At 39.5% G+C, this 72,089-nt stretch overlaps 2 protein-coding genes and 1 long non-coding RNA gene across 17 annotated transcripts in view; 2 read left to right on the forward strand and 1 right to left on the reverse strand.

Moving 5' to 3' along the window:
• The window catches only part of TCF12 (transcription factor 12), a 162,768-nt gene extending 159,137 nt beyond the window's left edge, over nt 1–3,631 (forward strand). For all 15 annotated transcript variants that reach the window (XM_027881505.1, XM_027881508.1, XM_027881504.1 and 12 more), the window contains one exon: nt 1,342–3,631. The gene's annotated coding sequence lies outside the window, so the exon portion shown is untranslated. The remainder of the gene's footprint in view (nt 1–1,341) is intronic.
• An 11,466-nt stretch (nt 3,632–15,097) lies between these two features.
• On the reverse strand, nt 15,098–39,556 carry LOC114056358. Its single transcript, XR_003570986.1, has 3 exons — nt 39,481–39,556; nt 36,608–36,734; nt 15,098–15,212 (listed from the first exon to the last, which is right to left on the reverse strand). It is a non-coding gene; the product is annotated as an uncharacterized LOC114056358 (long non-coding RNA).
• A 15,043-nt stretch (nt 39,557–54,599) lies between these two features.
• CGNL1 (cingulin like 1) overlaps nt 54,600–72,089 on the forward strand; it is a 45,644-nt gene continuing 28,154 nt past the window's right edge. Inside the window, exons 1-8 of the mRNA XM_027881515.1 lie at nt 54,600–54,723; nt 55,555–57,154; nt 57,669–57,763; nt 58,664–58,757; nt 60,213–60,314; nt 60,693–60,841; nt 61,333–61,468; nt 63,285–63,497. Of these exons, the coding sequence (XP_027737316.1) occupies nt 55,568–57,154; nt 57,669–57,763; nt 58,664–58,757; nt 60,213–60,314; nt 60,693–60,841; nt 61,333–61,468; nt 63,285–63,497 (2,376 nt within the window). The 5' untranslated portion in view covers nt 54,600–54,723; nt 55,555–55,567. The remainder of the gene's footprint in view (nt 54,724–55,554; nt 57,155–57,668; nt 57,764–58,663; nt 58,758–60,212; nt 60,315–60,692; nt 60,842–61,332; nt 61,469–63,284; nt 63,498–72,089) is intronic.

A 72,089-nucleotide genomic window follows, 5' to 3' on the forward strand; every position in this document is an offset into this window, starting at 1 on the left:
CTGTGAACAGCTTGCTAGATAAGCCAAGCATAATAGAGATGAATTATACATCTTTAAATGGTCTAAATATCACATTAGTTCATTTAAAAATCCACCTATTGTTTCCCAGGGCTGATGCAGACAGTTTGAGAGACTCCTCATCCCAGAGAGATTTGCTGTCTGGCTCAAGGCCAGTCGTTGTAACTCCTCTCATTTGCCCAGCAGAGCTTGTGAACTGTCTTAAGTCACAATCTGTGTTAGTAAAGATAGTGAAGATTTAAAGTGATGTTTTCAGCTTTGCAAGGTAGATCGGTGTCCAAGAGTCCCGTGTGGCCCAGAACATACCAGCTCAGTTAAACCCGCCGATGGGAGGCCCTACAGGAATATTTGTCTTGTTAGGCTTTATTATGGCTTGTTGGTTGGGTTTCTAAATAGTTGGGAAAAACTTGATTTTAAAAAGAAAAAATTCTGAGTATTTCAGTAGAGCTATTGCCACTTTGAAAAAGAAGATTGGGTTCAGTGCCCTTATTTTAATCTGTAATTTAACTAAATGTTGTATTTCAAGAGGGTTTTTGTTGTCATGTCTATAGACTGGGTTATTTCTATTTTACCTTCAGGTAAAGGTATCTTGCCAGGATATATCTCATGGAAGTTTAGTGTTATCTGATGTTGGTAGAAAGCAGCAAAATGGCTTTGAAATCAGGCCTTATTCAAAGCCTTCTTCCTCATCCCTTATGGCAGCTTTTTTCTTCATAAACAAAGTGGGGTTTCTTTTTAGGAAAGTAAATTTGAATTTCTTTGAATTTCTTTAAGCTTTAATGATTTGAATTTCTTTAATTTGTTTCATTTGATGCCAGAGCAATAGACACCTTCTGAATTGTCAGATAACTCTTGGTTTACAGCAACTGACATGCTGTTCTTGCCATACAAAGAACCACTCTCAGAAGTTTGCTATCTTCGCTTGTTGTGGTAGCAGTAACGTTGTTAGAAGACTGAAGGGTGACACTGAGAGGAAAAGCCTGCTCATGGCAATGCACCTTCAGCAGGAGGGAGGGAAGGAGCTGCCTGGCTTAGAGAACAAAGTCAAACACAGATTGAAGGTCTGAGATGTGCAGATTGTTCTTTCTCCCACATCCAGAGAGGCCAAACAGAAGGTTCTTGAGAGTAATTGTTCAATATATGATATTCAGTATGGATGTCTCTGGAAGAAGGATTTCAAGGCCTCTCAGTGTGATTTTCTTTTGCACTTAACTGACTGAAAATTACACCAGATCCAGTTTAAATTAGTTCTCTAATGTCAATATGAAGCTTTTTAGTGGTTCTTTTCCTAATACCCCTTTCTTCTCCCAAATTTCCTTCTAGAATTCCAGAATTATTGGTAGGATACACAGAAGGTGACCTTTCTTCACAAGGACACAGACAACTAACATTATATGAAGACACAAACCTGACAGGAGAAAACACTTGAAGCACGAAACCCAAATGCAATCTTATGATCAAAGCTACTGGTCAACACCTGCATCAGGATTGAAGATACAAGATCTTCAGACAGAATTTCAGCCCATGAGATACTCTGAACATATCATTCTGTTGCAAGCAGTGTGTCGCTTCTGCACAATCAGAGACTGTTGTGATCTCTCCACTCATTGTGGAAGTTGCCTTGTGCCTAAACTGAATTGACAAATGCATTGTAACTACAAATTTTATTTATTGTTATGGAACTGTAAAGGTCTACATATAAAGGGAAAAGTTAACATGTTAAAGGCTGATAAAATTTCAGCTGAATGCCAGCATTTACTAAAGCTGTTCACATTCAGAGAACAAAGCAGTGACAACCGTCGACCCGTAGCATTCCCAGCATACCTATTAGTGTCTTAAAAAAGGAAGGGAAAAGTCTTTTGTTGTCCTTTCCTCTCCTTTTGCCATATGACTAGTGTTTTCCATGCAATAGGAAACTATTCCTTGGTATAGCTTTTTTTTATGTTATTTTTGATCTCTGGTAATCTGAACAGTTATGGTCATAGTTCCCCTTCCATACTGAGCTCTGTGCCTCAAGCCCCTCAGAGGCTTCGTGAAGGCTGCAGGCAGGAGCAATACTGTGACCATAACGCTTCTTGGATTTAAAAAGTGATTTTTATTTTCCCTCAGACTTTCCTCAAACATTTTTTTTTTCTAATTATAAACAAAACCTTTTTAGGCTTCTAGGCTTCATAGTAAAGCTTGTAACGTGAAGTGTAAATTGGGTGGGGAGAATCTACTTTGTTAGAGTTGCTTTGTTTTCCGAGCAGTAAGTACTACATATAGTACATGTAAAGTGTTAGCTGTATGTAAGCACAAAATGCATTAAAATACAAAGGAGATTTTTTTCAGGCTGTAACTTTGGTGAATATAAAATCCTGAGTTCACCATGGCAGGTAGTGTGATGATATAACCACCAGCAGGGTGGGCTAATTATGTAATGGAATCTGAGAGCAATGGTCACCAGTTTTTCCTTCCTGTGCACATTAACGATCATGTCACCTTGTATGGCTTGTCAGTGGAGAAAAACCAGTGTGAATCAAATGCAAACAAATGCCCCTAAATGTCCCAAGCCATATTAGCATTAAACCTTTCAATGTTTCTCCACCAGAACAGTGTCCGTAAGTATTCCTTTGTCACAGATGTGCTGAAATGGTTAAAATCCCTTTGAACTTCCATGGAAACTGTCTTCCACTGCAATGACCATGGGAGGAAATTTCCTAAGCCAAGGTTGTCTGAGCTATTGTTTATATAGTGCATCTTTCATCACTGGCAATTGGTTCACACACAAAACAGGAACAAAACTATGATTTTTATGAAGTCATTTAATTTGAAAGAACAAAGGATGGATTGATAAAATAAACTAATGAATTTAAGCTCATGTTTTGGATGGTTCCTAACAAAACAGTTTGTGGAATTAGTGGACTCATTTCTATTACTTTAATTTGCATATATCATCCAATAACACCTGATTATATCTGTGGCCTTGTTCTTCATTTCAGTGTTTATCAGCTAAACGGAATTTGTTGCTTATGACGTGTGAAAGTGATCACGTGCCACTGCCTGGCCTTTTTCCTTCTAAGCTTGTTGTCTTTTTGGCTATATTAGACTTTGCAGTATGCCCAGAAGCTTTCCTTCATAAAATAGAAAGAAAAAAACATTTGGCTTATTTTTCACTGTAGCTAGTCTTTTATACAATAATCTTGTAAGAAAATTTCTTGAATTCTAAATATTACTCTTTCTAGATTTTTGAAATCAAAAAAGTTTTCAGTAAAAAGTTTCTTACTTTATTTTACTATATTAGGTAGTAAAAATGTAGGGTTATTTACCATAACCTGTTCATTAATATCAGAAATTTACAATAGCATTGTAAGACCATAGTAGGGTTCTAGCATACCGTGTAGTACCTATGGAGTATTGTAAGAGCTAATTGTCCGAGATGAATTGCTTCTCATCTTGTTCTCCAGTTTCCATTGTTGGTTTATTGCAGATTTGTACCCTGTGTCAAATTTCAAGGTATTGCTGATAAACCTTTCCAACCAGCAGCAAGAAGTTCAAAAAATTTCTGTCAATGTAACAGAAAACACTATGTATATAACATTTATGTAGCAATAAATGTGCCATCTTTTTTTAACATGGTAAATCAGTGAGTTTTTTAAATTTCTCTCCTTATGGGCAATGTGTTGCTTGAAAAACACTAGAAAACTATCTTCTGCCTGGATCTGAACACAGCCTGAACACATTCCCAAGGAACTGAGCGTCTTGCAGGCACAAGAAGGTTGTTGCTCCTCCCTGGAAGGCAGTACAGGAATTCCCAGGTTGCTGAGGAGCAGCAGTGCCTGAGCTGTGTTTGCTGCTGTGCAGGGCAGGAAGGGCATTGCAGAGGCAGACTCAGACTGGGAGCAGAAGCTGATTCCGTAAGGCTCGTTCTCTTCATTTTGTTCCTTCACTTGGCCTGTCCTGAAGAAAGGGTCTCATATTTGAGCCCCTCTGTGCAGTGAAGGTCAGTGCCAAGTTACCTCTATGGAAGTGTTATGGAGAAAAGGGGGAAAGTCTGTAGTTCAAGCTTGAAATGACAGTATTTCTTTCTGAGTGCAAACAAAAGGAAATGCAAGTGCACGATGTCCAAGGCACACACAGACAGTGGGAACACCTTCATGCAGTTCCTGCTCCTCAGCTGTTTGAGCCCAAACCTCGGGTAACAAGCAGGCTGGGGAAGTTTGAGATTCTTCAACTCTTCTCTAAATGAATATCCAGGGAAAAGAGCACATCAAAGACAAAAGCAGATACAGACACTACATATATATATATGTGTATTTGTAAGGTGCTGATGTTTGACTGGACGTGGTGTCAGTACAGCTGCTGTGCACAGCAGCGCTTCCAGCTCCTAATCCTGTCCTTTGTGACCTCAGAAAGTCCCTGGATTACGCTGAGATCCAGTGGGCATTGTACAAGATTTGCCAGCCTGCAGGTCAGACTCGGCCATGTCAATCTGTCTTTCAGATGCCTTTGGCAGCTGCTGTGGGAGGGGTGCCCAGTGCCTTCCCCAGCACACATTCCCAGTTTGAACTTATTCCTGTAACAATTCTAAATCCAGCCTTTGAGCACCCATCAATACTCCCTTTTTCTGAATAAGACCTACTAGTCTGTCAATCTTTTTCAGAGAGAGTAAAAGTGGCCATTTCCCCTTCTTCATCTTTCTTTTACCACATTCTGCTGTCCTGTTATCATTTACTTTCTCATCACGATTCTTTCACCTTTTTTTTTTTAATATTTCCTTCTTTTTTCTCCATTTGCTCTTTTTGTGTGTGTGTGGAAGAGATGCATGCTGGGATACCTTTGTTAAGTGCAGTTCTTCTAGAATTAGCGTTTGGAATATGGTAGGAAAGCTCTCCTGTAAATCTAAAGCATTGGGAAAGTCTTAAAATGGACTTTATCTTTTTTCCTCCAGCTACTGAGTAGTTGATGTTAAAAAGAAGATTTTGGATTCTTTATTAGTTAATGTTTCCCCAAGAATTAATTAACATTTTCCCCACAGCATTTGGAAGTCAGGGGAGACCAGAGATAAAATTGGATCTGTCTGCAAAAGATAACTGAGATAGTGGGTGGAACTTTGCTGGGAGTTGGTAACACCAATGCCTAATGCTTGCTAAGACACCTCACCTGTGCACAAGGACACGTCCTGTAAAAGGAAGAAATAATTTGTCCCGACTTTCAAGCCTGGCAGCGTGTCCAGAGTGGGCTTGGGAAGGGCCACCGGGAGTGAATGAGCAAACTGGCCCTTTCCTGCCTGTGCAGGCAGAGGGCTGAGAGCCACACTGTGCCCCCAGGCCCAGCACAGCACAGCTGGAATGCAGGGCTGCATCCCTGGGGAAAGGCCCCAGCTCCTGCCTTCCTGCTGCTCCCCTGCCCACTGCAAGCAGGGAAAGGCTCCCCGGGCTGTGGTGCCAACAGGAGCCTCCAGTCCCTTCCCTCTTCCCTTCAGGTCTCTGCTGCCAAAGAGCAGATAAGTCAGGGGCCATTTGGGGGTTGTTCTGTGCTATTAAACCTTCATTTGTTTCACTGAAGTCAATCCCTGTATCCACCTGGATGCCTTGGCAAAACAGGGAGAGTTTATTTCCTGGGGAAGATACAAATCCAGTGTTCCACTGATACCTCGAGCACTGCAGGTACATGGTCAGAGGGACTTCAGCTGCTGACTGGAGTCACCTCGGATTGTTTGTGTGAGTCATAAACTGCCCTCACCAGGCTCTGGAACTGCAAGTCTGGGCTGTAAACAGAGTCCCTTTTAATTCTCTCCTAATCCTGACTTTTCAAATGTTTTGCTGCAATTAAAAACATCTGTTAAATAGAACCTGATTTAAAAAAAAAAGTCTTATAAAAATTATACCGAGATAAAAATCTTCCTGAAAATGTTGATCATAACTGGTCCTGGAGGGCAGACCTGTTAGAAAGGCTGGGCTAAATACTTGGAATTCTGATTATTTCTGGTAAACTAGAAACAGAGGATTGCCAAGGCTGTTTCATTTTCAAGAAAGGTGTGCTGTATTTGTGGGCTTAATAATTCCTGTATCGACCTCATTTGCTCAGACCAGAACTGAATCTCAGTAAAGAATCTGCATCACAAATACTGAACAGCCACTCCATGGAGGAGAACTCTCCTGTGTGTAAACATAAATGATAAGGTAGGGGAAGCTTTTGGATCATGTTTTGAATGTTCAGTTCACACCTGCAAAAGCCAAAGAGAGTATCACAACGTTTCTTTTAAAGGTGACAGAGACAGTCTTGCAGATACTCTTCATGTTGTGTTGGTGCAGCACAGAGCAGCAGAGCTCACATCTGAACTCATTTTCTGTGCGCTGCAGACACAAATGCTAATGCGTCTGATTATAAATATAACAGCTAAAGTTCATTAATCCCTAACACTACCTGACTAATTAAGATAAATGCATGCAATATTGGTTTTAAGCCGATGGACTCTGCTTCCAGTTTACCCTTTTAAATGGGTAACATTTAATTAAATGTACATTTAATTTGTTTGTGTGTCTAATTAATAGCTGAAAGTGTAATTAAACATAAAGCTTTTTAAATGCTTCTTCCTTCCCTAGCACACAAGAACAGTAAATGTGAACATCATAAAATGCAAGTACAACAAGAGGGCAAGAATACTAAAAATGAAATGAAAAAGAGAAAAGGTACCAGCCTCCAGAATATGAAGGTAGTAACCCACCATAAATTAGTGCCTGTCATTATCTGCAGCCAGCTGTTCGTCATTATCCTGTTACACAGAAGTAGAACAAATGTGTCAATAAAGCTCTCATTATAAAGTGTTTGGGATATAAATGCAAATTCTGCATTTACAGGAGCATCAGGGAAAAGAGTGTGAGTGAAACCACAAGTGACACGTGTCAGGCTTTGCTGTTTTCCTGGCGTGGCTGTTTTTGCCTGTCCGGGGTAACCGATGAAAATAAGCACAGCCACACACTGGTTAATTCCCAGGTTTCCCTGCTGACTTTTCAGCTGGAAGGCCATGTAAACCGAGCTGTCTGTGCTTGCTTCCACAGGTTTTCCTGGACTTCCTTCCTCCCTTGGCCCTTCCCTGCCCCACCCCACCCCTAGTTTCTGTTGGACAAGATACAGTCTCCAAACTGCATCAGTTGTAAGCAAGCTTCAAACTTTTAATTCCCAGGTGCCTGCCTCTGCTAATTAACTGCTGGGATCATTAGCATGGTGCAGGTTTGCTGCTCCAGCATGGAGAGCAGTGGGGAGATTCAACCGTGCCAGGTCCCTTCCAGCATCCACAGGTGAGTCAGAGACACCTCTGCCTCTCTTACAGATGAGACAGACAGGGGTGTCCAGCCTGGACATGAGAGGGCTCCAGGGAGACCTTCCAGAACCTTCCAGTACCCAAAGGGGCTCCAGGAGAGCTGGAGAGGGACTTTTTCAAGGTCATGTGGTGGCAAGACAGAGGGTAATGGGTTTAAACCGACAGAGGGAAGGTTTAGATATCAGGAAAAGATTCTTTATTGGGAGGGTGGGGAGGCCCTGGCACAGGTTGCCCAGAGAAGCTGAGGTTGCCCCATCCCTGGAAGTGTTCAAGGACAAGCTGGATGGGGCTTGGAGCAATCTGGTCTAATAGGAGGTATCCCTGCCCATGGCAGGGGCTTGGAAGGAGATGATCTTTAAGGCCCCTCCAACCCAAACCATTCCATGATTCTCTGATTAACAATAATCTGTTCATTGAAAAAAAACCCCACATAATTTGTCCCACATTTGCTTTTAATTTATTTCATATTATTTAGTAATATTTTAAGCTCCATATGGAATGAGAAGGACATCTGCAGGAATTTTCATCTTAGATCTGAACTGCTCCATTATAACCATATAACTCTCTTCTGCACATTGCTGGAGTAATTTTCCCCCCCAGCCTATTAAAATTCCCTCTGCCCAAGGGCCCTTGATCCCACAAAGCCACATGCAGAGTTTATGCACAGGACAGTCCATCCATTTCTGTGGGCACTCCATACTGAGTTTGTATTATTTCTTCACAGGTCAGGAGTGTGATGTTTGCAGATCTGAGTTTTCTACCGTAGCCAAGGTAGGGATGTGTGCAAGAGAAGATTCACTGCTTCTTTTCCATTAAAGAACTGAAGACAAACCCACCAGTAGAGTCTTTCTCTACTTGTCTGTAAGTGAAGCAAAGCCAGTGTTTCAGAGCAGGGGCTGGGTGTGGGAATGTGAGTCTGCTGCATTTGTGACTTTATACAGTTATTTAGAGACATCTATTTTGCAACAATTGGGAAGAAACCGGGTGGGTGGCGTAGAAGAGGGGAACTGTGAAGACCAAATGTTTAGCTGTATTCAACTGTAAACAGAGTGATAGTCAGTAAACAGTCTCTCTGAAGAGAGTAATTAATAGGCACATGTGAAGAGATGGAAAAGAAGATGTATCCTTCTTCAGCAGACATCAAAGGGCAGCCTGGACAGTGAGAAATTAAGCATTCCCTAAGGAGGCCACACAGCTGTATGTACATTCAGCTAGGAAATGTAATGCAGTGTCATGAGCTGGGAAAAGGAGGAGTGAGGGGGTGAAACAGGCACTGGAAGAGGAGTCCTGAAGTAACAAAGGAAGGAGCAAGATGCTCTGTGAGGTTGGGAGCAGGACTAGAGAAGCAGGGGGGTCTGAGCAGGTCAGCTCTTTCTGCAGAGGGGTCAGGTTGCAGAGAAGTTTTGCAGGATTAGAAAGAGTGATAAGACAGCACAGTAGGTAGCCTCAAAATAAGATAAGGAAACAGAGGAGGAGCCACTGAAATGACTGGTTCTGCATTGTGATTCTCCTGCCTCTTGCTCCATCTGAAAGCAGAGCCCTGTGGCAGTTGGCCAGTTTGACAGGGAGGGCGATAAAAATAAATTACATCCTCTGTTTCCAATACAGACTGAGATGGTTCCAAAAGAATGGGGGAAGGGAACTTCTTGCAGAGAGAAAAGGTACAAGATCCGAAGCTCATTGTCTGTTCTCTATAAAGTGGTGTCACCACTGACTCCGTAACGTACGTACTTGGCTCCATGGGGGGGTTGGGAACATTCCATCTCTGGGACCAGCTGCTTTCACAAGTGTTTAACTGGAAGAGAAAGACAGGTTCAAAATGAAGGAAATGCTCCCTTCTGTCTCAAAGAGCACACGTGAAGCTGAGAACAAACCAGAGAAACGGAGGCCAAGCAGTTTGAGATTCCCAGTGTCCTGGGTGGTCTTTGCTGTTACATGCTATTTGTGTCATCTGTGCAGAATGTTCTCCTTCAAACCCTGGCTAAAACTTGGACAAGATGGGTTTTCCCAATGAATTTGAGCAGAATACATCTACGTTGTCAGTGTGGGTTTTGTGCCCCCAATTTAAATAGTCTAAGGAAACAGGTGTTCTTCAGGTTTCTTGGCCCAAGTGGACATGCATTTGTGCTGTAGGAGCAGCTTTAGCAAGGACAAGTGATCTCTCTTGGACACAGCACTAAATGAGTGGGTTTGCATGAAGCAAAAGAAATCTGTGATAAAGCTGGAACCAGTAGTATCTAAGCTGAAATGTTAATAGGACCTGTTGTGGTAGGATAAGGGTAATGGTTTTAAACTAAAATAGAGTATATTCAGACTAGGTATAAGGAAGAATTTTTTTATGCTGAGGGTGGTGAAACCCTAGAACAGGTTGCCCAGAGAGGTGGGAGATGCTCCATCCCTAGAAATATTCAAGGTCAGGTTGGTTGGGGCACTGAGCAGCCTTATCCAGATTAAGATGTTCCTACTCACTGCAGGGGGGGTTGGACTAGACAACCTTTAAAGGTCCCATCCAATCCAAACTATTCTATGATCCCATGAAACACACCCTGTCTTCCCACACGTGCTCCCTCCTGGGTTGTGCTCTGTGGGACTGAGGGTTGCCAAGCTTTAATGTTCCTGGCTGCTGTGACAGGTGACACATGCAGGGAAAATGTGTCTTGAGCCACGCAGGGATGGTAACTGTGGGTGACACAAGGCAGGGAAGGGAAGTACTTTGCATTCCAGCACTCCCTCCTGTACTCAGCACCAGGCAATTGCCCTGTTAGTTATCTACCACCGCTCTCCCACTGAGAAAGCAGCCCAAGTTCTTTGTTTAAGCACTTGTTGTGGAGCAAGCCATCAGCTCCCCACGAACTGGAAATCAAAAGTAGGTCTGTCCTTACGGATCCAGAACAAATAAATTATTCATCTTACCTGGATGATTTATCCCACACCACTAGTGATTTTCCCAGAGAAAGATGCTGCATATGACTAATCGCATTTTTTGAGGGTTAGACATTCCAAAGCTGTCTACTCAAGGGAAGAAATTTCTTGTTTCAGCAACTTCGAAATGTTGGCTGCAGTTATTGCAAAGAATGGAATTGCAATCTTTATAGGCAGGCCTGAAAATCAGGGATGCCAATATTGCAAGTCTGAGAGGTCAGTAAGGATGTTTCCTTCGCTGACAGACAACAGACCACTCCTCAAAACTCCCACTTGCTGGGCTGGTGGAGATAACATGCAGAGCAGCTTCAATTTTAGGGCAGGGGTGCTGCCTCTGTGGTTCTTTGGAATCCTCTTTGCTGGAAAACAACATTGTATTATCCTCCAGAGATCAGCCAGGGCTGGTCTCCCATCTGTTCATGGATCTGCACCTGTTTCTCATTTCACCAACAGTGGCCACATGGTCTAAGACTGTGGGGGAATACAGAGAAGAAAATGAATGTGTAGCTCAGGCACTGGGGTTGTATTCAGAAGTTCTGAGTTTAAATCCTGACTGTGTAGCATAACCTTGGTCCTTTCCTTTTTATCTTCTTCACTACGTAAAGGAGATGAAAAAAGAATATTATTCTGGGGCCTTCTTACATTTTTTAACAAGACATTGGAGAAAACTTTTTTTCTTCTTTGTTTCTATTTCACCCATCACAGAAGTCTTTACAGAAGAAGATGTCTATAAAATACATCGCTCATGATTAGGAACACCAAACATGTATCCTACCCATTCCTTTGCACTCTGGAAAATAGAAGGGAAGCTCCTTAGAGAAGCTGCTCAGTCTCTGCCTGTGTAAAGCCAATGCTGCTTGGACACAGCTCCAGTGGCAGAGAACTGGTGTACAGGTACTTAGGGTGTTTATTTGCAGCTGGAGCGTGTGAATCCAGAGTAGTCACTCTTGGTTGATCCAAGACTGAATCCCATGGCAGCTGCAGTCAGGCTGCAGAGGCAGCAGGTACAGCAGTTCTGGCTCTGTGTGTCTGGCACTGGGCATGCCATGGCTGTGGCCCTCTACATTTTGTAGTCCTTACACTTGCCCAGAGAACAGGGGCAAAGTTGTTGGCCCCCCCGTCCACTCCTTTTACTTATTGCTTCATCAGCCACACTCAGTGTTTATGCTCCAGTACAACATTTGGCTGCAGCTTATGTTGACAGCCCAGACATTGCTTGAGGCTAAATAAGGAGGGTAACTGCTGTCAGGTTCTATGGAAGTTCTCAGCTGGGCGTGGCCATGCCACACTAACTGGGCACATGCTGACCTTGCCAAATCTTACCAGCTTCTGCAAAGGTGCCTTGAAGTGCTCGGTGTCACAGATTCCTGCAACTCACTCTTTGGGAATTCTCAACTCAGGACTCATAAAAAAAAAAAAAATCCTCTCACATTTTTTCTGTCCTAACTGGGGATTGAGTTGATTATAACTGTCCTCAGAGTTGTTTCTCACCTTGAGCCTCACTCAACTTCTATTGAAATCTGCTGGGTTTGTCATTGACTTCAATGGAATTAGGCTTAGGCCTTTATCAGAAAGTTTGCTGTTTGCTGAAAGTTTGATTTCCATGTGATATATCTGGAAGCTCTCAGTTATCATGCTGCCTTTGAAATGGAAAATTGACAAACTGTTATCTCTGGGAGCTTGTTGGGTTCAGATTGGTTCTGTCAGATCACAAGTAAATTGGTGCCAAGCAAGGTTGCTATTGAGTTATGTTTGATCCTCAAATTAAAAGCTACCTGCCTCATTGTTTTGCACTTGAGACTATTGAGTACACTTGAGACTACCTGGTTTTGCCTGGAATTGGCAGTGGAAGGGGCAGGTGTTCTGTGTGAGCCACGGATCAGGAGTTTTGTGTCAGCTTCAGAAAACCTCTAGAGGCCTGGGATACAATGTTATGCTGAACACTACAAATTTGCAGGTGCTGTGTCCAGAAGACACAATTACGATAATATATTTTGACTTTCTGCGAACTACAAAGTTCTTCCTGCAGTCTTCATAGAGGATTTAACCCATAGCTACTCATTAGAATTCTGGGCTGATTTCATTACCTCCAGTTACAGAAAGTTTGTTGCAGTCCAAGGTTACATTTCCTCAGTGTTTAGAATTTGTTCCTCATCTCTCGTCTGAACCTGTTCACTTTTATTTTCTGTCACTGCACGTTGCTCTGCTGTCACCTGTGCCTATTGTTGGACTCTCTGGCTCTACATTATCCCCATGTAGACCCTTTTATGCACTGCAGTCAATCAGCTTTTTACTTTTTCTTCTCAGCCATCTTCAGAGTCAGGTGTATATCCAAGGACTCCATTCACTCATAATTCCAACACTTTTATTTTCAGAATTTGGATTATACCGATTTATCCAGCTTCTGATGACCCAAATCACCATGCTCTTTTTAAATGTTGTTATCACACGAAATATTTCCATTGGCACTCTTGAGGTTCACACTCAGCAGTTTTGTAAAGCCTACTTATAAAATCAGCTCTTTCACACTCAGATGTGTAATTCCACTGGACTCAAGGGAAACATCCATTTTACCCAAGAATAGCAAAATCAGGCCCTAAACCAGCAGGCAATGCCAATATAACACTAAACAGTGAAGATGTTAATCTTGAAAGAGCCAAATGCTGAGATTTTTTCCTCAATTTCATGACTCAGCTTTCTTTTATGGCCTACTTGGAAGTTAATTCCATTAGATCAATTTTTTCATAGAACGCTGTAAATGAATTTGCTAAAAGATAAACTAATCTGGACCCAGTGCTCTCAAGGCACAGAGTAACTGAAATGGGGAGGGGCCTTTGGAGCTCATTTTGTGTAAATCCCCACTGTGAGCACGGTGAAGTCTGATGTTACAGCCAAGTGTTCTTGTAAACACAAGTGTGACGCAGGAAAAGGTTGAATGGCACCACATTCACCTGATAAAATCAACCATTCAGAAAGGCTGTGACTTACAAATATTATGACACATTATTGCAACAGGGATGTTGCTACTGGATTTTGCTAGGCAGCTTCTCACTGGGCATCCTTAACGTATATTTTGGACCAAAACTCTATCAGTCACTCCAAAAGTAACGTAAACTCATGGAAGTGTACAAACGACTTTCAAGCCTTCTGTCTCATCAATGGCCCAAAAACTCACCCTTTGGTTTAAGCACATAATGTGCAACAAGTTGACTTAAAACTTTATCTATACGCATTTGTATTTTCATCCTACTTCAACAAAACAAATACAAAGAATTAATCTTCCCACTTTTGGAATGATATTTGTAAAATTAGACATTTGACAGAAATCTGTATAATGATTTTTTTTTTTAATATAAAATGCTGTCGTAACATTTGTTCTTCTGGTCTTATTCTTTATTTACTACAGTTTTTCGACATCTGTCCCTGTTCCTTTTCATCAAATATTTATCTGCAGCAGCTGAAAGAGCCTCATTTGTTTTAATTAAGAATAAGACCACCAAGTTGGGATCACTTCCTTGGCTCTTCCCTGGCTTGCACAGACAGACAGTAGATCTTGTGAGGTTTCCTGAGGGTGGCCCATTGACAGGCTTTCCCCTCCTCCCTGCACCCTTTTCTTTTGCACCGTGTTTATTTTGGGATAGAGAAATGTAATCAGAGCCACATTCCGGCCAAAGAAACTTTTTACAGTTGACACGCATGAGAAAGGGGGAAGATCATGTTGGGTTTCATTTGGTGTTTTATTGTAGGAAACCATTTTCTAATTTGTGACTGCTGGAATGGAATTATCTCTGCCACAGAACTGTAGGAACTGTCACAGCAATAAGGCCTCCAGGCTGCTGATGCTGTCACAGGCAGCAGGCTCTGAGGGGAAAACTGTGGAAATTCAACTGAGGAACAAACTACTGATTGAAAACATTTTTTGCACTTTTCTTCACTAGCTATCTTTTTCATCTCTTTTTTTCTCCACAGTGTTGACTTAAGAGGAAAAAAACCCCAAAGAACAAAGAAGCAACCTCAAATAACTCCTTTGTACAAAGTCAGGATTCCAAGGTGGTACCTATGGGAGTAAAACTATTCTAAAATTTCTGCTAAAACTGTTCTAAAGGGGGTTTGGGACACATTCTTTTTGGTTTTATATGTTTTAGGCATATACTTTCGGAGCACTCACGACTTCTAGAGGTGGTGAGATGTCTCCTGGTCTTGGGATCCCAATCCAGTTGCAGAACATGCTGATCTTTTTCAGTCACCTTGATTATCTTAGTCCTTGTTAATGAGACAGATTTTTAAATTAGGCTTTTACATTTATTTAAGATGAAGGAGATTAATAAGCAAGTCTTGTTTTTTTATACCTATTTTCACATCAAGCTTCATCTTACATGAAAAATAAAAACTAAAACAAGCCATCCCTGTGAACCAGCAAATTAAAACTGTTATATCCTCACTTGGCAAAAACTACCTTCAAAAATTATTACCTTCAGTCTCCCTTGGCAGTTTGTTACAGCAGAGTCATCCAATGCTTACAGAAGTATTTCCTACAGTTGTCTGTTAGACACAAAACATTGATTACCTTGAAGATGAAAAGATCTCCTCTCTTTGTAGATGTAATTAGATTAAAACTCTCCAGCTTGGAAGCTGGAGTTTTCTAAATTTTGAAAAAAACCTGAATCAGACTCAAAGCCTGACAGGAACTTGTGCACATCTTTGCTTTGCAGGCAAAGTAGAAAGAAAGGTTGATGTGATCTTACATATCAAAAATTACCTTATTACAGCTAAAATTTTTTGCCTATAATACACATATGCAACAGGCATATATATAGCACATTTCAGAACATTGATATAAAAGTTGTTGACTTACCAAGAGGTCAAAGGAGATTTAATTTCAGCATCTTTTGTAATTCAACAGGCTTGTCTCTTATTGCACAGCACAGGGTAACGGGGCTGCAGAACATCCTCCTGTGGATTGGTTCTGCATTTGAGACGTGGGGGCAAAACTGACACAGAATTTTAAGGGCAAAGTTTTCAGAAGGAGACTAATATATTAAAAGCATAAATTTAAATGCCCCCTAAGTTGTCCTGTACTGATACTTGTTATCTAAGTAACTTTTGCAGACAGTGACTCACTATACTGTAGCCACAGCACTGTACCATAACTTTCAAAGATCTTGACATTGACATAAAGGAAAAGGATCAATTATGTAACTTGGAATCGGAATTAAATCCTTTCCTTGCAAGATGCTAAGACAGGAGACAGCCCCACTGCTTGATCAATCACACAGAAGGGCATCAGGCACCTAGATTTTCTTTCCAGCTCTGCCAGTGGATTGAGGGTGACCTTCATCAAATACTTTTTCTGCTCTTTAAAATGCAACTATATATTTTCTGTCTAAAGGCATTTGAAATGAGAAAGTACTGTTGAGTACCCTAGATTTGATGCTGATTGCTTACAATGGTAAGTGAAATCAGAGTTAAACTAATTTAAGGGAGACTTTATTAACTAGAAAGATTATGAGCTTGTCAAAAAGATATTAATTAAAGTCTGGGAACTGCTTGCCAGTGTCATTCTAAATTAATTGCTAATAGGTTACTCTTAAAAGTGGAGTGCAGCTGCAAGAACATCAGGCTCAAAGGAAACTCGATTTTGTTTATCATTCATTTTTACTTTGTTTAGCAAAGGATTTCTAAATACCAAAGAAACCTGAAACTGTTTCTGGCAAGGATATTTTTGATTACAAAAATATTTCTGTAATACAAATGGCAGGATTCACACACTTACTATAACCTTCTACACTTTTCTCTCTTTCTGTGAATTTCTGATAAATATAAACCCCTTTAGAACTAAATCTTGCATGTCTTTTAAGAGGCAAAGAAGCCAAAAAAGCCAACTGGCTTTTTAGAGCCAGTGACACACAAAAAAGAATTGATTGACACAAAGTTAGCAGCAATTTTAGTGACCCCCAAATTGTCTGTGGTTGGTGTCACGTTCTTTGGGGATAATTTTACCCATGAGAGCAATTCAGAAGAGGCCAGAGATTTCAAGGCCTCCAGTTTATAGTTATATTTAAGGGCACAGGGTGAGCACAGGGGTGGGGAGCGGTTCATGCCCAGTTCTGTCCCTGTTTTCAGGCCATTTTGTACAGGAGTTTTCTGCAGTGTCTCACAGAAATAAGTGCTTCAGGGGAATATGCGGTTAAACAAAGGCTCAGACCTGACCTGGTGCATGTGCAGAATATCCTTTGAAGACAGCACAGTTCCACTGGTGCAGAAGGTGGGCAAACAGGGCCTGAAGCTGCATTCCCTGCAGGCAGCTGAGGCCACGCTGGTAAAGGCCTGTCCTCCCCTGAGCTCCCTTTCCTGTGGGTGACAGAGACTCCCTCGCTTCCGACTCCTGGGCAAGGCTGAGCCGGGCTGCCTTTTCAGTTTAGGCAGGAAAAGGGCTCCTGCAGGTACTTTCTTTTTGGTTCGACAGTAGTGAGTAGCCACCCACAGCACAGAAAGAAATGTATCCCACTGAACATCTGTTGAGCTATTTATTTCCTTATTTTATGCTACCCGATAGTATAACCATTTTTATCAGTCCCTGGGTTAAACAGAAACACAGATCACTGTTTTAAAGGAAGTTGGAAAGCTCTGTGCTACCTCAGACAGAAATTTTTGAAATAGTGGGAATTTAGTGAAAGCATTTATTTTTCACAGAGCTCTGTTACCAAAGAACGAAGTGATAAACTGTTATCTTTTTTATTCCTACAGTTTCAATTTCAAAATATGAAAGCCATGACTAGACATAATTATGCCTATTCAGGTATTTTAAATCCTGACAAGACTGTCAGACCCAACAGCGGAAATCAGTGACAAAAATACCAGTTGATTTTAGAAGTGCCAAAATTGTACCAAAGTATTTTGTTCTTTTACCCCAGAAAATAAGAATATGATTTACACCTTCCCATATTAATCCTTCTGCTTAGGCAGTCATAGTCTCCATTCATACTGGGACACTTCAGTGCTTTGGCTTTTTATTTTGAGTGCTGTCATTTCAGCAGTGCAACTACTAAGTGATATGGGAATATGGTGCTTCGAAGTGCAGATGATTACTCTGCTCATGTCTTGAGAATATGGCCAGCACAGCTGAACCCATATTGCTTGTGAACAGAAGTCCTGTTTGCTTCACAAAACTTGATGACAGACTATTAATAATAACTTTCAAAACTCTTTGGTAAATGAATTACAAGTCATCTCCCTAAGAATTACAAAACCATCTCAGGAAAAAACAACATGGCACTATTATATCAGTTGTCCCATCCAGACTCCAAACCTGTGGGTTCAGAACCTCCAGCAGAATTTACCAGACAATTCTGCTCAATATTGACATGCACTTCACAGCATTTTTCTCAAGAAGGATTTGAGCCATGGCCTGAGGTTTCCCCTCCCTGTTTGGTGCTGTTTATCCTTGTGCCATTATTCCTCTACTCACACACACACACATGTATACAACATATAGACAGTCCTTCTTGTGAGGTTCGTGACACATTGGGCCAAGCAGGGAGAGCACCAGCAGCTGGAGAAATCTTTCTTTCAGAAACTTTCAGGAGTGAAGTACTGAGTGTGCCCTAGAAGTGAGATAAGCTCACATGAGGAATGATGGAATAACCTCCTGTGTGCTACGTGTGAAGTCTCTACACTTGGCACTGCACTGAGGACAAAGGAGGAGTTCCTGTAGTGTACCTTGTTCTTGTGACTCAGGGGCACTGAGCAAAATGCTTTGACATCATTCAGCCTTGTCAGAATGCCAAAAAAATGGAGCTATGCTTACTGCTCATGATGTAATTCAGGTGTAGTCACCCACTGCAGGGTGAGTGCCATGCCATGTCTGGCTGGGATCAGGATTCCTTCAGCATCCTGTGGGCAAGGAAGCTCAGTGAGTCAGAGACCAAGCTCAGAGCTCTCTATCACCCCTGGCTACATCAGAGATGGCAATTGATTCTCATGCAGAAAAGTTACCAAGCTCCTTAACATGTGTTAGAAAAGAAGGGAGATCAGAAAAAGTATTGTTAATATGCCCATATTTTCCTGCCATGAAAATATACTTGGACAATTGCTACAGCAAGTGATACAAACTGTGAGGTTTCATGAGAAGCTTTACTTTAGTGGATGCTTCAATTTAAGATTTCCAGGCATCCCATCTAATCTTCTAATCCAATAATCCCAAAATCCAGCAATTAAAGAATGTTTTGACAAAGCAACCTGAGGCTCATTCCTCTAATTATGCTGCACAGTTTAGGCTCAGTGACTCAAATGCATAGGTTTACCCCTGGAAAATATGCATGCAGACTTACCAGGATCACAGACTTTGCAGAACTCAGCCTATTAACAGCTTGGTCCAAACTGAGAATAAATCAGGATGCTGGGGGAAGTGTTCAGCTAAGAAATTCTGTTTCCTTGCTAAGAATTAATGCAATTATACCTTTAACACAAAGTCATATCCGAGGCCAACAATATTTTTAACAGAATTTAATAAGCAGCTTTCAGAAATCCCTCTTACACTGCTGTGTGTGCTGGATTTCTCTTTAATATCTGCCATTTTGCTGGTGTTTCCTATCAGAAGGTGCAGAGTCTGATGATTCAGAATGAGAGACATGAAATGTTGTTCAAGTACTGAAATCACGGAGAGACTGGAAACTTCAGTGATGCAGGGAATTTATCTCATGTGCTGTTTGATTAAGGTAATGATGGAGTGTATAGGGTCTGCCCCAGACGCTGAAAGAGAAATTAAATGATACATTGATCCTCTTGTAGCAGAACCCATAATAGAATCACAGAATCATTTAAGTTGGAAAAGAGCTTTGAGATTATCGAGTCCAACCGAGCTGTGTTTTCAGAATTCCAGACTGGACCCAGGCTAAATATGAAGTCTGCACTATCCCAGTCTGATAGTTCGTGCCTCCAGTGAAGTCCTAGTTTACCAGCAAAACAAATTACAATATTTTCTTTGTGAGTTCTGTTGACCTTCAACCCGGTAAGAGGATAAAAGGTTAAAAAGCCCCGAAATAGCCAGGAGTGGCTTTAACAAGTGGAACCTTTGTAATAGCAGGGCTATTCTGTAGGAAGGGAGGGCTTGGCTTGTTTGTTGTTTGTTTTGGGGATTTAGGAGGGTAATGAACAAAGCAATTACAAGAGACAAAGATATGCAGCTTTTTCCTTCTCCAACAATCTAGGGGAATTGAATCCACTGGCTGCCTGGAGTTCATTCTTGTAATCCCTTCCTTAACCCTTCCATTCAATGAGCCCTCAATTTTCCACTAGATGCAACTACGGTTTGCTTATGTCTGTGCACAGACTTTTGTTTCATTTTTATGTGAAGGAAGAATCCTTCTCTGTAGTGTTTGGTTCCTTTTATATGCACCAGTCTCTTATCAGACCACATCCAGCTTTTCCAGTGTTGGCAGCATTATTAGCAAAAATACAGAGTATAGTGATGTTAGTCATCTGACTACACAGAATCTTTCCTGTTTTCCTAATGATGTCCCATCATTTCATTGACTGATAATTTTTGTGTTGATATTTTATACATGCTTTTCACAATCTTTAAGCCAGCAGCTAAGCAGTTAATTTTTTTAATCATATATGTGTTGTACAGGCTGAGATGAAAGCCATGGCTCAGCAACATCTTGGCTAAACATGCTTATTAGCATCAAACACTCATTCTAAAGAGGTGTTGCTATGCACCTGCTATTTTAATTCATATTAGGTTATTAAAATCAAAACAAAGTGTCAGACTAGAAACAGAGCAGTGCTATGATCTGCTAGAAGACATAAAATATAGACAAATTATGAAGTCTGATACAGCTACTGAGTAATGTCTTCATTCAGGCTATTCTTTGTGTGTAAAATTTTTAGGCAATATTCTCAGCAGACACAACTAGCACTGAAGCCAACAACACTGTTTGTTTATATCAGCAAGATGTGGATCCCTTTTATCTTGCATTAAACATGAATTATTAGCTTTTATGCAGTGGTCTTGCCCACTGTGGTTCTCTAAAGAGGTGTGGAGGACATGGCTCTTGCAAGAAAAAGCTGAAAAGCATTTCTTTCCCTCTTGCCAGGGCCCCACCCTTGACCACTGTTCACAGTAGGATACTGAGCCAGATGGGCTTTTGGGTTGACCCAGCACAGGTGCCCTCAACTTCTTCACTTCTTGTCATTGCCTGTTGTTACTCTTTTGCTTCTGGTCCTGGTCAGCCAGAACTAAGGAAGAAAATGACTATAGTGCAGGAACTCCTCCAACAGCCTGCTGGGATCAAACCCCTTTGTGTGAGGCACTGAAATGGATCCTTTCTGCCAGAATTTACCCAGTGAGAACTTGGTAGAAGCTGACAGGAGAATCATGCAATTTTTAATTCTAGAGTGGGGTACACAGTTTGCCAATTGGACACTTAAAACTGCACTCAGGAGTTATTCCAAACAGCACAGAGTGCCTGCTAGAATTGCATCCTGCAGTGCTGCTGATGTCCTGCTCTGTGTCCCCCAATGTGAGAGAGCAATGTGTATCATCACCCCAGCTAGGAAAGACAGCAAAGAAAGCACTGCTTGTCAATAGACATGGAGCAAACTGTTTCTCAGAAATCAGGCAACCTGAAACTCTGCTATAGCAACTCTTAAGTCTTCAGAAAAAAAGTTTGCATTGATTTTCATAATTTGAACAGCACATAAATAGAGAATTTTAAAGGTTTAAGATAAGCAAAGACATTTAAAAAGTACAGAAGTATCAACCAAGCCTTGGGATCCAACAGATGCTTAATTGCAATGAGGAAAGGAATGAAATATAAATGTCAAAGGACATACAGAATAGTCCAGTAGTATCTGTAACTACTTAGTGAAAAAAATGAATAGATCAGATCTTCTTTCCAAGTCTAGAGATTTTTTAGTACACAGATGGTCTAGAATTCAGTGAAAACAAAAGTATCACATCATAAGTCAGTTGTTTAACATGCTCTGCGTTTATATAAACTATGAGTAGACACAGCATTACTGTAATACCATGGTTGAGCAATCAGGCACTCAGGGGTCAGAAAATGCAGCACAGGTCAAACCACAGTCATAATTCTCCTGTTTTCTTGCTTATGCATGAAAATAGGAGTCTGGATGTTCCAGTGACTTATGTTGGGGGCCTGAGCGCACCAATAAGGTTTAATGGCTCTGAGCAGCCTCACCTGGGGCCTCCACCCACACCCCTGCCCATGGGACATGGGGCTTCATTTAAGCTCAGCCAGGTCTTTGGTGAGTCTGTGCTTGGCTACCCCTCTGCTGGTCAAACCCTGGGCTGGGCTGACCTCCCAGCTCCATCTCAGCTCTGCCTGCTGATTCCTGGGCTGCTCCTGACCTGCACACTGCCTGCCTGCTGTTAAAATGCCTTGTATTTGGACTTTTGCTTAATCTTACAACTACTGTAAGAGTATAATAATGAAATACTACTGAATTGTACATTAAAACAAATGTCTTTAGGTAAGAAGTAATTTTATCAAAACCTTGAAGAATATTTATGGGTGACATTTTGTGTGAGACTTCACAAAACCATTTTTATTGGCCTCCTAACATTTGAAAACCTATTTTTTAAATTTTTTTTTCAAAAACTTCTAGATTTCAGTTAGTAAAACTAAGATTTCTTTTATCAGAAAGAAAATTAATTGTTTGGATGTAGTTTATAAAGTTGTGTCAGAAGTACAGGAGTGTTGTACCTCTGCTATTCTAAGGCCAAACAGTTCCACAGAAAATATCAAGAAAGAGCTTCAAACTGGCAAAGCATTGTGTGCTTCTAGTTTTAAGTGCTTTTAAAGGCAGGAGGTGAAAAATTCTGATGCCTTAGAATTTGGTGGCTCCTGCTGATTTTAAGGGGACCAACACCTTGCCCAATAGCTAAAACAGAGAGACCATTCTGTCAAATGAGACATTTCCAGAAGCAGGGGAAAAAATAAAATTTAAAAAAAAAAAAAGAAGTTCGGAGATGTCTCCTGTCAAGAATTACAGTGCACCAGAGAAACCTAACTGACAAAAGAGATACTGCTCAAAGGCATTCTCATGGACAAAATATGTGCTTACCTTGCAAAGCCAAGGAAACTTCCAGTACTCAAGGGGGTGTGTGCATGTGTGGAGATCTTAACCTGCTGCATGTTAGGGAGGGGTGGTTAGAAAGCAACAGTCGGTGGCTTTGGCATTGGAAAAAACTCAGGCCAGTACCTAAGCAGTCTCTAGTCTGTTAAAGTTCGTTTGACAGTTTCAAGATGAAATTGCGAACACTTTTTCAGAGTTGGAAAAATCTGAAGTCAGAAGAGATTGGGGGGGGAAGGGCTTCAGATGGGAGAAAAACAGTCTTTTGAAGTTTTATATGTAAGGAAAGACCTGGATTTGTGCCTTTAAAGCAAACCTTCCTGACGTTACACATCCAAAAAAACTCCCTGTGGCCAAAAGCCACATGGCATACACTTATCTTTGAGAGGAAGGGGGAGGGAGAACAGTTCACAAGCAGGAAATGGCTTCCAGGTGTCTCCCTCCTCCAGTGCACAACTTGATCACTACAAACCACTGATGCCAGGTTTAGTAGTCCCAGCTGTCTTGCTGCTTCCCGGGGATTTGGACTAATCATGCATTATCACAGCCCTTCTCCCGGTGACAAAGCATAACCCTGGCTCTGGAGCTGTGCTTGAGCAGGCTGGGGGTGATTGCAAAAGCTACAGGTAGGCCTTCTCCATCAGGTCTGAGCATGTGGAAATCAGCAGGGGACGTACACACAGGCCTCAGTCTGGCTGTGCACTCAGCCCCAAGAGCAGAGAAATTCAAACCACATCTGTTTCTGGAGCTGGACAACAAAATCAGCTCCTCTGCTTCTTGGTGTGCTGTGGAAGGAAGCGACTGAATGTGGCACCCTCCTGCCATCCCTGAGCTCTGGACAGCTGGGGAAGAGGGTGAAAAAATAAGTTGCATTAATTTTCCTTCAGTGTAGGTTTTGGGTGGTTTTCCCCTCCTTTTGTTCAGCAGCAGAAATGCTTCCTTGTTGGGGATTATTCTTTCATTGTATAAATATGGCTGGAAGAGCTTTACAAAGCCTTGTTCCACCTTGTTAGTTAAGAACATAACAAAAAATTAATTAGCTTGTTTATCTGACAAAGAAAGTTGCTTTTAAGAAGTACTGTTTAACATTCTTTTGGCCTTTTCCTCATGCAGAAGTTTGAACTTGCAGCATTAAGATGACAGAAAAGTGTTGCCATCCATTCTGTTATATTATTTACATCAGTAAGAGACCATGTCATGGTGCAGTAGAGCAGTGTCCTTTTATTTGGCAATGAAGTTGTATTCCAAGCTGGATAATTTTACTGTTTTCTGATTAACCAGAATAAATCTAATATTCAGCAGGGAATGTGACATCTTGAGAGGGAAAAGAAACAATAAAGAAAAGTAATGCTAATTTTATTTTGATTAAATATATGGTGCCACAAAATAGCAATCATTTCCTTGGCTACAGAAGCAATGAATATTTGCACTCTCAGTGCTGATGAAAGCTTCTCCATTGCTGTCCTAGGAGATACTGTTTTCACTGTGTTCTCCAGAGGATCATTTTGAACAAAACTCTTGAAGTCTGCATTCAATTATAAAATTTTTAGTGACTATTCTCTTTTTAAAGATGAATGAAAGTACAGCAAGTGGTTCCTTAGTCTGGGAAAGGCTGTACATAATGGCAATTTTCTCAGGATACAATAGCAGTTTCCCTGTGCCAATGGATGAACAGATTAGTGAGAATTTAACCAAGTAAATGTTTTAGCAGACAGCAGTCTGAGCTGTAGGAATTAGCAGCGTATTTTCATGGCAGTGCAGAAGGTGAGATGGATGGCGTGACACCAGACAGCACCACTCACACTCAGACTGTGTCTGTAAGTAGGGCAGTGGCAATTGCTACAAGCCTGTGCTGTGGACTTGGAAGTGATTTTTTAATGTGACATATTAGGTTGCTTTCTATCAGACACGTAAGGAGCCAAGCAACCACTTTCTCTCCTATCTGTGCTTTCTGACAGAAACAAACCCCACGATGATACAATCCTACACCAGGGTGTGCTGAGTCTGCCAGCAGTATTCAGTTAATGACTTCATGAAGCTCTTCCACACTCGAGTAGGGTTATGTTCCTTTTTTTCATTGTTCCACTTAAATTTTTAATATTGCAACTTTTAAACTTTATTTCTCAGTGTGTGAGAAACCCTAAAGAGCTTTAAGCTGTAATCCACAAATTCTGTTGTCAAAACAGGAAAACTCTGACTGTATATCTGAAGTTTTATTACCTATTTTTTGCCTAACTGCCTAGATCTGACTGTTTCAAAATTAAGCATCCTACTCCTGCACCAGATGTCCAGATGCTCTGAGGGAGAGCAGGGTTGTTTTTCAATTGGCTCACTGTCTGTTAATGAGGCTGGGGACTTGTGACCTCAGTGATTGTGGCTGATAAATGGTAGGATGTACCCACACACACTCACAGAAAACCTGCAAACACAAAGGAGTTGTGGGTAATCTCTGGACTCTCCTCGGGAAAGGCAATCTTGTAGGCAAACACTTAAACAGAAAGCTAATGCTTACTAGTATGTGATTTTTAGACTGCCAGAGTACAAGCCTGTCAACATTTATTTCCAGGTTCTCTGATCCTATTTATTAGTTTCCTGTCTTGCTTTCATCTTAACCAAGTCACAGAAAGGTTTGATTTTTCTTTTGTGAACAAATATTCCATTTTCTTTCTTTGAATCTGTTTGCATTTCTCAAGGATCTGAACAGGTTAAAAATGTTGTTTGTGCTGCTGAAAGTAAAGTATGCTCTTAAACAAAAAGTTATGTAACTTTTACAAAATAATATCACATGCTGGACCATTATGCTAGAATCTGATCAGATAAGTAAGCTTTGCCTTCATTAAGGGCTTTAATCTTGCCTATACTCAGGGCAGCCTCTAAACAACTTTGGAGTTTTTCTCTAAAGGATCTTTCATGCTCTGGTCTGGAATTTTTCAAATAACTAATACTACATTTTGAGAAATCACAAGCAACATTTTTTCCCCTCCATTTTTAAAAGTAACAGAGTAATGACAGAAAAACTTCCCCTTGGCTATAAACTGGGTGTTAAAAATACCCCAAAAGCTAAATCCTACTCTGGGTTGTTTTTTTGGTTCTCTCTTTTTTGTTGTTGTTGTTTTTTGTTCGTTTGTTTTGTTTTGTTTTTTAATTTTATTTTATTTTAATTTCTTTCTCCAAGATCTCTTTTCTGGAGATGCATTTGAGCCTTAGATCTCTTTGCTTGCATTGCTACAGAACTGATGAAAGTCTGAGATCTCAATCAAAGGCTTAACAAAACAATAATCCTCTATTGCCCTAATTCTTCTCAGAAACATCTCTCTCTGACAAGAACAGTCCCTAAGCTTTTACATCTTTTTTCTGCTTAAAATTACTTTCCTAATTAGATGGAATTGTTTCCTTCCCAAGTCTTTGTGCCTGAAGAACACTGTATTTATGGGAAAGATCTCTCAGACTCTTTAGCTCCCCACCCTCAAACACTATGACAGTGATAACACTCTACATCCTTCAAAAATTCCAACTTCCTTTTTAAATAAACAGAAGAATTCAGTAACATTCAATCACAATCAACCCCATTTAATTTGAAGCAAAAATCAGAAATAGCAGGAATAATCATGAATCACATAGACTTCATGCACAGTGTAATCACTGACTCTCAATCTCAACATTGCAATTTAAAATTAATTCTCTTTCCTGGATATATTTACTTTTTACACTTCCATACTAATCCTGAGTGAGTTTTTAGACACCATATTTAACAGGTATTTGTGTCAGAATGTGTGAATGCAGTATAATTAGTTAAGTATTAGACATTGAGTGGGCAATGTAAAACAGATTTTCATAGCAGAGGATTTGTTTAATTTTTATTTTTTCCCCAACTCAGCAGCTGCTCATCCTTGCAGGTGACAGAGGCCCCATTTCCAGAAGGTACTTTTGCAGAAATCAGTATCTTCAAGTATCTGAGTAATTCTGTCCAACTACATTGGACACAAGCTCAGATACCATCCTGACGAGGTTACAGTCATAATCAATTTACCTGCCAGCAAATGTTAGTGTGCTAACTGCTGCCATGGACTGTGCTCAGGGAAGAAGTTCCTGACAAGCTGTAGCAAGACTGGGGAAGGTGGTGAAGAACCTATTAAAGCAGATGGATTTGGGTACAACTGAAAACAAAATAATTCATAGTGAATGAGATGGCTCTGTTAACTCCTTGGTTTGGAGGAGCACTGGATGAAATGTCTCGGTGCCTTTATGAGGAAGTGTCCACGGGAAGGTGTGAGGATGACCTTGGCTCGGGGGGCTGAGGTTGTTTAAGCATGTGGCCTGTAGGCCTGGCTGCACCCCATTTGATATTCTCTCTTCAGAAGTGAACAGAAATAGCTGTTCCAACAGCTGAATGTCTCTTTCTGTGCCTCTAATGCCATTGTTTAAATGTGAGAGGAGTGTTGGAGCTGGAGTAATGATCTGACTTGCACTTAGCAGTAGCCCGGCTCAGAGAGGCCACCAGCTCTGTTGGATTATGAAGTTTGGGAAGGGACCACTTTTCCTCCTTCACATTCAAATCTCAGAAAGGACACTGCAATTACAGAAAAAGTCCAGACTGTCAGAGTGATGCAAAATAATCTGAAGAGACTTTATTATGCTAGATTTGTGAAAACTCGTCAATTTGAGGCTGTAAATAAGATCATGAGGTTACGTAGAGCAATGAGTATCACTGCAAATGTTTCCAGTGCTGTCCTACTGAATAAGGAGACAGTATACAATAAAAAAGATCAGATATTAAAATAGGGTCTGACAAATATCTCTCTCCCTCAACTAGGTAACTAAATGCAGCAGGATATTGATCTAATGGGATTAAAAACATGACTAAATAGTTGAATGAATTACAATATCATGTTCTTATGTTCACTAGGCCAAGAAACTTTATTTTCCAGAAAAATACTTGGTTGTTAGTTGGTAATAGAAAGTAAGTTGCTACATACTTTGAGTATACATAATCTTTTTAATTTAAAAAAGACAGATGTTTTAGAAAATATTTTTTTATTCCAAAGTTACTCTCTTACTTTTAACAGTGAATTAGTCCTAAAATCGCCTCTGAAAATCCTTGAATGCATGGATTTATACCCTATGGCAGATGCTACTTATACCTTCCTTTTGACATCAGAGGAGGAACGTGGAAGAGGATGCTTTTGTTTGCACTGTTATTGCTCCCAGTTCTAGGAGGGAACTGTATAGTTTGGTGTTTGTATCATGAATGATGAACATGGGCACCTGTGCTCTAAGGAGATCTAAATGAAGGGTCACCCTTGTAGCTTGTACAGTTTCACAGATGTGCAGCTGGAATAGAAGAGAGAGTAGAGGAAGGATTTGTTTTTCTCACAGTGAGTCTGCTTGGGGTCAAAAGCTGGCAGATTGGGAAAAGAAACTCGTGCATCTGGACAAGGCATATCGGAACAGAGAAGTGCTGAACTGACTTGAAAACAAGCACAAAAATCTGTGAAACAGATCTGATCTTTTGAAGAGCCAGTGCAGAGCAGCAGAAATGTCAGAGCAGAGGGGCCACGCTGAAAACCCCTAAGTGCAAACTGACTGCACCATCAGCAGTCATGGCAGTGGGAAAGCTCTCTGGATTGACAACAAATAAGCCGATCGGGCAAAACACACTCAGCTGCTTCCCAGGGCCACATGAGAACTTGGAGGAAGCTGAAACCCCGAGCAGAGCCAGCTGGCTGCTCCTCGAGGTGGGCCTGCTGCCAGCCAGCTGGGACAGGGGCAGTCAGACCCAGTAGCCACCCTGTGATGACCTGGGCTACCCTGGGATTGACTGATATCCTTCACTAGGGAGGGAGAAGTTGAAGACACTTTGTGAAAATAGCCATAGATTTTGTTAATCTTTATTTAAAGATATCTCTACAGCTCGTGTTCCACAGTCTGTTGTTTGTGTTACAAAGTAATCAAGAGCAGAAGAACCTCTCAGTAAAGGCACAAGAAAAAGTTTAATTCATTTTTCCCTCAGAGGGACGTTGGAAATGAAACTCTAAGCGAGAGCTTTGAGACATGTTTATCTTGCCAAAGAGAATCATAGAGGTATCACTGATCCTCTTCGCTGCCAATTCAGAAGTTTAGGTTTTGAGCCTCTGCTGTGATTTTTTAATTGTTTTTGAAATTTTCTAATGTGATAGATTGATTGTTTATTTTCTAAACATTTAATGCTTCCATTAACTCTCCAGCTTCACATATGGAAAAGTGTACGGCTGGATCTGGCTGGTCAGACTTTAAAGTCTCATTTCAAAGACACTGATGACAAAAGAAGGCTGTCAGAGCCACTGCACAAGAACAGGTCAGCACATTTACAAAATGAGATACTTGTCTTTCTTCAAAGATTAGGGGTATCTCTTCAGGGAAGTATTAGAAGACACATAAGTGCAAACACTGCCAGCTGCCCCTGCTAGTGCAACAAAACTAAACAAATATCTTCACGGTACCTCAGAAAAGAAACATCACTGACACCCACTACCACTCTCCTGTTTTGTTATGGGGTATTACAAAATAGGCCAGCACAATATTTATTAGGATGCCATCTCCTCACCTTCATGGATTTCAGAAAGGAAAAGATGAGTGTTTTCATGTATTGTTTTTTCACTTCAGAGAAAAGAATGAAAATAATTTTCAGTACCCAGAGTGTCTGCACCTGGGGCCTAAACGAAGGGAAGTAGGTGAATAGTTCCAAGTAATTAATGTAATGGTTCAGAGGGGCCACAGAAGGAAAGGGGAGTTTCTCCAGTTTAAATGTTTGCATTCATGCTTTGCCTAAAGCAAAACAAGCTATCTGTCTTCTGGTTTGCATCTTCCAAATGAAAGCTTCCATTTGTCTTATTGTCATTCCAACATGTGCATCCTTTACAGCTTTCACTGTTTAAAATATCCAAGTATTTCACAATACAAGATTTTTTTTTTCCTGAGCTTTAAAGATTTTCTAAAGTTGTAGAATGTGTTGTAAAAAGTGAACCAGTAAAGGTAGACTTGACTTAGAGTGTGCTGGGTAACTTTTGTAAGCAGCTGCAGGTTAGAGGGTTTGGTACTGTGATGCTTTGCTGTGGAGCCGAGTCTCCAGCCCAGAATGAAGAGCATTCACTGCCTCTTTCCACACTTCAGGGCAAGAGGACCCACCACAGAAATGACCCAAGTTGATAAAATACATCCAGACCGGCCATTCTAAAGAAAAGATGATGGTCTTGAGCTCCATCTGTTTCTGACATTCTGGTCCTTTAATGTGAGCTGCAGAGGTGTGAAAATCTAAAAAATAAATTTCTGAACTTTCTCCCAGAGTTAGAAATTCATGCCATACTTTTCCTAGAAAATGGGAGTAAAAGTACTGTCTGTTTTATCTAATAGCTCGGTGAATAGAGGATCAGTGATCAGAGGAAGTCTGTGTTTGAGTCTTGACTGTATATAAGATCTGTATTTTTAACTTCCCATTTTAAGAACCTCAGTGTAAGGGATGTTTAGAGGAAACATTTCTAGTTTCTCCTAGGGAAGTGAAAACACTGCCTACCAGAAATACTGTGATAGAAAGAACAGAGCATGACTATTTATTTTAATAGCTTGTGGACTTCACAAGGTTAGTGGAGGCCTAGGCTTTGTTTGGTCGAGTCACCACTTAGAACTAAACCCTGAGGAAGGAAAGCCCTGTGAGGCAAAATCCTTGTCTTTTGCATATCATGGCATTCCCCTATTACAAGACTCACAACAGAAATGTTTTCTACCATCAGGCCTCAGGCAGTAACATTTCCTCTGTTGAATAAGCCTTGCCTGATATGTGGGGATAGTTCATTTTGCCAGCTCTCACAGTTCCATGTGACCATTCACAGGGCTAGCCTGCAGTCAATCACAGGTAACCTGAAGTCCCCTTTGCATGACCTAATACACAAACGTGTCAAGTTCTACTGAGGAATTTGATGTGGAAGCTGGAGATTGGAAGAGGCCAAATTCACCTCATTAGAAGCCAGCAAACAGTTATTAAACTTGGTCTGTGCTTAAAAGCTTTCCTAATGTAGTGATCTTGGCAAAGTCTCCCTAAAATAGATGCTGCTGAAGTTGGCCAGAAAAGCTCAGAGGACTTCCTCAGGCAAACAAGCTGCACTGATTTCTGTGCACTCACTGGGGCCTATAGTAGAGCTGCTGTAAAAGTGAAGCAGAGAATCACAGCCTTTGTGTCACCCTGAATCTCCAAGGAGTGAACAGTGGAGAAAGTCTGCTTTTCTGAGTTCACGTCTACAAGCACCTTCCCAGGGTAAGTATATAAATCCAGTATAAGAAGCAGAGGAATTGTTGCCAAGAAAAGTTCAGATTGGGGAAACTGTGCTTCTGCAGCATCTGTTTCATCTCCTCCCAGTATACCAACCTACTCCACAAAATGTGTAGTTTTGCTGGTGTAGTGCAGTCACTGCAAAGGCTTTTTCTGACAGTCATGTCGGGAAGAGATCACAGCTCATCCCATCCAGGACTGGCAGAGCAGTGATCTCACAGGAAAGGTCCTGACCTTTCAGGTCAGGATTTTACCTCTCCTTACACTGCTTTAAAATGGGCTCATTGCAATTCTGACTGTTAAAACAAAATTCTTCTCTCTCTGAGGTTAACAGACTCTCTGGAAAGAAGCAACATTTGTGGAGCATACAGAATTGACTCCATTGCTTCTTGGTTGTGCTGAGAGGAACATAAAATTTTATATTAAAAGAAGTATTGTATTGTTGAGGGGAAAGCATAGTAGGATAAATATTGATTTAGTCTATTGTATATAGGATTTTTTCACCCTTCTAATTCAGTTAAAGAAGTATAAAAAACCAGATATCTTGGGAATATGGTGAAGCAATCAATAAAACTACAGACAAACCAAAGTAAAATACAGTTAAATCCTTCCCAACAGAATACCAGCACAATGTGGGAGCATCAACTTCATTTAACAAAAGAATTTTTTTCAAATATTTAAATGGCTTCTTTGGAACAATAAGCTCTTATCCAACTCTCAACGGCCTTGCAACTAAAAATATACTCTATTTAGTACTTCTTTCAACTTGTTTTAGAGCACATCAATAGTTTTCTCAGAAGATACGATCACTGTTTAGCAGAAACATACTTGCAAAAATAAACTGAATCCAGAAAAGTTTCCAGGGATGTTTTTGGATGCAAATGTGGATAGTGACTCTTGCCCATATCAAAAATAAAACACATGAGCTGTACAATGTTCTTTGCTAAATATAAACAGCCTAACATTGATAAGCTTTACAGAAAAAGAAACTGACTGCCACACATTATTACCATCACCAGTATTTTAAGAGCACCCTCTACAGTCACAAAACACTAACCAAGAAAAGCTTTTCTTCCTAAACAAAATAGCATTAACTGAAAACTAGAGTATCAGCTTAGTTTATGAGCACAGTGTCAGATCTGTACGAAATATCTCTGTAAGTGCTTTGAGGCCTGGTTAAAATGAGCAGACTTTGCCTAAGTGCCAAAGGCAGAACCTATTGCATCACCAAAGCCTCCATCTCTGAGGATTTAAAGCACCTTCAGTATTCTGGGCTGACTCATAATTGGGCTGGAAGCGTCTCCTCTTAAAACAAATGGATGGCTGCAGGATCTGAAATGGAAACCCATATAGGACTGTTTATTTTCAAAGAAAAGTAAGGAACAAACCATGGTAAAGGCCAGGATGAAGCAGTTCCCCTGAGTTCATCTAATTTGTTTGTTGATGGGTTTTGATTCCAAAGCACCTTTTGTAAGAGTTGTGAAGTACTTAGTTCATAAATGGAAATAAAAAAAATTTAAAAATTTAATTTTTATGCTTCTCATACACACGTACATTCCAGTCTGTAAACAGCAAAATGTCTCACTTGATTTTGAGGATTTGGTTAAAATTTCCCATAAAGCACACAAGAATTCCTTCCTGAAGCTTTGAAGTGAGGAGAGACCTTCCCACACTACTTCTTTTCAGCAAGCTCTCAACTTCAAGCAGACCCTTCTACTGACCCCTGACATGATGCATCTTGACACTGAGGGAGTGTAATTAATTGTTATTGCAGTGTAACTTCTTTTTTAATAGGCTAAAAGTCTTTCTTCTGTTGCTTATTTATTTTTTAAAATATACAATAGATGTATTTTTTCAGATAGAAGAGAGTTGACTTTATTCTGCTATGGTTTACACCCTGCAAATAAGTAAAAAAGTTCCCTATCTGTTTGCTTGAAAAAGAACAAGCAAACGGTTTCCAAGTAACTCATTCATTTTCCATCCCTTTTCCAGGTGTGTTCAGCCCTGAATAATTTTCCATGTTTAATTATGAATAACTGTTTGTCAAATTGAAATGAATAGGCTTGAAGAAGGCATTTGAAGGTAAGCACACACCTAAGCAGCTTTCTGCATCAGTCCTGACCAAAAAAAACCCTATAAAGGCTGGAAATTCCCATCACATAAAACCTGTCCTTCCCCTTCTGGGTCTTGCCTAGACTTGCAAAGATTTTGTTAAGTCTTCAGTGCATCAGTAGTTAAAATACTGCAGGTGAATCAGGAGTGATGCTTTATCTTTAAAGGTGAATCTTAAAGTTTCTTATACTGGACATTACTGAAATGTTTATATCTCTTCGAAAATGTTGTTTCACAAAACGATTTCCATGGTACTACTTCACCTGAGTAAAAAAAGTGTCTAGAAATAAAAACAAATGTAAAAATGCTGAAGATAATCCTTTTTTCCTGGTCTTTATTTTCCAGCTGTTACCCAGATATTTGTCAGAGGACCAAACTGTTAAAATTACTGCAGCCACCAAGTGGTGCTATTGCACCACAGCACAAAAGTGGCCACGAACAAATTCATTCTCGAGAAGGGGTTTGAATCGGGTACTGCTTTAGACTTCCACAAATACTTCTCTTTTTTTGATCCAAAGCAGAAAAAAACCCCAAAACATTAATAAATGAGACATCCATGTATGTCTATAAGAAAAAAAAACAACAACAAAAAAAAGAAGTTAATTTTTACATGGGATTGTGACGATTTTATCTCTGTTCCAGAAGTTCATGCTTGGGTTTAGACCCAGGCAATTCAACATTTCACCTCTCTAATGAAATAATTTTATTTCAGTGGGAATCAGGAGCCTAAATTCCTTCCTGGCTATTGGCCTTAGTTCTCAGCAAAGACACACATGTTTTTAAGAAAACTGAATATAAGATGCAATACCTGCAAATGCTCATGTGACAAAAAGGATTAGTTGGTACAGTAAACTAAATGAAAATTTGTCCTGCTATACTTTTAATCAACAGTAAATTTTAGAACATGAAAAATAACAATTTTGTTCTTATGTGCTGTCTTCTTTGATACACTAGGTATGGGTTAAATTGGCTGCATACCCTAAACCAAGATTATGTTTCATACACATTATAAAAAAAAGAAAGCTAATTAAAGATTTTATATTTACATTTTAAATTTATATTTCTGAGAGATACAGAACATATTCTGTCTTCAGGACTTAACCTTGGGATGCCAATCTTAAGATTGTGGATCTTAATTTTGCAAGTACTTAGGTTAAACTTTAAATACATCAATAACATGTACATTTGCTTAATGTTGCACATAGATATTATTTCAGGATAAGAGACAGGATTGTTAAATTAACTCAGAAAGTCTCTGCATTATCTTGCCCTGATCCATGGTTTTGGTTTCAACATAGCATGTTCTGTACTCTTTTTTGTGATTAAAAAGATTAGAAAGCATTTTTTGGCATGGATCTGTATGTGCATGGAGCTCTACAATGTTCTAATATTGAGGGCATTATTAAAAACTAGAAAAAAGTAGTAGCTCTTAAGAGCTATGTGCATAAAGAGCATAGCAGCCATTTCATTTACTATACTACTATTTCTCTCATAAATGACTCAAGAGTTTAAATCTGCAGTGACTGAAACAATGCACCCTTTAATCTTTCTTCAAACAAATACACTGACAATGCCAACAAATCACTAACTTTATGTTTTTGTGGAAATAGAGGCTCAGACTACGCTGCTCTTAAAACATCTGTTTGTTCCTGCAGACAGGGCACAGACAAATCCTGGGAGAACGGACTTGTCCAAGGAGAGCTACAGGGACCACAGCAGAGCAGGTAACAGCTACAGTGGTACCTGCAAATTTAATGGTAATACCTAGGATTTCTGCAGGCTCTTCTTGGAAAAAACCTCCTTTTGTCATTGCTAAGATTACTTGAATATGACTAGTGGGAGCAAGACCGTGTCAGTAAGGTGAAGGAAGAAACATGCATACAGCCAAAAGTTGTCCAAGGAGAAGAACAACAGAAGGTCAGAAAGCCTTGCCATGGCTAGTTATAGAACAGTGGACAAAATCTTCAACTAAATTTCATATCAGAATTAATTATTCCCTTAATTACTAGACAACATATTATTTGTTAAATGAATATTGAAACTATCATATTATTGGTGACCAAACTTTGTGTTGTATATGTTTTCCCCTCAACAGTTGTTACAGTCAATGGTACCTTCTCTTCATCTCACTTTGCACCTTTGAATATTATATCTCACCCTTGATTTCTACGTAAGTAAGGTTAATCATAGTACAGTCTTACATTCAGGAGGAGGAGTATCTGTAAACTTGAGCTCACTAAAATGAAATCAAATTCCATAGAAGAGAAGTTTCAACTAAAATCTTCGTCTCCTAACTTTTTCCTTACCATGCATTAGCTAACATGAAGTAAACCCAGGTATTTTCCACTGTTGAAGACACCTGAAAATATGAATCTCTTGGTTTCATCTGTCCCTTTATACATTTTATTTGCCATGTCTTACTCTCCTGCTATGTCAGTATGTTCTGGAATACGTGGCTAGGCCTGCTGGGTGGGAATTATTCAGGCTGGTGTAGAGCACAGGGTGTGCTTGGATCAGAGCAGAGGGAACCCTGTGCCCCGGGTTCTGTCAGCAGTACCCTGTGATTGAAGCTGTTCATGGGAGAAGAGAGAAATGGGAGAAGTGTAAAAGATGGGCTGCCCCAAAAAGAAAGAGGGAGGAAGAGAGAGGAGAGAGAGAAGAACCACTGTGAAAAGAGGGGGGAAAATACAAGACAGGTGGAAAATGAAGGGCCTCCTTCTTTTAGTTAGTTGTGTTTTGAGGAACAACCAGAGATTGCACATTAAAAAGCATCTGATAAGAGTGTACAATTACATTTCTTCAAATATCCCACATCCTCCTCTGAAAGTAAGTTTATACCACAGTAAATTTAATATTTAAAATAGAACTGTTCCTTGGTGTTTTGTGATAGCCAAAGTGGTTTGGTTCTTATAAAAGGGTACTTCCCCATGCTCATATAACGTTAAGTGCTTTAAATTTATTAAAATGGTTGTGATACAGATCCAGTTTTACAGATATAATTGTAGAATCAACTCTGTAAATATTCTGCTTAAGGTAAAATGTTTTGAGAAACTAGTCAGTGAAAATAACAGTAGAGACTAGAAAGAAAACCTGAAATTTGAAGATTGCTTCTTGAAACAAGAAATAGATAATGTCTATTCAATACCTTACTGAATACAGTAATAACAGGGATAACCACTACTTCTCAAGCAACAGACATCTATAATCTTGTATAATAAAGAAACTTTGCAACATGTATCACACAAGATGAGTCAGAAGCAGTGTTTCAATGAAATGATATATCTTGAGAAAGACTTTTCTTTTCCTCCTACTTTCTACTGTGATTATTGGATTAGAACCTTTCCTGAAAGGAAATCAGGGACTACAATAAAGCGTGAAAATTCAGATTAATGTGTAGTGGAATAGCAGAGAGAGATGCATCTTGCTAGGAGCCAAGCATGGTACTGAGAAGCCAAGTTTCACCACAGCTCAGTGCAAGGGGAGAGCTGAATTCAGGAGTGCTCTTCAGTTCCCGAGGTGTGCTGGAGCAGCTGGAATTAATCTACAGCACAAACTGCTGGGCATTACTGTTTGTTTTTGCTTTAGCTACAAACTCCATTTTGTATTGTCTTACCCAACTGCCTGATAATACACTGCCTGGACAGGGAAACATTAATCACAGCCAGTCTTGTAAACAAGGACCGAAACCTTAATTTACAGGTGAGGAAAAGAAAAATAAGTGGATGAGGGGTGGAAAAGGGAATGCAGTGTGCACTGAGATGATACTCTGTGTATGACCTAACTCTGTCCTCAGTGCAATTTAGCTTATTGCTGGGTTTGTATACATTCCTTCCTTCAAAAATTCTCACCTCACTGGATAACCTTGTACTTTTGCAGTATTCCAGCCAGACTGGGGCTCTTAGGGAACAGTCCTCATGGCTGTAGCATTAGTATACCAAGTACTCGTAAAACTCAGATTCAGAACGTGCCAAAGATCTGTAACAAACGGTTTGACAAAAGGTTTGATTTAAACTACACTTTTAAGGAAAAATTAAATGTTCAAAGGCTCAAAATGTTCAAAGGCTCAAAATAATAAACTTTCCTCTATCCAAGTGTAGGATAGAGTCAAAATCCAGTCAAAACTCTCCTTTCCAGTCTCAGATGCTCATAGCCAATACAAGAGTTTTCGCAATTGTGCTGGTCCCACCTTTTTCTCCTCCCTACCCCTTTATTAAAAAACAATAAAGTAAATGAAAGGAAAAAAAAAAGAAAGAAAAATGCCTTGGTTTAATTACCACATAAAACATTGTTTCTGAAACTCGATACAGAACAAAAGAAGAGTTTTCTGAGCAATTTAATGCTAAGCATGCCGAACAGCAACAAAATTGTCTCTTGAGCTGTTACCTGAGAGGCACTTCATGAAAAAAATTAATTATAGACTATATAATAATGACTAGTAGTCATCATAGCCTGGTTGTTTTAGCAAGAATTGAATCTTTTTTGTTCTGGTTTGTTTCTAAATGCAATGGAAATGTATTACTGTACAGCAACATCACTGATTAACACTGTTTTAATTAACCTCTAACAATGACCTGAAAATTACAGGTGTATACACCTCTTTAATCAAGCATTTTGTTTTCTATTAAGTGCAATTCCTTCAAACGTTACAAAACTACAATACGAGGCTGAACAAAGTGTCAGTGTGTTTCTTAACACTTTAATTGGAATAAAATATAGTCACATATACAAATGTCTGTGAGTTCAACTGAAATTTTGCCACATAACTCACGTAGTAACTGAGGAAAAAAAGTTTAATTACTTTATTTTCCATTCATTGTTTCCCAGTTTTATCAGCTGGGGGAGGTATGACCTTCATGTGCTTTCTGAAAACTACAGTGAAAGGACTAAGCAAACTTTTTCTTAAACATTACACATTTTTACTTAAACTTACATCTTTAACTTAAACAGCTCCAAGGTTAGCTGTGAACTGATCATGTGAAAAAATGCACATGAAAAGCAAATGGTAAATGTCAAAGTATGTAAAAAAAATCAAGATAGCAGCACAAGTTTGGGCTGTTCTGTCTCATGAATGTTTTTTTGACAAGTCAAGTCATTAAGAAGGGTCAGAAAAATCTGCACATCTATGACTTTCCTCTCAACAACCATTTTGAGGGAGAATCAACTTAACACATTACATAGAGGTGCATATTCCACAACAGAAGTCTTTATAGACCCTGTCACACCTGATACTTCCCTCCTGTTAGCAAACACTATGTCTGCAAATGCCTCACTAGTTGCCTCTCTAGAACTGTTTATAATTTGTTCAATTCCCACAGTTTAGAGTTTTTTCTAGTGATTAACCATCAGTATAGTATTTTATTACTATTTTATCACAGCAATTGCTGTCAGACACTCGTCTGTCTCCTTGTTTTGATTTTGACTGTTTATTGCAGTAGTCAAGAGATCCTTATGAAATACTGACTTGGAATACTACTGAAATACATGTCCTTACAATGCACTTAGTTTTCTGATGTATTTTTTCCCAGCATAGAACCCCAAACCGGATACAGTGCCCCAGCAGTGTTCATATTGATGTTTTATTAGGAACAGCTCCTTATCTCGTTGAACCTCTTCTGTTTATGCATTCTAACTAGGACAGGGGTATTCTTTACAGAAAATCGATAAAATTATATACAATTCCATATATATGTATACACACACGTGTTTGCTAATTGGGCTTGTTTTGACAGACATGTAAGAGGTAGCAGAGCAGCTCTGACAGAAATTTGAGCAGTGACCTCCAGCACCACTGGTTTTGAAAAGAGGATGTTTGCCTATCCCTACTCCTCGTGTAGAACAGCTCTGACATAGCTTTCGTGGCTCATACACTAAATTCTTCCTTCTCATGTTCACTGCATTTTTCTGTTGTGGATAGGGATCTGTCATGTTCTGTTGTGTTTTTTTTTTTCCCCGTACATACATTGTAGCCTTTTTTTCTGACAATGCCGCTTGGTTCATGTGGTTCAAAGCTTGAGAATAGATTTCTGAGCATAGTAAAAAATTATCTGAGGCCCAATTCTTGTGACGTGGTTGTAGATACTGTATTTTATTTTTTCGGATGACACTTGCAAACCACAAGTACTTAGCACCTTCCTTTCCTTCACTCATGGATCAGGGGAGAGGGATGCTGCAGTACGGCAGTACTTCAGTTCTCACTACACGTGTAGAACATTTTAGAATCACCTGGTGATAGTTCCAGTCTAGCTGAAGACACTGTGCAGATCACCAGAGTTCTGAAGGCAGCCTAGGTGTTCCCAGGAGTGCCCGTGACGCCGCTCTGGGAGCACTGCCCCGTACGCTCCAGCCCGGCTCCCTCAGCGCTTCTCTCACCTCCTCCTCCCCCTCACGGCCAGCGCCGCGCCCGCCCTGCCCCGTCCCTGTGCTGCCTCAGCCCTTCCCGCCGCGGCGGGCACCCCGCCAGCCGCCTCCGCACGGCGAGGGAAAACAAACCCGGCTGTCAGGCGGCCTCCACCGGCAGCGCGCGGGTTTCTTCCTCAGCGGGTTGTTGTGGTCACCCCGCTCCGTCCCGGCGCGGTTCGCCGCAGCCCAAGCTGAGGAGGCGCGGGGCGCCCTCCCCTCCCTTTGCGGGCCATTTGTCGGGGAGGTCCCGGCGCGCAGCCCTCCCTCAGGCAGAGCAAAGGCCGCGGGCAGCCGGGAAAGCGGCGGGAAGCCCCGGGCTCACCTGCGCGAGCGCCCCCCGCCTGGCTCCTCCCCGGCCCAGCCCCGGCGCCCCCTCTCCCGCTGGAGGGGCGGGCAGTCCGCGCTCGGCTCCGGCGGCGAGCGCGGCTGGCGGGCCAGCGGAGAGAGTGGCACGGAGTTGGCGGGGATCTCCCTGCGAGAGAGGCGGCCCAGGACGGGTGAGGAGAGCGGCGGCGGGCAGTCTGGGGGCCGAGGGGGGCACGGCGTCGCCCGGCTCTCCCGGCCGGGCGGGCACGGAGCTCTGACGGGAACGCGGCGGGCATGGGGTCGGTGTCGGCGCGGGGCTGCCGCCCGCGCTGTGGGGGCGGCTCCCGAGGCGCCCCGGGTCGCTGCCTTCCTCTTCTCCGTTAAACGCGCGCATTCCCAAAGGCCGAGGGCGCCGGGCTCTCCCGGGGGCGAGGAGGCACCAGCGCGGCTGTTCCCGCACGCCCGGGGAGCCGCTGGAGCTGCGCCGGGGCAGCGCTTCCCCCGGGCGCTCCTCGGGGCTGTGCTGGCCAAGCGGGCGGGCGGGCTGAGCGGCGGAGGGGAGAGCGGACTCCGGTAAGACCCGAGTCTGTCGTCGTTTCTCCTAGGGGCTGTCAGGAGCGGGGTCCTCCCCCCGAGCGGCTGCCCCGGAGCCGCGGCTGGAGGTGCCGCTGCCGGCCCCGGGTTCCAGGTGGGCGGGCGCGGCCGGAGCCCCCGCGGGGAGCCGGGACCGCCTGCCCGCGCGCATTCCTGCGGGGATTCCTGGCATTCCTGAGCTCTCGGCGCTCTTGACTTCTTCATCTCCCTTTTATTCCGCAATTTAGCATGTTGGTTTTTTTTTTTTTTTTTTTTTTTTTTTTTTTTTTTTTTTTGTTTGTTTTTTTGCGAAAGGGTGTGTCCGCGTTGTGTGTGTTCGCTTCTGCATGGGAAAAGCTTAGAACGGCAATTCTGCCATTTGTTCTTCTTCCCAATTAACTTTGCATCTGATATAATTTATATCCTCCCCATTTGATGACAACTTTATGGGGAGATCAGTGCTGCGATATAACTTTTGTGGTGAGTTTGCATGAACGTTTGCAGTTGACAGAAAGATAGTTCTTGCAGCTCTTATCTTTCTCCTGTTTTTAGCATGTAAATTTTTTTTTTAAATTACTACAGTGTACACTGAATAGTTATCAAAATAGAAATAGTAGAAACCTATTCTTGAAAGTTGTTCTATTTTTCTGAACATATAAGGTATGATTAACTTTCTTGGACTCATATAAGTGAATCCTGCAGATGAATCAGAAAACCCCTGGAATATCCTGATTTGTGGTACATCCGTGGGAATTTGATAGATTTGGTGTCTGACGCTTATGCTGACAACTGTCACATGTCTCATAGTTATAAATCTCTTTTATAGCTGGCCTTAACAGAACTTTAAAACTTGTATAAAAATATAATTAAAATGGCAAAACCAAACCACTGATTACTTTTTAAAGGTGCCTTTGTAAGAACTTGTTTGACTAGCAGTTATATTTTCTAGGAGTGTCAGTTGTTGAATTGTCTCGTTTTTTTCTCTCATGTTAGACCCAGAATAAAACTGCTTATGCTCACAGTGTGTACTAAGCCAGATGTGGTTACTGCTGATGAGTGTAAAAGTGTACCAAATTGCTATAAGCTTTTTTTTTTTCTTTATAATTATAGTGTTAGTTTGAATTCGAGTCTTTTGGAAAAATATTGTAAGTAGGAATGAGAATTTTTCATACGGTGTTGAAGCATACCATTAACAGTGTAATAAGCAGCATGTTTTACAAAGGAGATGAAATTTGTCATGTAATGAAAGGCAATTACACTGCCTTTTAATGTATGTTACTCTTTTTGGGACACAGCTACACTTTTTAAACAGAAAACTGTAAAATAAGAAAGCAATGCTTCATATTTTTATTAAAATTTTCTTAGGATATTAAGATAATCTTTCATGTAAGAGAAGATAACTGTTATTAGCATAGTTTTTCAGTTTATTATTCATGTTTTTTAAATTAATCTGAGATAAAAAATGCATTGCTTCAAATGAAGTATACTACAAAGAGACTGAAATTTTAAGTGTGTGTATTTACAATTTAGAGGCATTTCTGAAATATGTTTATCACAGGAAAAGTATTCCTAGGTTGATTTACATACACCTTGAGTTGCAGCTGACATTATCTGTTTCTAAATCCCACTGCAATGCAAATACACACTAGAAGGGATTATTTTAGCAAACATAACTAGTGCTAGGGCAGTAATGAAAAGCCAGGCCTTATCATTGCTAACCTCTCTGGTTACAGAGTTTGCAGGAATATTCTAAAGAGTCTGTCTGGTCCAGGACTGTGTCACACAACTGGCTTGGGGTTTTTTTTATTCTCAGTATTTGACTTGGTTGCATTTTGCTTTTAAATCATAATGAATGAGATGACTGCTCAGGCTGCCTGAATTGCCTCCAAGTAAACCAGCTGATTTTAATTTCTGTTAATTGCATTATTGGATCTCCCTGGTGGTAGTAAAATGTCTTGGAATGCACTTAGGTTGCCCTGAGAGGGTATGTGGGATTCAATTCGCTGCAGGAATGGTCTGTGGTATATCCTGTGTAAGAAGGAAGACAAAGGTGCAGAAGAGATTTGGTGACAGTTCCTTCTTCTGGTTTACATTGTGTAATGGGAAGTTGATCTTTCTGGGAGTATTGGTGAAACTGGTTTGTCTGGGTTCTGCAGTGTCATCTGAAATGTGTAGGTGAAATGGCATGACCTCAAACGTGAATTTTTAAGTCTTTTGCTGTGGAGCAATTCAGGATGAACATGTGTGCAAGGAGTCATTCAGCCTGGACCATAGTGGGCAGGTTATTATTTAGAAATAGCTATTTAAGTACTTTGAGGCCAAGTAATTCTGCCAATGTCAGAAATTAAAAGTAGACCACCCCACTTTTATTCTTTAGTCTGCTGTTTTACCATTTGTGCTTTTTGAAGTCATAGTGGTGATGATGTCATTACTTTATGGCCTTTTTACTGTGGAGGTAACCTGAAAATGTGTATATTAATATCAAGCACGTGAATCTGATCATACAAAGCAACGTTTAGCTTGTGCAGCATCTACATGTGTGGTTAGAAATAAACCAGCAAGAATCTGGTCAAGATCACTGATACAAAGAGATTTCTGAGAAATGACAATGAATAAGATAATGGGGCATTTTTTTCACTTCTGCACCCTTTTGAGTGCAACTCTAAACAGCAGCAGAAATGTTGCATCTACCTGCTGCCTACTGCTCATGTATTCAGATAATGCAGGCTGAAGAAATTTGTGTTTATTCTTTCTTCTTTCTGTCTCCCTTCTCTTTCCTGTTTTAGTGGTAGGAGGAGGTTATCTTCTACCTGACCAGTTCAGAGAGACCGTTCAGAGCCAGACTGTGCAAAGAACGGCATATTTACAATATCGAGATTAACAACTGACTTGAGTGGCCAGGATGAGGTGAAGGTGTTAAAATTCCTCCGGTTTTGTTGCTGGGTCTCAGCGAACTGACGATGCATCCTGAACTTAGGTTTGGCATTTTTACGACTTTTTAAATAAAAATTTTGAATGTTGTCTTGGTAGGATGTGCAAAAAACCCAAAAAGGGTTGGTGTTTTATTTTTTTTGTTTTGCTATTTCTATTCTTAATTGGCAGAATGGAGAATCTGCCCACTGAGAACACTCCATTACCGGGTTATTGTGTGAGGAAAAGTGCTTTACGTGCTCATGGAATGTTTATTCCAGGCATGTTTATCTGGAAACATTAGCACGTTTCAGAAACTGCTTTGACCTTGACTCTCTGAGTGGTGTTAGATCAAAATGGTAATACTTTTCAGAATAGCCAAGTATGAAAATTTACGGTTTAAACCTGAGAAATGAACATGTTAGGAATGTATGTGCTGAAGATTTAGTGGAGTGGTAGTCATGGAGTCACCACTGTTTGGGATTAGAGTGCGGTGCATTTGTTGTGATCTTGTAGCATCTTTGCCAACAGAGCTGGCAGCCTCTTTCAAGGAGTTTATCCAAATCTGGGCTTACAACCCTCCATTTTATGTGGAATAGACTGGATGATAAAATCCACAGCCAAACATTTTAAATATATATTTTAGTTTTTGTGTGAATGCCTCTAAATTTTTAGGCAAATTAACTGTTTAAAACTAAATTGGTTCGTTTGTTGTGTTTATGAGATTCATGAACCAGGTTGACAGTATGAGATTTAAAATCGATGTTCTCTAGGAACCTTTTCGTGTACTACTTGATTTTGGTAAAGACAGAGAGCCATGAGGAATAAATGTGATTGGAGGAACATCTCAGAAAGCACTTAGACTTCAAAAAAGCACCGGGGAGATTGGTAAGACTGGGAGATGCCTCAATTATTACCACAATGGCCCTTTTTTGTGAGGGTCCCCAGGCGTGCAAGAGTCATTACCATTCAAATAGCTACGTGACTCTCTGAGTCCAAGCATGACAAGATTTTTACTCCAGGCATTTGCAGCACTTCATAATACTGCAGTTGCATGTACATTACACACACCATTTGAAAGGGGCTAAAATGTGGATGTGGAAACTAAATACAGTGTGAAAAGGAGATGCGTTGTCTGAGCTGCCCGTGCAATGCTTTAACCCCATTTTAAATTCCATTGAAAGATATCTCTGAGAGTTGTTGAAGTTTATTAAAATGGGTTAGTTATTTGTGTTCTGTTTCATCATAAAGCATAATGTGGAAGTGATGGGGAAAATTTAAGCTTTTATGGAAGAGATGGGGAATGTTTTCAGTGATGCGAGTTAAGCTGGGAATATTTTGAGGCCTTGTTGAACCTGGTAATGGGTTGGGGTATCCCTCATACGCTCATTTGCACACCATTAGCTATTACATGCAGGGAGCAAATGTTTGGCAGTAGCAGCCTTTATTTAGAAGAACAATGGCATGTAATGTTACATTAAAATTCCACAGACACTTCAAGCTTCATAAAGAAGCAGCCCTACCTCTCTCATTTCCCCCCAGTAATTAACGCTATTCCAGTGTGAAGGTGAGAAGTGGGAGCTGGTTAAACCTGTGCTCAGTGTACAGGCAGGGCCCACAGCAGGCAACATCGACCTCAGAGGCTTTGTGAGCCCCTGTGAGTGCCGCAGCTCGTGGTGCTGCAGTCCAGCACACTGGCAAGCTCCTCTGTGGAGTTGTGCAGCCTCTCCTCTCTCAGCTCATGTCTCAGACAGAGTGTGATGATATCATCTTGTCTGGTGGTGCCTGGGCTCAGGGCCTGCAATCCTGGCTGCATATTTAAGTTGGAAAACGCATGGTTGAGTTAGTTGAAAGAAACCAGATGGGTGTGAAGCCAAGTGTTTAAAGAATACAATGTAATTAAGACAAAGTTTAACAATAGAAAAGTGGGAGGCATAACTAGCTTGAATACACATGAAGCTGTGGCCTTCTGTTGGCTGTGTAAATATGACTCCTACGGCCTCTTTTACATGTCGTTTTTGTACTTGAATACGTGCATCTCCATAGGGATTAATCAGGTTCTGTGTCTCTCCATATAGGTGAGACCTGGGTCTTTGCAAGCAGTTGTACTCATACAGCTCATAATTAATTTTGTTTAGGAATAAGTTATGCATATATAATGAAGGTTATGCTGATTGCATCTGCATCTACAATTACAGTTGCTGTAACTGTAATTCCTGTAGACAAGATTATATTTTGGGGTGGGAATAGTGACAAGAAAGTCCAATGAAACATCACATTTAAGGTGAAGGAATAATCTTTAGGGTGAGTAACCTTTTATTATTTATTGATGTATTTATGTTAGATACTATTACAAATAAATCTGTGGGTTTGAAGCCCTTGCAAAACTTTTTTAGAAAGGTTGCCCTAACTCCCTAACTCTTCATTCCTTTGAGAAGAGCTTTTTAAGAGAATCTTAACAAACTTGAGATTTTTTTGCTTAAGCCTCTAAAAATATGAACAGGATACTCTCTTCGATTGAAACAATAATGATATTATTGCGATGTATTAAGATAATATCCTTTGGAAAAAATTCCAGTTTCTAACACTGACAATGGGAGGAAAATGCAGTGAATCAACATAGAATCTCTTGTGGAGTGAGTGTAATCCTGTCAGGTGTTTGGATACAAACCAGCTATTGTCTTTGAAATCACAAACTGCTTTTAGAATGAGTAAGTGTTCTTGTGTCACTCAGCTGTTGTTTCTGTCAATACTTCAACAGATAGGAACATTTAGAATTTGATGAACTAGGAGCGAGTATATAAAATAAAATTTCCCCTTGGTGACTTTATTACTCTTTTTTTCTTGGTTTTAACTTTCCCCTTTGCAAGTTCATAAAAATGAAGGAAAACTGAGCGTGGTTGTATCACGTGTATATAATTAACTCTGAGATAAGTATTTATAAGGTTTTGGTGTTCACTTTTTGTATTTGAAGTTGATAAATGTTAATTAATAGTGCACTACTGTCGAGATACTTAAAGGGCAAGGAGATAACCCCAGGAACTGGATTTTGTTTTAGTGGCAAGTAAGAACTTTACAGGTGTTTCTGAGCCTGTCTGGGAGATGAAACAGTATCGTGGCACAAGGACACATGCAGGTATTTGTGTCTACATAGAGCTTGCACCAAAGTAACTATTAATAAACAAATGTAACTCTCCATCTCCCTCCAGTGACTTGTGACACAATATACAGGACCTGGGACTGGTCACTACAGATGACATGAGTTAGTTTCTTAGAACTGTATTTCAGACACAGGTTGACTTCTATTTTAGTATACTTTTAATGTTGCTTTTTTTTTTGGCCTTTTGCTTATGATTTAGGAGAATCTGGAAACTAACTATGTCAATAAAGAAAAGAGCTTTTTAATAACGATACAAGGTATATATAATGCAGTATATATAGTACAGTTTAGAATATTCCATGGGAAATTTGGGGATTTCTTAGCATTTTCATGGTTAACGAAAATTAAGGCTTTAATTTCCACTCAATAAGCAAGGTTAGTAGGTCATGTGTTGGTTCCTTTGGGGGTAAATCCTGTAAAATTGCTACATGAACACGTACATAGCGGATAAAGAAAATTGGAGATATGTGTATTATGTCCTTGTTTTCAATAAAACTTTGACAATTTATGAGACCTGAGAATCTGCCAAAATATCTTGGTTTTGACTTAAAACCATTGAAGCAGATTTTAATTTTGAAAAACAAACAAACAAACCAACCACAAAACACAACCAACAAATAAGCCAACAAAACCTGCTGGTTGTCACACAGCTCAAGTACTTAGCTGATCTGTCACATACTTCCATAGGACTAACAAGATGTTTTACATTTCAGACATTGAGACTTCCTTACACACAACATTTTCAGCCAGAGGGAGTATGAACTATGTTGTGAGCAAATGAACAGTATCTTTTGCTCTAAGTGCTTTTAATAGCTCTCTCTCCTGACAGTCTTTATTAAATACAGTCCTCTTCCTCTCCTTGGAAAGGTGGCTGCTGATGTTCTGTTTTATTGGCTGCGTGTCTGAATAAGGTTGTTGAGTATTTGGGCAGAACTGAAACTGAAATCCTCATTACTAAGGCAGCAAACCCAAAGACTCTGTACTTTGCTATACTGTGTTTCAGGAGAAATTGATAAAATAATACCTGTAATCCATGCTGACTGAAGTGTGGTTGTTTGTTTCCCCTAATACCTAAGGAAGAAAAGCATTATTTTCAATTTTCATCCTGCAGGGAGTTCTTACTTGTTATCCCTAGTGTGCCACATGAAATCACAACAGGGAATGGTATTTTTCACAGAATAAAAATGAAAGTAATTGATTCAGAAGTGTTGAAATACTTCTTACAAAAATGTGTTACTGTGATGGAATGTTCCTTCTGTGGGTCAGTGTTCCAGGCTGGATCTCATTGTCCATTCTGCACCCAAAGGTCAATGACTACCACATTTAATCACAGCTTGGTCCAAGTTAAAAAACAACAACTCATGTTGCATTTATGGAAGGCACAGACCTACATGGCTTTTGGTGAGGAGGCTGGAATTCCTGCCTTCAAAGGGAGGTTTGAGTGAGCCACTTGCAGTGTGGGTGTGTGGTCCTGCAGCATTTTTCTTTCTCCACGGGCAGCGTGCACACCTCGAGCTGGCCATGGGTGGGAGTGTCACTGCAGAGCAGTGCAGGTTGGGTTGACAGTCCTGGGACCAGAGTGGGAGGCAGCAGGTCACACCTGGGCCTTCTCTCTCTGCACTGCACCACTTGGTGATAGAGATGCATGGAGGGACTGGGTCTGAGGTGCTAGATGGGATCTAGTACTGAATTTAAAAATAGCTTGTGCGTTCATTTGTATGTAGATTTTTTAAAGAATATAATCTACTAGCTTTTTATGAACTGTGTGAGGCTAATTCTGCCTATAATAACAGGGTAGCCCTGTCTTGGATGCTGAAGAGCTACCTTGACTTGGTATTGTCTGTGTGATACCAAGCATAAGGCTTTGCAGGTTAACACTGGTATATGGAGTTTTGAAAAATACATGCCATGTGGCTTAGGTTCTCAGTAACTCCTGATTTTATTCAAGTATAAGATTTTTCACAGTCTCTTTCCTTCCAAGAAGCAGGAAGAAGAGGTGGCACATGAGGCTTTTGAGCTGGTTTAAAATGGAATGAATATCTGAAAACTCAGCAGCTGTTTTTCCAGGTCTTCATTTATAGACATTTTAGTTAGGTCTCTGATGCTGACGTCAGAACAGCTGACCAATAATAAAAAGAAATCTCTCTGGTAATTTTTTTCCCCATTATTGCCTGCAAATATAGTATGACACTATGTATTACAGAAAATCCTTTGTCTAGGCCTTTTGAATGTTTTGAATTTTGACCACCAGACAGGGAGTGGCAGTTTACAGACAGTACAGGGGCAAAAAAATTGTGTGGAATTTTCATTATATATTGTATATATCATAATTTTCTTTCTAATAATTGTGGAGAGTGACTGCCAGAGATGATACAAACCAATATACCGGAAGTAGGGAAAAATCTTCAGTGGGGATAAGGAATCTGTTTAAAAGGTGATAAAATTGCTGTATCAGATATCTTCCTGTTGCTGGATATTGTCAGTGTGATCTTCAATGTCTTTCACTGACTTTTTTTTCCAGTCCTATATCTAGAACTTTAAAATTTCACTTTTCTGCCATTTGCTCCCCTGTGAGCAGTAGATCAAATAAACTTATCAGGTGCCCTGGAGCTGTCTTCCATATGGCAGGAAAGGGACAACAACCCAGGCCCATTTGTCTAGTGCAGAAGCAAATTATAGGTAGGACTGACAGTGATGAAGTTTCCCCTCATACTTGCAAGGCTTGTTTTTGAGACTGTGTTCCATCAAGTATAAAAACATTACAGTTTTGGTCTTTCCATGAATTATCCTGTCTACTTCCTTTTCTTTACCCTCACGGTATGTAAGTTTTCCATCCTCTTCTCTCCTTAAGTTATTTCCTGTCCTTTTTCCATAGCTCTGTCATTTATTATTGACCTCACACCCACTTTGTCTTTGTGTGATATTGCTGATACTTTCTGAATAGTCAGCTGCACAGAGAATCCATTATTTAGTTTGGAGAGCAGGCTCAATGTTATGTAAGGCTGGAGGACAAATTTTATAGTTCCTTCCTGGCATTTTGCTGTGCACGTGGAAAATCTGGAGTAAACATCCATAAACTGTTACATCCCACTTTTTAAAACCCAATGTCATTTTATTATTCCATATTCCCTTGCTGCTTGTATGCAAAAGGAGCTACAGGTAGTGTGAGGCATTACCTGTAAGGTATCTGTGGCTCTTTAGGGAAGACAGGGATCGTGTCTGTTGGTGGGATGTTGACCACATGCTGGTCAACATCTCTGCCTGGATTATAATCCCAGGAGCCCTGTGTGTCCAGTGCAGCTGGTTGGTCTCAGGCTGGAGCAGAAAGTGGGACAGATGTGTTTGAGGCTTTGTGATGAGGGGGAGTGGGCAGGATACAGAAGAGAAGCTTCATATGCAGAGTTTGGCATTAACAGGATTGGGAAGGGAATTTTTTGGAATAAATCTGTCTTGTAGATTTGGCTAAAGAAGAACTGAAAGGGATGAGTGGAGACATTCCATGCCTCTGTGATGCTGTAATGCTAAGAAGGGAACAGACAAGTCTGGCACAGGAGTGTGTTTCTCAAAAGCACTCTTTTCTGCTCCTGTTGTCAGGGAGAGCAGTCAGGGTTCCAGATGACAGGTTTTCTTTTTTTGTAAGGCAGGTCTCACATAGCTGCTGTTAGCTAGCTGTAAAATAGCTGTGAAAGGAAATGTTTTAAAGGAATCTGAAAAAAAAAAGTGTTTTTCACCTGTTAAACCTTCAGTGGTCATCTCCTGTGGTTCTTTGTAAAGTATCACATCACCACTGAAGAACAAACTGCTACAGAAGAATATGCAGAGTATTGGATTTTCAGACATGAGAACCTCTGCTGACAAGTTCACTTTATAAACAAAAATGCCATCATTTTTATCTTTGGCAAAAAGGAGTTGTTCAAAAGAATGAAACCTTTTCTGAATAATGATAAAATATGGGACTTCCATACCCACTGGAGGCCTGTATGTAAAGTTTAACACACCTTTATGAAGTCTTATTTTAGGAGGAAATCCCAAAACTGAAAGGCCTGAACAGCTTGGAGTGACAGGTGTCTTTGTTCGTAGAAGTTTTGAAAGGTTTCTATCCCTGAAAATGGAGTTAAAACACAAATTCAGCTTGAAATTTTCTGACTGCCTCAGGCAGTCCAAGGCTATGCTGCTGACAAAATAAGGGATCCCATCATTCCCTGGTGCCTTTCTTGCTGATCTGATAAAAACTGCTCCTGTTTTTGCTGGGTCAGTAAAGCTGTGGCTGCGTGTTGTGGGCTCACAAAGGAGCAGGGAGGGTTGTCCAAGCTGAGATAAGGGGTGCTGCAACTTTTGGGTTTGGGGGTAGTATGTTGAGGCCTATGTTTTTAAAGTCAGTTGGTAATATAGATCCACTGAAGTGAAGGAAGCATCTCTCAAACCAACTCATTGGGAACTGTTTAAAGGACTTGATCCTGTAGGTGAAATGAGATGTGACCATGCAGGGACTGCACATGGTTCTCATGTGGTTTCACAGGCAGGAAGGGCCTGTGTAGATCCAAAGACTTTAGCCTGCAGGCTCAGCCTCAGTCTGATAAGCTCATTGAGCAAGTTTTTTTTTCAGCTCTTGACATTTTTCAAGGATGTATTTGATTGAAAATTACTCTTTTGTTGAACTTTTGAACATCAAAATAACTTATCTGGGGCACACAGTCAGTACACTTCAGTGGTCTCAGTAAAACTTCATGTGTTACCTTGTGGAATTAACTTGCTTTGTTTGTGCTTGACTCTGTTTCCTGGATCTTTATTAGTGTTCTTTTGGATTTGCTTTAGATGATGATTGGAATTTCTGAACTTGTTGATCAGTAAATCCAGCTCTTTAAGTTTAGTGCTGTAACTGTAGAAAATCTGGCTTTTTGTTTTCTGAACTGGTTGCAAGTTTTTTGGACAAATTTTGTGGCTCAAAAAAGTGTAGCTTGGCATGAATAGCATGTGAAGATACCAATCAGAAGGTGTGAATGTACTTACATGGTTCTAAACTGCACCTGAACTTTCCATCTCTGAAAGATACTGGCAGTTGTGTGGCCTTGACTATATTCCCTGTTGTTTTAGCAAGTAGAATATTTTCCAAAGAAAATAATTCATTGAAGTAGTAATTTCTTAAGTCCCTTCAATTTTTATGTGATGTTGTAACGATACTTCTCAGATAGGAAGTAAGAACTTATTTTATAGTATAATAGAATTATAGTCTTTTACCTAATTAAGACTTCAGGTAAAAGTCTTTAGCTTAAGACTTTTTTTCTGTTCTCTGAAAGTTGTATTTTTAAACTCTGAGACAGCAAATAAAATGACTAGCAAGACTGTATTTAAAATTTAAAGTATTAGTTTTGCAGAAAATGGGGAATTAGGATTTATATCACTCTCTATTAAAAAAAAAGCTATTTTCTTTATAAGTAACTACAAATAAGTAACAAGGAGCCCCACAAACAGGGAAAATATCTTCCCAAATACTGTTTAAATATGTAACCTCTTTTCATAAGCTTAAGACTAAACAAGCTGTTTAGCCATAACATTTGAGGGTTTCAGCAGACTCAGAGAAGATTAAGAGCAGCGGTTGTGGCTGTGAGAGCCCCCAGCTGTCCCCCTGCACCGTGTCACAGGGCCTGGGATGGAGCACAGGGCTGGTTGCCTTTACCTGAGCGTGCCAAGCTGCAGCTTTTGGTGGCAGAGGTGTGTGCCCAGCCACCAGAGCTCTGGGGTGTTTTCATTTCTGCCATGGTGACACCCCTCGAGGAGCGGAGCAGGCAGATGGGAGAGGAGCAGCCTCGGCGCTCTCACCCCCGGCTGCTGCTGTAACCCCGCCACAGCCTGAGATTCCAGCTGACCACTGGGTGTGGAAACGCCACTGCAGCTGCAATTAATCAATTAACATACTTTGGGGGTTTCCTCAGAAAGGCTGTGCGTGAGGAAGCCAGTAATGCTTTTATTTTTAATTTTAAAATGTTTGCAGTATTGCCAAACCAGTGTTTTTGTGTGTTGTAAAACCACTTTTTAATGTCATGTGTTCATGCGAGTGTTATCCACTGCAGTTTCATGTCCTATAAAATAGGAATTCGAAGTAAAGCCCTCAATATTTGAACAATAGGGTCATCTCTGCTGCATTCTTGTGGATGTCATGGGAATTTATATATAGTTTTTTCCACAGTTACATAAAGATAAAATGTTTTATTTAAAAAATTGGTGGGTGAACACTTTTATTTCTACAGAGGTTTATCCTTTTTTACGGTAAAATTTAGACTTTTATTGTATAATGCACGTGAAGAAGACAAATATACATATTCTTTATGGTTTTAGAGACAAATGATATCTATTAATGGTTAATTTAAGGTAGCTTGAGGTAGATGTTTAACCTAAATATTGTTTCCACTATATAGTAGGGGGTCTGGTGTTTTGCAGTGGTTTTTGATGGCGTTTGGGTTTTTTTTTCTGCTTCTTTAATATTTTTAGCAACATTGCAACATGTTTGAAAGCACTGCTTTTGCAGTCACCCTGAATATGATGTATTGTAATTTATTGGTTACCTGTTCTTTATGCTGTCTGATGTAAATCCTTTTTTCTGAACTTTTATGTTTATTTTTATTGACCCCTTTTTCTTGTATTTGTGAATTGTTACCATTAATGGCAAATTCAAATGAACTTTACTCTCTTTATAGGTCTGCTAATGTACAGAGCTTGAAGGTGCAGTGTTAAGTTTCATACCCTAAGCAGTTTGTCTTAGTGGCATTTGTAGTCTTGCTGGAGTCACTAAGTGGAGAGCCTTTTTTAAAGACGTTCACATATTCACCTTCTGCAGATGTGCTACCAAATCTGGTAAATAAGGGATTTTCTTTCACTGATGTGGGCACATGCAAATATGCCATCTGTGATTTTAACTTACAGTAGTATCGGCACACTGTCTTCTGCAAACCAGATTTTTTCAAGTAGAGTTCTGAATAATTTGTATTTTCTGAAAACATTAATTGAGAATTTAAATGCTTGCTCTTTAGAAGTTGTAGTATTTTGTTGCTTTTTTTTCCCCCAAGCTGTTTGAAGTCTCTTTGTTAGTAATTTTCAATTACAAAATCATGTCTTTTGCTCCCTAGACGTCATGCTGATTTGATGTAGAAGTCTGAGAAACTTTAATTTGTAATTTTTATTTTGCTAAGACTGGAAAATATTTAAATTTCTATTATTTCATTACATACCCAGAGAAGTAACTTCAGATCAACATCATGTAATATAACAGTAATATAAAAATGGAAAGCATAAGAGCTTCAAAATGCTTCCTTTATTTGAGAACAAATTTTGAAATTTTCAAAGTACCTCCTTTTTGTTGCCTTGAGCAAACAAAGACACTTTGAGACATGGGTGAATGCAACCAGACACTTTAAAGACCAGAGTGGAGAGCCTGGTTTCCTTCCTCCCTCAGCATCCAGTCCTGAGATGGGTGCCTTTGCAGTCAATATTCTAAGTTAGATCTCTGTACAGCGCTCTCTCTTTCTCCCTCCTTGCATTCTTAGTCACCATCAGGGCAGTTCAGAAGCTGATTTCAGTTCAGTACCCTGGTCAAAACCCTCTATATTGATGGAAATGTCTTCATTGACTCTGGGTGATTAGAATAAACTTTGTTATTTTTGTCTCAGCTTAATTAATGTGAGATGTTGTGAGTATTCAGAAAAGAAGGTAAAAAAGTGTGCAGGAAAACATAGAATAGAGGCCTGAGATCATGAAGTGTACTAGTCCTTACTGTTTCCTTCTATTGTTTTTGCTCCTTCATTTTTCCACTTTCTTTAACCTTCTTTGTCTCATTTTTTCTTTTCACTTGTTCTATTTCTCTTCCTACTCCAGGAGTTCCTAAATGGAGATCAAATTCATAGTGTCTGTTTACTTCCCTTTAATAAGTGAATTTAACCCCTGATTTAGTTTTGGAATTTAACTAGGTCACTGAACCTTTTAATAACTAAGGAAGACTTTGACAATGATACTGCTTTTTTCTCCTGAAAATAATCACTTGCTATCTAGCATTATATTTAGAGAAATATAGGCTGATTCCTTGGGATGAAGTAAACTGCTGTTGAGGGGGAGCTGGAGTTGGTTTTTAGAGAGGAAGAGGTTTTCTAGGGGAACTGCCCTGCTAGAAGGAAGGATTGTGTGGAAACTAGTGTACTCTGAATATTGAGCCAAACCTTTTCATTCACTGTCGGGAAAAAATGAAAATTCTGCTGCTCACAAATATCTGAGGGAGGTGGTTCATGCTGAGATAGATGGAGAGAGAAACTGGCTGCAGAGGTTTGTTTTTCCATGAGACATCCTGTTGTTTCGGTTTCCTCTGGATGATTACTCACCATCGGTTAGAGAGCTTGGTTTTGTCAGGCTTCAGGGATTACTCATCTCTCCAGCTCAGTTCAGAAGTTTATTCCTCCAGGTTTTGCATCACTCTGACAAGAGTCTTGTGTTCCATTCTTTTATAGACACAGCTCTTACTGTCACTGCCTGTAGGCACTTGGCTCATAATACATCAGACAGTAAAGTAAAACTCCCCGCAAACCCAGCTCTTAGAGAAAGAAAGAATGACATTTAACATTAAAAACACAGGTAGGGTTTAATTTATTGTTTTCTAGACCTGAAACAGTTTTGGCACATTTAGACTGGAGTTAACATTGCTTCTGAAAATGAGACTGTCAACTTTGGAAACACTGGCAGTATTTTTCCACTTCTGTTGCTCAGCAAAGTACCTTGTTTTAGGATAGCAACTCGAGTTTTCTGGAACAAGATTACAATTGGGAAATTGTTACATTAATCCATCGGAAAGTTTATTCTTAGGGATGACGATGAGATAATAAATGCAAAAGTTTATTTTTAGATGTCATTAGAACCAAATGTTGAAACCCAAGTACATAAAAGCACAACTCAAAGGAATGAGGATATTGACCTTCCTTGCAGTGCTTCGGTTACCTGGAACCCATAACCTAAAACTGCCTGGTTGTGTTTTGCTCTCCTGGGCTTATGTTTAAAGGTTCCTATGGCTGGTACCAAGTGCTGGCTATGAAATGGTCATTATTTGGGAAGGGTAGAGTCTTGCAGTAAATACAGTGGAGATACCCAAAGTAAAATCTGCTTTGACTCAGAAGATTGTACCAGAGTTGCTTATATTTGAAGTCACTTGATTCCAAAGCAACCAGCACCAGCTCTGTGAAGGTAACATTTACCATGATAAAATAACATTCCATTGATCCAGAATCTATCAGTCAGACACTTGTCTTTGTGTCACAGTGTTTGCTTTGGGCTTTGCTTAGCTCGGAGATTGATTTCTCCACATACTGCCGTTAATCTTCCTAGTCACATTGATTGGTGGAATAAAATAATGAATGTAATAATCTAAATTATTTAAAGCAATGACAGTTTTGTCATTTTTCTCTTATCCAGCTATAATCCTCTGATGGACATGGAGCCATATTTTGCTGGGTTTAAGCACGTGCAGCCGGACTATGAAGTCACTCTTGAACTCGCGAGTGAGGAGACTCAAAAGACTAAAAGTGCACAGAATTTGAGGACGGGGTCTTACGGTGTCAGCATCAGAGTCCAGGGAATCGATGGACATCCTTACATAGTATTAAATAATACAGAAGGATGTTTGTCAGAAAATCCTCCTCCTTTTGGAAAAGAGCAGCAGGTTGTTTCTCAGCCTGTAAACAAACCAGCCACAGACTCAAATACTGCTTCTAAGTGTGAGGATAAAATCAATGAACACACAAAATTTACTGGAATACAGCACATGCAACCCTCTGTGCTTAAAAAACTGAAGATAAACAATGTAGATGAAAAGGAAAGTAGAATGTCAGTTTTTAAAGATGAAGCAATGCAATCCTCCAGTTTGTTAAACTTTCAAAGACATCCTGAACTTTTACAGCCTTATGATCCAGAAAAAAATAACTTGAACTTGGATAGTTACCAATCTTCTGTGTGCAGTAAATCTAAATCTTTTGCAGATGAAAAAACTGAAGCAAAGCCTTGGGTTTCCTCATCTAAAGTAATGTCCCTACAGAAAACAAATACATACCTTGCAGAGCCAACCAAGGCAAGTTCAAAAAAGATACATTTGAACAGGTCAGTAGAAGATCAAAATAAGCAGCTGCTGGACTGTCCCAGTAGCAAGATCAGCCCCAGTGATGTGGGTGTTTCAGAGTCATTTTCATCTGCAGGAGGATCCCCATGTGTTAGTCCCACTTCTTATCCAGAGACAAGAAAACCTAGACCGGATGTGCTTCCCTTCCGCAGACAAGATTCTACTGGGCTGGTCTTGGATGACTCACGACGATCGTCGTCCTCATCAGCTACTCCCACTTCTGCAAATTCCTTATACAGGTTCTTGCTTGATGACCAGGAGTATGCCATTTATGCAGACAATGTCAATCGACACGAAAACAGGAGATACATCCCATTTTTGCCGGGAACTGGTCGCGATATCGACACTGGTTCACTTCCAGGAGTAGATCAGCTAATTGAAAAGTTTGATAAGAAGGTTGATCCTCACAGAAGAGGCAGGTCAGGAAAAAGGAATAGGATTCATCCAGATGATCGTAAAAGATCAAGAAGTGTTGATAGTGCCTTGTCATTAGGTCTTGATGTAAATTCAGATTATTTAGGTGAATTCAATAAAAGCTTGGGCAAGTCAACTGAGCACTTGCTGAGACCATCTAAAGTCTGCCTTCGCAAGCAATTATCCAGGGATCAGAAGTCACTTTCCAAAGAGATGACGATTTCTGCTCGAAGTGTTGGAAAACTCCAAATGCCTGTTAAAGACACTGACAGCAACAATTTCAGCTCTTTGCAACACCACAAACAAAACGGAGCCGATCCTGAGAGCTCGATGTGTAGATCATCTACACTGCCAGGACAGAGTAAGAGGGAGGAAGTTAGAACAGTAACTTCCACATTATTGTTGCCAAACCGAATCACAATCTCCCCTGATTCAGGGGCCAAGAAGATTTCTGTAAGAACATGTTCATCTGTCCCTAATATTCAGGTAACTTTGAATTTGTTCTTTAAGCTGTCATTTGAATCCTCACATATGAAAACTGTCACGTTATTTGTGTATTTTTCTGGTCTTCACGAGAACAAACTCCCATCACACCATACTTCCAAGTGGGATTGTTCTGGAGAATTGTAAATATGAAAATTATTGTTGTTGTAAGTGTAGAAAATATGGCTTGTAAAGGAATTTATTCTTGTATGGATGAAGGAATATGGTGGGGCCAGAGCAGATTTTTGTAAATGATATTATGATTATTCTTAGCAAAAATGCACAAAAATAGAATATGGAAATATATATAACTACACAAAATTAAGTTTATTTCTTTTCTTTTGGTGTGGAGTGTGGTTTCTCTTTGCAGTAAGCCAAAACTCCAGTGGATCCTTGAGAACTTTGGGTCCACAGTATATGAATGTTTTCATAATAGAATAGAATAGTTCAGTTGTACAAGTTGTATTTACAACTGTCATAGGACTGTGTCTTCTGACATTTTTTCTTGTCCTTTTAGGCAACTCCTGATCTCTTGAAAGGCCAACAAGATCTTTCACAGCAAACAAATGAAGAGACAGCTAAACAGATACTTTACAATTACCTTAAGGAGGGGTTAGTAAACATAGTTAACTTTTGGAGGGAAGACTGTATCTCCTCAATGTTTATTTTCTACTACATTTAAAATGTGGAACAGTGAAGTCAAAGCTTTAACTAAATGAAATGTCTGTTAGACAATTCTGTAACTCAGCTGTGTCCTCTAAGGCATTACAGGATCTCAAAATACCCAGGCTATCAGGACTTACATGAGGTGCAGGATATGATTAAATTTACTTGAAACTTTTGAATCAGAATATGCTTGGTCTTTTAAATACTTCTGGAGTTAAACTTCTGATATAGAGGTTAATGTAGAATTCAAATTATACCTCACAGGAGTTTAAACCTTTGGGTTTTTTGAACAGCAACAAAAAATGTTGTTTCTTAAAGTTTGACAGCAGCTCTCTTGTTGCTGTGCATTTAATCCTTTGTCCACCTATAACTCTTATCCTTGGTATTTTCTGCTGGTAACCTACTGAAAGATTGAGGAGAAATTAATTAAAAACATAAAATGCATTTCTTTGCATTCCTGATGTAGCAGGTTCTGGGAGCTGTTTCAAATGCTATTTTATGGTGCAGAAGTCAGAACTTGAAAAACCTAGTACTAATTACTTGTAATTTCAGTATGTTTGAATAATATATATACATGATGAATATCTGTCTTGCCACAGCTACAGTTGCAATTAAAGAACTCAGTGATATTTTTTTTGGTTGGCTTTTCAGAAAACATTTGGGATATAAACTTTTACCCCCTCTCTTTAAAGGTTTTAATAAATCATAGTGAAGATAATTTGTGATTGGTTCATATTAGTTTGGAGTTTTGTGGTGATTTTCAGTAGTTTGGGCACTCTGAATTTGTGTTGTTAAGAAAATAATAACTTTGACCATATCATTGCTTACTTGTACTATCTGTTTTAGAAGTCCTGATAATGATGATGCAACAAAGAGGAAAGTCAACTTAGTTTTTGAGAAAATTCAGACTTTAAAGTCAAGAGCTGCTGGAAAGACACAGGTAAAGAATTTTTAATTTGCTTTGGCTTGTTTCAAAGTGGTGCAGTATTCAGATAGGGCTTGAAACATTTGAATTCCCCTTACTGACTTCAACCAGGCTGTTCTTGCAGTCCCTCAGGAGCATAGCTTGGTTTTGATCATGCACCGAGGTGACTTATGGAAAATCTATTTGCTAACAATTAAAAAAGAATGTAAGGAAGTCTACCATGAAGCCATCTACATTTTGTTTCTGCATTTTGGAAGGAGAGAGATGCAAACTTGAACATGAACATCAGTAAACTGTCGGATCAAAGAAAAAGCCACGCTACTTAGCTTTAAAAAATAGTGGTGTAGCATCTTCTCCTTGTAGTGCTGTAAATAGATATCCAAGTGGAGAGAAGTATTTAAATTTGTAATTTAGAAAAGCAGTAGTCTAGGATATTGTATAAGAGTCACATTACAACAACAGCATCTGGCAATCTCCCTACTGAAAAGTTTTTGTTTCCTGCTAAATGATACAATTTTTTTATCAGTTCTAAAGCAAACTGAAGAAATGCCCAATTGTTGCAGTGATGGCATGAGAATGATTAAATGCTCATTGTTTATTATTTTATTCTGGGCTATACTTAGTCAAAATGAAAATCTAATTTACTTCATATCCTTTTTAATCCAGATATAGCTGTGCTTTTTCAGGAGACTATTTTAAGTGTAGTTGTTCACAGCACAGTTACGCTTTTTAAGACATCTCTTTCTTAGGATTTGAGGAGTTTGGAGTAGTGAATACAAGTGCTAGGCACATGCACATAGAATTTCTTAGGTATCTACACAGATAAATGTTAATCTGTTAATTGCAGTGAGACAGGTGTGGAATGAGAGACTCATGTAACTGTTGTTATTAACTACAGCTTTTTTTTTTTTTTTTTTTTTTTTTTTTTTTTTTTTTTTTTTTTTTTTTTTTTTTTTTTTTTTTTTTTTTTTTTTTTTTTTTTTTTTTTTTTTTTTTTTTTTTTTTTTTTTTTTTTTTTTTTTTTTTTTTTTTTTTTTTTTTTTTTTTTTTTTTTTTTTTTTTTTTTTGCAAAACACATCCTAAAAAATGTATTTGAAAATCTGTCTTGACACATGAGCATGATTCCTTTGATGTCCATTTTGCATAATTAGAAATATCTCAGTCAAATTTGGGCCCGGCTACTTGTTACTTGTGAAATGATTCATGTGTTGCTTAATTTGAATTTTTCTTTAGATTTGTGTATTTCCTGTTTTACTGACAACTTGCTCTGAGCAATTGTCCATAAGTTTTAATGAAAATCGAATCAGGGTTCCTTTGAAAATCTTAGCCAGGCCTGACCCATATGAAAAGTCCCTGATGAACTCAGACAGTTGATGCTACACTTTATTAGTCCTGCTTGTAGCTTTGCTTTAGATTTAAGAAAAAGTATGTCTTGCATTTGTGGGAATAAATGTCTCTGTTTAATTGTAGGTTTCGGATTCTTCAGCTGAAGTAAAAGCGTTGGCTGAACAAAAAGCAGAACTTGAAAGGAAAGTGGAAGAATTAGAGAAAAAACTGGATCTGGAAATTAGGGTACAGCACTTTGTTGTTATAAAGCTTTTGACTATTTCAAATATACTTTTCTAAATAAGTGACTGATCAACCAGCTGAATCTCTTTTACTTCATATTTTTCTTAATACGGATATGCCTGTGCTTTTTCAGAAGACTTTTTAAGTTGCTCATAGCACTGTTACGCTTTTTAACAAATGTCTTCTTCTCAGTCAGTATTTGAGAAGGAGTTTGGAGAAGTGAACAAAACTGTTGAGCAACTGCACATAAAATATCTTGGATATCTGCAGAGGTGAATGTTAATCAGTTAACTGCAGCAAGACAGGCATGGGCTGAGAGTCAAACTGTGTTACTCATGTAGCTGCTATTACCTTGCTTAACTTTGGGTGTACAAAATTCAGAATCAGCAGAATTCCAAAGAAGAGAGAGATGCTACACGAGCAAGCCTGAAAGATCTTCAGCTGCAGCTTGATGAAAGTCTGCGTGAGAAGGAAGCCTTGAAAAAGGAGCTGGAGGAAAATGAGAAGGACCTCAGGCAAAACCTGGAGGAGTGAGTTAGTTCTAGAAAAGTTACAATTGGGATTTGTACCTTTCCCTAAACATTTTAGATTAAAACTACCTATGTCTGCTGAATAATTTGATGGAATCAGATGAGTGCATTTGTTATTGTAGCAAGTGTTTCTCCAAGTTAAAAGAGGCATGTTTTTAGAATATCTGGAAGGAAGAGAAAGATTCCTGAATTTATAGTCTTCCTCTTAGTGCAGAATGCTTTTAATATTTCACAGTCATGATATATAGTTTGAGTCTTTAAAATGTGGAAACACTTGAATGACCAGGTTTGAAACAAAATACAACTTTCCACTTAAATACCTACTTAGATTTCTCATTTTTACCCCTCTGACATTAAATTTTTCTGCCTTGTTATATCCCATTCTCTTGTGGGCAACATATATCCTCTTAGATACATGTCTTTTTAGTACTTGAATGAACAAATCAGTATTTCTACAAATTAAAAAATCCTGTCTTATTTTTACTGATGAGGCTTTTTCAAGTGAAGATGGAGCAGGAACAGCACCAGACTGAGATCAGAGATCTTCAGGACCAGCTCTCTGAGATGCATGATGAACTGGATAATGCAAAACACACTGATCAAGGGGAGAAAGAGATTCTGATTGAGGTTAGTTATAAAGTGCCAGAAGGAGAATGAAAAAAAGAAGAATTGCATGAAAAGTGGGAACCAAGATACTGGTGGAAGAAATACATGCTTTTCTTTGCTTTTCATATTCCATTAATCCAAAACAATATACTATAAGTGTAAGTACCATTGTTTTATAGAGCAGGTCATGGTTGAGGGACAACCAAGTTATCCATTATTACCAGATAATTATGTCAGTCAGTTTTAGCAATTAGGATTTGAGGTCAGAACAGAGAAGATCAGTTTAAAGGAGATGTAAATATTAGCAAGGCCAGATGAGATTCAGCTAAGAAAATTAAAAGAACTCACCAAAGCAGTCTCTAAATTGTTGACTTTCTGTTGATGCGTCCAGGGGGAGAGGAGGAGGGATAGTCTGGAGTTAACAAAAGAGTTAAAGGTTTTCTGTCGCCTTGTGATGAAGAATGAATTGGCTGGAGCCCTGGTTATATTAATATACTGATTATGAAATAGAGAACACAGCTTATTAAATTTGTTGATAAGGGTGTTTAGGAGTATCAGTGCACAAATGTTCAAAAAGAAGATGGGAATTTGATGTGTTTTAATACTCTAAAGTACCAAGACAATTAACTTGTCTTAATACTAGTGCAAAGAAGAAATGGAAGGTAAATGAGAAAATGCAAAATAGGAAACAAAAGCATAGACTGTAGATCTCAGGAATATTAAAGATGTTTGCACACAAGACATGCTGGTAGAATAACTAGCTTGGTGAGATTTGATTACTCTCTTAAATCTCACACAGTTGAAAGTTGTAAGTAAGTAGGGGAATATCTCAAATGATGGTGGTAGTACTGAAAAACATTACTATGAAGCAGGTCTTCAATTTGAGTGGAGGAGTGAGGGAAGATCCAAAGCATCTTGTAGAATGTTGCTCTAAAGGTGAGAGTGATCAGTTTTTCTGTGTTGTGTGGAGATCAGAGTAAGAAATGAGAGACTCAGCTTCAGAGTTAGTGTTGGAAAAAGTTTCTAATAATATTAATAATGAAACAGAGGAATAGGATAATTAAACAGAGGCTCTCTGGGAGGGTGGTAGAATCCCTTTCATTGTAGACTTTTAAGGATGAAGTAGATGATGTGTGTCAGGAGTGGTTTAGATGTACTGATCCTGCTTCAGTGAGGGGAAACCTACCTGGGTTTTGGAAGTGCAATTATTCACAGCTTGAGAAATACCAAATCAGATAATCCTTAAAGCTACATTTTTGTACATTTTTGATTGTTGGTACTGTTTTATTCTGTGTTTATATGCACATGTCTTTAGTCTTCATATTTACTGACTACCCACTTCCTCCCTAGCAATCTGGGGAGGGGAAATGCCTTCTAGGGTAAACATGGTAGGAGGAAGAAGGGTGTGAATGCATGGGCTCAGTTGGGAAGCACTTGTTTTGTCTTCAGCACTTAAAGAAGTAACTTTATTTTTTCAGCAGAAAATAAACCAAGGAATTATCACTGAGTTAGCTTCTCTTGCCGTGTGAGAAAGAATGTTGTCTTTGTTCTTATCTACCTCTTCGCTACTGAAAGTAGGACTTAAAGAGTTACTAAACTGCAACCTCTGTTTGACTTCTTCTTTACAGCATCAGATATGTTGACCCATTAGATAAAACATCAACTATATGTTATACTTCTAATAATCCTTGGGTTTAGTAAATTTTTAGCTTACTATAAAACATGTCAGTCATATAAAATGAAGTTGGCCTTAGGGAGCTTATATGCTTTCTTCCTGTGAAATACAGGCAGAACATCCCTATTTGTCATACAGTTGTGTTTTAATTCTGGGCTTCAGGAGCTGATGCAAATGAAGCAGGATCTGCAAGAAGTACTAATAGCAAAAGATCAACAAGAGGAGATCTTGAGAAAGAGAGAGAGAGAGCTTACAGCTTTAAAAGGAGCACTTAAAGAAGAAGTATCCAGCCATGACATGGAGATGGACAAACTTAAGGAGCAGCACGATAAAGAATTGCTCGATCTACGACAGAGCCTGGAGAAAGCAACAGAGGTAAGACTAGTGATTACAATTAACCTCTACTGGGAAAAATCTTATCTCTCTCAGATATCGTACCCTAGATGCTTTCAGATACTACTCTTTTCTTAGTAAAATAAATAGGAAAAGATTTGGGCTGGGGATTCTTAGCTGCTGAGAATAAGTTTTATTTTATACACTCATCTAATGTTTTGATTGATTGTCACAGCTGAAGTTGTGGTCCTTTCTTCAAGCAGTTATTGACTACACATGCTTAATTGCAAACTTTGAGAGAGAATAGATGGGAGTGTAGTACAGAGGACCATTTGCTTGTCTTGGGTTAAACAGAATCACCAAGACCTTGAGGATGCCCTAAAGAGCCTCAGTGTGCTTTGCCAGTGCTGTTGTTGAAATTATAGTTTTGGAACTTCTAGCAGTTCTCTGCAGCCCACTATTCCTGCCTTCAGCTCCTTATGTCACATCCTGTTCCCTGATTACATTGTCCCACCTTGTCCATTCGACTACTTAGTCCTAGTGTGGGGGTTTTGTTTTGTGTCCTTTTCATTTATTGAACTTAGCTTGTTTACTGAATGGTCAAAGGAGTTCCAGCACAAGGAACAGCAGGGATTTGGGTGTTTTGAGTCAGACAGGAAGAAAACAAAACTGAAGAAATTGCCTCTTCCAGCATCAGCAGGAAGTCTGTGTGAGGGGGAGAATAGGAACAGGTCTCACATGTGCTTATCTGTTACTGTTTTCCAAAAGACGTCCTTTGTGAAGTTTTCTTTGCAGAGGCAGCAGCTACAAATACATTGAAAAATTTTTTTTTGGTAAGGGGATGCTCTCAAAATTTTGAACATTGTTTTTACAGCAACAGCTGTTTGTGTCTTTTCTCTTACCTCTTTCTGTCACATGTTTAAGAAAAATTTTGAGGGCAAACTGTGCTTGACCCATAGAAGTCAGAACTGTAGGCCCAGTTTGCTGCTTAGGAATGTCCATGCTAATTAATGTCTGTTACACCTCACTGGGCTTAGGTGAGTTGTACTTACCCTACTAGTTGTGACCTAAAACATAACTTAGAACTGAGTTAAAATTAAGCTTGAAACTTGAAAGAGGTTTCCAAAGCTTTATATGCTTTATGAGCAAAATAGGAGCACATGTGGAAGATGCTGGATAGATATTTTATGAGTGAATTCTGTTAAAGATTATCCTTTTAAAGGGTTTTTTTTAAACGTGCAATTTTCTTCAGAGGTCAGAAAACTTTATATATGCTGAGCTGTTAATGCAGCCTAGGACTTGTGCTTGAGATGGCTTGACTTTGCTTAAGTGTGTTGTTTCTCTTTGTTTACATCATCAGGAAGATATTTGACTCGTCTGAGCTGCTTGAACTGAATTAATTTTTTTCTTTGAGAGAAAAGTAGAACATTTAAATGACCATTTTTTATTATACAGTAATTGTAGTGACAGCTCAACCTCAATGAACCATCTTTCAAAGTTTCTGCATGGTAATTTACTGTATTTCAATTATGGAACTGTAATTACGACTGACAAGAAATGAAAGAGTAGTCTGTTCAGCATAACAATACCACAGTCTGGGAAATGGCTCTATGACTGGGGTGCTGTAGCGTAGAGATAGTTATAAATAGCATTTATTTACTTGCCCGACATAGTCTAATAGTAAATTTAATAGCAAATTTAATAAGATGTTCAAAAGTGAAATTTATTTGATTAATGTTTCTCTAAGCACCAGTTCTCTTATAATTGCAGTGCAAGTGATTTTTGTTTTTATTTAAAGTAAAACATGCTTAATTGCAAGGTGGTGTGTTTTTGTTGTTTGTTTGGTTTTTTTTGTTTGTGTTTTTTTTTTTTTTAATTTTTTTTTTGTTTAAATCTTGCCCATTTTTGTACTCCTAATGATTTTTTTTTTTTTTTTTAAGCACAGCATTATCTTTGTGCCTGCTGGCTGAGATGAGTTGTTAAATTTGATATATCTTCTGTCAGGAAAGTATAACCAATCTCTGCAGTAAGATAACTGAGTGATCTGCTGTGATGCTACTGATTTGGTTTATAATTAATTTTAAATACCCAACAGAGTGTGTGAAAATCAAGTTCTATACAATGGAAGCTGCTTGACCTGTTACATTTTTTTTTCTAATATTATTGCAAGCTGGAAAGATTCATACTGGATGGTGGGGTACAAGAAAGTCACATCAAAATTAGTGGAAAGGGCCATTCTGTTGTATGTGGTGAGGAAAATAGGTGTGTAAATGCTCTAATAGTGGTTTGTCACACACAAAATGTGGATGCTGATGTTGGATAGCTCAGGTTATGTTGGAATCTGTATGTACAGGAGTGTTAGTGTTTATTGCTTCTAGATAATCCAAATTGGTACAATGAAAAGGCCTTTTGTGATATGTATAGGCTGTTAAGGAAGGCTTTGCAGAGAGAAAGGAAGTAGTTTTTATGCCAGTGTCAAATCAACAGAATTTTCAGCTGCTGGAGACCTCAGGTAGGTTGGCAAGTAATGTAGAGTGCATTTGGTCTGTGTGTAGAATGCCACATAGATTTGTTTTGAAGCAATAAAAGCATACTCAGGGTTCTCTGGTGAAAGAAAAGGGCAGGGTTGTTTGTCCTTTGTGATTCTGTTCTCATGCTCTCTGCCGTAGTGCTGGGCTGGAGGGGTTTGGTAGGTTTTTATTATTGTTTGTTTTTTGTTTTTTGTAATAAAAATTTTTACATAAAGTCCCAGATATTAAGGTATTAACTGACTTTGCTACAGTTTACCTTTTTAACTTACTTTTGTGTTATGGTTTTTCTTGTGGTGGTCTCGAGGTGGCCATGATTATTCTTGACTTCATTTCGTGTTTGTTAAGACCGAGATCAGACTATTTCCATTTAACAATAGTAAAACTTCCAGAACATATCTGTGGGATAATGTAATTACCTTTAATTTAATAATAAATTAAGAAATGAAGGTCATTCTGATTAAGAATAGAATTCTTCATAATCACAATGCTGGAACAGAAATAAATATGGATCCCCTCCAGTTTTTAATATAGTACAAAAAATTTCTGTTATTTAATCTGACCCTACAACACAACAGTCCAGAACTGTACTACTTTAACCAGGAGTGCTCTGTCACTTTAGATGAAGTGCCAGTGTTTCAGTAAAATTTGGAAAAAGCTTTTGGAAGGTAATACTGCAGGGAAAAGGTTATAGCCTATTGCAGCTAGTGCTGTTCAAATTCCAGTGAAATTGTATCAGCCTAAGAGGGCAGTTGCAAATGCACAGCACTTCAAACCTGTGTGTGTATTTTGAGAAGCAGTCTGCACAAACTGTGTTGCTCAGAAAAAGCTGTAATCATCATGTTGTGAAGAGGCTCATTTAGGTCTGACCTTGGCTGGTTTGTTCAGCGTTTGTCGTCTGTCTGACCTTGTTCTCAGAATGGTAAAACAGACACTCCGAGCTTGGAGCTGATAAGTTTATCAACACATTTAAGAGTGCAATGAGGCTTGTAGTCACATGGCCTTTAGCTGACATGTGTGTGTCAGACATGTGATATGATGAGAGAGAAGAAGGAATTTTACCACAGCAAAAGGCAGTGGTTGCCTTCTGCACATGTTATGAACTAAAAGTGTGCTCCTTTAAGATATGAAAATAATATAAAATTTTGAGTACTATAAACGATAAGAAGCTTTGGTTTTGGTTTTTCCCATTTTGTGAATTCAGGTGAATCTAGCACAGAGCTGTAAAGACCTTTGAAATGAAAGTAACTATTGAATCTTTTTCTGCCTAACCTGATAATATTATACTTCTTCCTCAAAGCTAATACAAATCTCCCACATGGAGCAGAAGCTTAATAAAAACTTAAGCATTGTAAATGATACTGATACATACTGTGTCTGCCTTTTTTGTAGAAATGGATGGAATACATAGTTTTAATGTAAAATGAAACATAATTTAGTATATTCTAAGAACATATTTTGGAATAATGCTGTACAAAGCAAGTTCCCCAGAGTGAAGAGAAGATATAACTGTGGAGCATCGCAGAGACATTTTGGTACTGAAAGTGATACACAGATTTAATGTATATAACTGTAAAATTATATATATATGAAAAACACCAATAGAATCCCAGCTACTTTTTGACACTCTAAGGTGAATTCTTGGGGTTATAATAAATCACACTAAACCCCCATAGTCTTGATAGCAGTAAAAGATACAAATTATATGATAAGAATTATTTGGGCATGAGAGCATTGTTATGCCCTTGTATCCACACGTGTAACTCCTCTGAATCTGCGTCCTGAATCCTCTGAGACTAGTATATTCATCTCAAACAAGATACACAGCAATTGGAAAAGATTTAGAGAAGATGAACCAGGATTTCAGATGCCACTGGTGGGTATTTTCTTTCTTTTGCTTGCCTGGGGCAACCTTTGCTGTGCTGACAAAACACTTGTTTGGTTTCAGTGGTAGGAGCCGGTTGGTAACTGATCCAAACTGTGTACAGAGTCAAATGATGGAGTAACTGGTCCAAGTCAATGTTTCATCTTTCATGACATAACCCTCTCCTCCTTGCATTTTTCTGCCCTCTTTTACCAGCCTTCTAGAAGCCTGGTGTGTCTCTGATTGCTTTTCAGTGTGGTACAACACAGATGGAGTGGGGGAAAGAGAAGGAGGGTGTGCAGACAGAAGCGTGATGGTGGAAGGAAGGCTGCAGGCACTCTGTAAATGGGCATTGTTATTGGAAACATATATTTTAGAACTGTATATGGAAAATTTGGGAGACAGATTTGATTTGTTTTGCTTTAAGTGTCTGTATTCTGTGTGTGGAAAGGAAGTTGTTTGGTAATAGCATCATGCATGTTTTCAGGCACCCGTTAAATGAAGTACCAAACAAATCTTGGAATATTAGCTATGTTGTCAACAAGACAACTGTTCCTCCATAGGGTACTGAAGATGTAACTTGGTGACTGTGTCTTTAAGTTTTACCTGCCCTGGTCTTTCTTTTCTGTGCAATTTACTCCTCCATTTATTTAGCAGGTATGTGTATGTGTTTGGGTGCAGGCAGTGCCATAAGGCTATTTTTATAGTGTCTGTAGAGTCAAGGAAGCCTCTGAGCAACACTGTCCTGCAAAAGTTCTACTTGAGCTGGATTGGACAACATCTAGACAATAATAAAAAAATCATTCCATTTTATCTGTAATAGTCATTTCGCTACTGTGAACCTCACTCTGCTGGGACTGGTTCAGTTAGGTTGGGTTGGGAAAGGGGGTTATTGGTGGGGGATATTTTGTGTTTCTGAAATTTGGCAAGAACCTGTACAGACAGGTACTTCTTTAATGCCATCAGGAGGATCTCTAATCCGTTTCAGGAAGATCTCTAATCCTTATCAGCAGAAGACAGTGTATGTATTCAGGTGGTTTGCCCTGTGAAAGTATATGTTTATTTGTAGATGTATGTGAAGTGTTTGACTGTGACAAACAGCAGGGAACAATGTGAACACAGAATTAGTTAATATTTTACCCTCGTCTTTGCAACAACTTCTGACCTTGGAAAAACTGTTAGTATAAGCCAGTCTGAGTATGTCATGATACATAGCCAGGGGGATAATGTGACACTGATATAGGTCCTGGCTGAGAGAGGTTAATATTTTCCTGGTTCTGGGTTGTATAACTGCGTAAATGTATGGTCATGCTAAATTGGAAAGTTTTGTTTAATGTGCTCTGTGTAAAAAAAACAGGTGCATTCTCAGTCTCAAAATGAAGGCATTTAAATATTTTATTACTTCTCACAAGTGAAAACTTAAATCATTTTGGAAATAATATTAAGGATATGATACCACTTTGATCAGTGAAAATGATCTTGGAAAAAAGCAAGTCTTTTCTTGAAACTGTCACAAGTGAATTTTTAACCAGTTAATAGAATGGCTCTAGCTGAAATGAAAGACAGTCTGATTTGCTTGCAAGTTTGTGTACTTGCTTACTGAATAATCTCTGGAAGTACAGCTGGGAATTTAAGCTGGTTGCAGCATACCTCACTAAGAGAGAAAAAACCATGGACCCTTTTAATAGGTAACTAATAATAGTCAGCTTTCAAAGCATAGCCATGTGTTAAAGTTGGCTAGGCCTCATTTTGAGGTGGTGGGAAGAATTAATAAAATCTGTGCAAAGTAGAAAAGCAGTAAGTAAAGCAATTTGAGCCATTTAGTCTCTTTTTCAGAAGCTTTTTTTTTTTTTTTTTTTTTAATGTTGTTTTTCCCCCCTTTTCTTGAGGGGGGAGTTGGGGGGCAGGGGCTGGGTCCAGTTGGGTTAGTAGCTTAACACTCCAATTTGCTTTTATGGAGTTTTCATATTCCTTTTATAGAGATAGGAGGTTTTATTACCTGTCCTATCCAGTGTTACTGTCTTATTCAGCCCAAGGCTTTCAACTGCTTTAAGAAATAGTGTCTGAGGTTGGAAGAGTTGCCTAAAGGTGCACAGTGGGTAAAAATACCAGAACTACAAACAGAAATAAAGACCTGTTGTTTACATTCGTGAGCTTTGAAAACTAGATGACTACAGCAAAACAATACTGATTTCAGAAGCTGCCTTTACAGAAGAGCTAATAATGATTCCAGTTAAAGGGTTGTCCCTATGTTGAGGCTCACCGTGTTTGTCTTGTTTCCTTGGGTGTTAGTCCTTGGGTGTAGAATGGTTTTGGGGATTTTTACATGTTACCTAGGGAAATCAGTGTCTAGTTGTCTTATAGAAACTATTTTGTTTGTGTACAAAAAGGAGAGGAAAAGACAATAGAAAGGGATTTGATATCTCCAACACTGCTACCCCCTCTAGATCCTAGAGGGAGCTGAGCTGGGTAGATCTGAATCCTTGAAGCCACATGAAACCTTTTACATATAGTTGGAGAAGTTAAACAACTAGTCCAGAATCAACCTAAAAAGGTGGCCTGTGGGTCTTCAGAGCTGGTTTCAGCAGCCAGTATCTTCCTTGATATCTTAAGTGTTCGGCACCAGTGATAGAATGAAGTGAGCAGCAACACCATTCCCTTTCTTTCAGAAGACTTTGGAAGATTATCATGGCATTTACTTTGATATCAATATGAAAAGAATGTATCAAAGTCTGTTACTTCCATTAAAATGCTCTGCTTTGTGCTCTAGCTCATTTTGAGTGGAGATTTATTTTTTCGATTTGTACTTAAAGTATGGCTATTAATGAACAGTTAATTAGTTCAACTAGTTTTACTCAATTGAGCTTGATTCGGAAAGGAAATTTAAAGGCTTTTAGAAAAATTTCCAAGTTGTGCCTGATAAACATTGGATTTTGCCAAAATTTAATGATTCTGACATGCTGTGAACGAGGTACTTAGCTCCCACACACTTTAGCTCTTCCTGTATTTTGTGAAAGGACACTCCTGTGTCCTGTAGTCAGTGCCAGAGGGGAGTTTCACCAGCTGAAGCCCTGCAGTCAGCCAAAACCATTCTTTAATGATCAGTCACACAACTACACTCATGTCTTTGCCAGTGCTGAGGGTGTGGTAAAAATGTGTGGAGCCACAGAACATTTTCTGCATTCCTATCCTGGAGTACTTTTTTCCTGTATTCAGGTTGAAATAGAACATTTCATTTGCATCTCAAGGACCTTGTTTGATTTTGATGCTTGTTGTACTATCTTAGCCTTATCTTCAATTCTTTAAATCTGTTCACTGCTTGCGTCAAAGTTGAGAGTAGAATAGTATATAAATATATTTGCTTTACTGAGGTTTGTGCAGCAAAGAAGTTGGAGCAATATTTACTGCTTTATTTAAACTTGATCTTGACCAATATGTTTTAAAATACTTCTGGACACATTATAACAATATACAAGGACACAACCCAAACTTTGTTAGATTAATTTGTTAGGCAAAACACCTAAAAGCAGCAGGATGCCAAGTGAGGGAAACAAATTTCACACTAAAGTTCTCTTATGCAGAGGAACAAGCTGAAAGCTAAATGCCACATGCATATAAACTCCAGCAGCTGTGACTGTGGGCTCAGAGCAGCAGACCTGTGCTGGGTAAAATGTTACAGATCAGGTGTACCTATCAAATCAAACAATCCACACATATTTATCTGTCTGTGTGCACATGTATATGTGTATGTGCATGCATTCTCATTTCTCACCTGCTCTGAGTTAAATGTAGCTTTTACTCACTCAAACACAATGTTAGACTAGTTAATTTTTCAATGTTTTCCAGACTTGGGTCAGTTCTTGCACTCAGTACATACTATCAAAAACTTCTGAAGAAAGATTTTTTTTTTTTTTCACAAACTCTAAGTGGTTTTCTCAGCACAGCTGCCAGCTTATGAGAAATGTTATCCACTGCATTAAGTACAGGAAATGAAGAGGTAGAGACATTAATGTTAAAATGATCCTTTAGCTGTCCATGTTCAAACTGAAGTGCCTTGGGTAACAACACCATGTTAGCCATTATATAGTCCTCGATATAGTCAGGGTACAATTTTTGCTGACTTTAGTTGCAACTGTGCACTCAAGTCTTTGGAAACCAAACCCAGTGTCTCCAATCAAGCCCGAAGGAAATTCAGGAAGTGCAGTTATTGAGCCCCTCTGGAAAGTTTTGGCTGAGTGACTT

This window comes from Empidonax traillii, unplaced genomic scaffold, assembly GCF_003031625.1.
Source record: "Empidonax traillii isolate 1590-97213 ecotype Southwest subspecies unplaced genomic scaffold, ASM303162v1 scaffold90:size2128546, whole genome shotgun sequence".
Lineage (NCBI taxonomy): Eukaryota > Metazoa > Chordata > Aves > Passeriformes > Tyrannidae > Empidonax > Empidonax traillii.